At 44.2% G+C, this 69894-nt stretch overlaps 2 protein-coding genes and 1 long non-coding RNA gene across 4 annotated transcripts; 2 read left to right on the top strand and 1 right to left on the bottom strand.

Annotated features, from left to right (window-relative positions):
- Positions 1-14043: 14043 nt before the first annotated feature.
- On the bottom strand, positions 14044-32459 carry TMEM272 (transmembrane protein 272). 2 transcript variants are annotated; one of them, XM_026852010.1, is made up of 4 exons: positions 32384-32459; positions 24888-24947; positions 18426-18508; positions 14044-14406 (listed from the first exon to the last, which is right to left on the bottom strand). In XM_026852010.1, exons 1-4 carry the CDS (start codon positions 32439-32441, stop codon positions 14044-14046), a joined length of 564 nt encoding a protein of 187 aa, XP_026707811.1. In that variant the 5' UTR covers positions 32442-32459. The 2 variants fall into 2 exon arrangements, with proteins under 2 accessions (XP_026707811.1, XP_026707820.1); XM_026852019.1 differs by lacking the exon at positions 18426-18508 and having other exon boundaries at positions 32384-32412.
- Positions 28374-44765, top strand: LOC113481943. Its single transcript, XR_003398747.1, has 2 exons — positions 28374-28570; positions 43993-44765. It is a non-coding gene; the product is annotated as an uncharacterized LOC113481943 (long non-coding RNA).
- A 7821-nt stretch (positions 44766-52586) lies between these two features.
- Positions 52587-53095, top strand: CCDC70 (coiled-coil domain containing 70). The gene is given in 2 exon segments (XM_026864471.1): positions 52587-52898; positions 52901-53095. Coding segments are annotated over 2 exon segments (507 nt in total).
- Positions 53096-69894: the final 16799 nt, after the last annotated feature.

Genomic DNA, 69894 nt, shown 5'->3' with positions numbered 1-69894 from the left:
GGGTCAGGGCTGAGGGCCCGGCCTGGCCCGGCGCACCCGCCATGACTTCGGCAGCTCGGCGGGCTGCCTGGGAGGGTGGTACCTTCCACCCCTACAGCGGCTTGTGGGTTGGGGTTTTTTATACCTCTTCCCTTTCCCCTCCCTCCCTCTTCATCAGTTAGCAAGGAACGCGACTTTTAGCCAGCTGAGTGCAGCACTTAGCCCGTACCACGCTGGAGGCTGTTGTGCCTGATGAAGGCAGTGACAGAGGGAGGAAGAAGAGTTTCCCAGGGCACCTGCTCGGGACAGAGGCTACTGTCAACCAAACTGGGGCGTCATATTTTGCGAATGGGGAGCAGTGTGACAGGACCACGGCCTGCATCCTCTGCCTTGGAAAGCTGTCAAGGGGACACTTGCAGAAACATAAACAGCCATGTTGTGCCACACCAAGTAGCATTTTATGTAACAAAACCATGAAATTCCCAGCTCCTATACCAATAGGAAAGGGTACACAAGTGGCTCTTGCAGTAGGCGTGAAAATTAAAACGTGTTTTCAGTTCATCTGGTATCTGCATTGGCGCTATGAAGCCTGAGAGAATTACTTGGTGTTGCACATCTGGATAGCCCATGTTAGCCATAAAGAAATTGTCATTATGGGTATGATCATGTTTTTAAGTATATTAAAGGACTATACACTTACAAAGTTCAGTGTGCAAGTTAAATAAATGCATGTATTTTATGTGGTTTGCAGGGCCACACGCAGAGATGCTACTTTGGGAACGCTATCTAAGTTTTCAAGAGCTGAAGTTACCTGGTTTCAATAGCAGAGATAGGGGAGGAATGAGAATACTCTGTCATTTCTGACCCTGTGTGATAGCCTGGTACTTCTTTTTCTAAATCTCTTCACTCTGGCAAAAGCATCATAGTAAAGTCTTCCACTTTCTCAGCACGTTGTGTGAGTATTAGGCTCACACAAAAGGTACTTCCCACCATGAAGTTCAAACTTTTGAACTCAGCACTGTCCGCCTGTACTAGGTATTGTGTGTGAAATAAGAGTTTTCAGAGGGCAAAAAGACATTTTCACAGCAATAGTTTTTTCCATTCAGAGATCATCCAGCTAAATGTCATACCTTCGCCTGAAATCTGAAAAAGCTTGTTCTTATTAAAACAGTTGAAAGAATTTATTATTTAAAAAAAAAAAAAAAAAAAAACAAAACAGCAGCCTGAGTCAGTTTTAACTGATTTTGTTCTTGGAAATGGCTGGGAGTTTTTGACCGAAGTGTTCCTAAACAATTCATCCTGATTCTGATGCTTGAAATGGAGACTTCTGGCCCAGAAAGGAACAGCTTGGCAATAGCGTGAGTGGCAGAACATGATTTCCTATAATGGAAAATGAATGGCAGCCTGAGATACAGATATATACTATGATGTCTGTAAGTATATAATTGTGAGCTATATGGAAGTAGTTTTGTGATCATCACCCACAATGTGCAATTAGCAACCAAAACTGTACAGCCTAGACTGCTATAATGATGTTAGATAATCACACTTGCTGTGAACAGAGCAGCTGTTAGGCTTGTGCAAATCTTGCATATAGGCTGAGATAATGGCCTCTCTTCCTACTTTCAGTCCCTTGCCCTGCTAGCCCTTCAGCTTCTCCCTTTTCCTCACAGCCCGTACAAGTCTGTTTGGTTACTTTCCTTGAACCCTGGCTCAGGGAAAATACATAGCAGGGGAAAAGAGTTACGTGAGCATGCCTGCTGTTATGAATATCCAGGCAGAAAATTGCAGTGCTTCCCCACAGGTTTATCCTAGTTAGAGAATGTCTCACCTTGGTCTTTGTAAACATCGGTGCATCTCATTGTGCTGTTAGAAGAATAATAATGTTACACGGTTGTTTATGTTACAGAATTAGCTCCCTTCTTTGCAAGAAATACAGTTTCAGTTTGAAAAACATGAGCAAAACAAAACAAAAACCCTGTGGAAGTTTCTGTGAGTAAATGCAATAAGCCACATTGTGCTCATTACCTTGTCATTTCTGTGTTTACCATGTTTATTTCTTAAGCACTGAGACTATGGCATAGTACAAGCAAAACTGGATGATGGCTCTGATGTGTTTCGTTTGTAGTTTCAGTCTGTGCTCTCATAAATTGGGGGATACAACCCTGCAGTCTGAAAAGTGAATGGGGTGTATGCAGATACACAGAATTCCTTGCAGGCTGAACCATGTGGACTGTAATCAGCAAGATGCTGGATGATGCAGCCCTGAGGAACTAACCGATGTGAGTATGCATGGCAGAAGCTGTCAGTGAGTCAAATACAAAAATACATTATGGCAGCCAGACAATGGGAGCAGCTCATAATATTTTGGGGTTTGAGCAGTAATGGGCAATTGCAGCATATTACTCTTATTAACATTAGAGAAGGTAAGATTGTTAGGAAGACATCTGAATGTAGAGTTGGAAACCAGTGTCCCCCTGGTACGCACACAAAATTCTCTGAGGATGTTACATAAACACTGTAGCACCACTACAATGATGATAGCCATACCCGTCTAACAAATGCCATTTTCAGGAGATTTTGTAAACACCAAGAAATTATACCCTTGCCAGAGTGCAACAATCCCTGAGCACACTCAGCTGAGAGATTTCTTGCTTTTTCCATAGGAAGGGCCTAAGCTTGCACCCAGAAAGGAATCGTCGCAGCACTCACCCTGAACAGCTTTCACATCAGAAGCAAGCTCTTGCACACTGTCCTCACACCTAGATATTTCTGCTACCTCTGTGATGTATTGCTTTTGTATTGTTCTACAGGCAGAAGACTGTAGAGACTGTATGATTGCTCTCTGCTAACCCAGCCACTGCAGTGATGAGGCAACATTGATTGTGTGCAGGAGAAAGGCAAGACATAGTTTTGTCAGGAGTTAGCTTGTGCTAATGAAGGGCCTGCCTCGCAGTTCTCTCACAGACAAAATTTCTGCCCAATTTCTGTGGGCTGCATGCTGCCTTTGGTACTGAATTCTAGGTTGATACACCTTGTTAGCTGCATTAGAATCCATTCTGGAGATCTGGAAATTTGGAAAGTTATGGTTTTTGGTTCCTTTCATGACTGCTATTAGCTTACCATTAAACTCTGATAGGACACTGCTCTGAATGTGAGGGTTTTTTTAGACAAGGAATTCTTCTTGATTGGCAACCAACATCTCAGATACTTATCACAGCCAGCAACTGATATGTATGTGTAGCCTGGCTCCCCCACTGGAAGGAGGGGAGGGGATCAAGAGAGCCTGTTGAGCTCTTGACATTTCCCTCATTTGAGCACAGAACAAAATGGCTTCACGCTGGCTAAATACAACCCAGTGTTTAGCCTTGATAAAATGCACCCAAGTAAACTGTTCCCCTTGAGGACAACAATACTTCAGGTATATTTACACTATCAAATAACTCATAGCATGTCCAAGCAAACTTCTGTCCAAAACAAGCTCAAACATGGTCAGGGGGGATAGTTTCCTCAGGGGATAATTGGTTCCTAAGCACTATGGATGAGACTGCACCAGGGTTAACACTGCACAGTTTGTCTTAGCGCTGGTGATCCTGCCTTCAGATAGATGCATTTATCAGTGTAGATCTAGCCCCCAAGTCTGTTATGCAGGCCCTCCATGAATGCAGATAATCCTCAAAGCAAATAAAAATTCTGTAGTGTTGTGACTGTGAGCCTCCAGATGCTAGGGTTTTACATACAGTAATGAATTGAGAATCTCAGTATTTTCTTAAAACACAAGAGTTGGTGAAAAATGCCTCTCTGGCCTCCAGCTGGACTCATATGAAAAACACACCTTAGACTTGATCCATCTTTGTATCTGTCAAATAGCAAGAAGTTTTAAGCAAAGTTTTAATTGCCTCCCAACAGAAAAGTTGAAAGAACCAACTGCTGTTTAAGGGCTGCATATTTCAGGATGTTTTGTATTTTCTTCCTAGGGGACAGATCTAAAAGGTAGATAGAGTACTCAAGATCTGAAAGCAATTATATATTATACAAGATGTTTAAGAGCAGCTTCAAGGCCATCTTGCCAATCTCTTTTATTACCAATTTTTTTTTGTGAGAGAGAGAGGCTAAAATCTGTCTTAAGGACAACTGGCTCCTTTTCTTGCTTCCTACCAGAGATCTGGCAGGCTGTTGTTCATTCTCTCCTTTCCTTGCAGTTACCAATTTTCTAATTAAGTCTCTGTGCCTGTCCCCATTAAATCAATCAGAACATCGCCACTGATTGCAATGGGAATGGGAGCAGGCTTTAAGGGCCAGATTTGCAGAAAAGCTCGGCGTCTATAATTGGGGCCAGGTTTTCAAAGGAAGTAGCAACCACGTGCAAGCGGCTGTTGCTGTGGTAGCCACTCCCAGCCCTGAATTTGCTACGCTGGCTTCAGCTTTGGGTGTAGAACACTTGAAAACTCCAGCTTTAGAAACTATCGCTGCCCCAGTGAGTGTAATAGCAATTAAGAGCTGTCAGCAGCCTGAGGAGAGGCAGTTGGCACTCTTCTTTTTACTCAGCTGAAGCAGAGGGTTTGGTGAGTGGTTGAAGAGGAACATCCAGGCCCTGAGGTCTCGAGGGCATGTCTGAAGTGCCTCTGCTAGTAGCAGGGCAAGAAAAGCAAAAGCTGCTCATCCTGAATGCGGGGAGTGGTCAAAGTTCTGGCATGTGTGGTGTTTTTATGAACAGTAGGGTATTTTCTTTGTTGTGTGCTCTTATAACCCAAGTCATCAGTAAGTTTGCCAACTGCTGTCATCAGCAGTGTTGTTTCCAGTGAGCAGTCAGGCTTTCCCCGGACCAAATAGCCTTTTGTTCTTGAGAAACAAATGTGGCAACATGTCATCAGCTGAATCAATCCTTTTTACTCAGGGGCCAGTAAAAGGAATCTTACTTTGCCTTATCAGAAGTATGGGCTCCATCAATTGTAAGGGCCCTGGTCTCTGAGAGCCCTCAGGGCCTCCCAGACAGGCATGTCCTGGCAAGGAGAAGGACGGCTGATTGTCCTCCCAAAGTGAAACAAATTCACTGGGAGCAGTAGCTAAACTTGCTGCTAATGTAACTAATCTCCTATGTATCAATTAGTTTATTCATTCTTTAGTATATAACTTTAAAAATAATAGGAGCTTTATTGTTGATTTACATCTTAGAAAATAAAATTTGTAGTCAATAAAAGATCAATTTTACGATTCCAATGACTTTAAAAGTATCTTTATGTCCTTACAGTAGGCAGCATACTTGAACGCACATGGTTGTAGCTAGGCTGTGAGAGTAATGCAGTTATTTGTACTAATATTTTCTTCAGCTACCTGTTTCTCTTCTTGCTGCCCTTCTACTGGATCTTATTGTTCTTACTATCAGCCATTGAACAGGGATGCTCATGGGTTTATTGACTCAGGTGAATTCTGCTCTACTCCATTCTTTTCTCTTATTTTTCTTCTTCTGCAAATCTTACAGCTTGTTAGCATTGTTTATTCTAGCACAGTTGCTACCAAATTGCAGATCCTATCTACTAGTATATAGCCACCAAGAGATATCTACAAGCAGGGCAACAGACACACCTCAGCTTATATGGTTGCCCTACATTGTGTTCAAATGCCAAAGGAATGGACTGAAGTTTTGTGTCTGTGAGCAGTCCACCTGCTGTGCTAAAAGAACCCATAGAGATATGTAAAACTTATCCATGGAAAGCTATGGAGCCAAACCCTCCCCTGCAAATAACCACCAGACCTGTTTATCAAAAATCTTTTTTCACCTGTTGTTGGTAAAGATTTTTTAGAAGTCCATTAAAAATAATGAAGCAACTCTTTCTATTTTGAAAATAAATAGAATTTATGAACTACTAATGTGAAATCCATGCAGAAGTAGAATAGCAATAAAGAGTAAAAATAAGCAGTGATAATAAAAAAGTGTTGTCTAGCTAGGCTCATAGATAGAGCTTTAAACTAGATTTGAAGGGGGAAAGGGGCAAAACATTGGCCCATCTGAAGTGCATGTATACCAATGCACACAGCATGGGTAACAAACAGGAGGAGCTTGTGGCCGTGATGAAACAGGAAAATTACAATGGTGTTGCTATTACAGAAACATGATGGGATGTCTCCCATGACTGGAGTGTGCCAATGGATGGGTACAAGCTCTTTAGGAGGGACAGACAGGGAAGGAGAGGTGGTGGGGTGGCTCTGTATGTTAAGGACTGATATGATTGATTCGAGCACAGGAGTATTGAAGACAGGGTAGAGTGTCTTTGCATTAGAATCAGGGGGAAGGCCAACAGGACAGATGTAGTAGGAATCTATATATTTATAGGCACTTAGGTGAAATCTCACGATTGCTTGCCCTTGTTCTTGTGAGCGACTTTAACTTCCCAGACATCTGCTGGAAATACAACACGGCAGAACGAGACCAGTCCCGGAGATGCCTAGAATGTGTGGGAGACAACTTCCTGATGCAACTGGTGAGTAAACTGACCAGAGAAGGTGCCCTGTTGGACCTCCTCTTTGTGAACAGAGAAGGGCTGGTAGACGATGCGGACGTTGGAGGTCAACTAGGGCACAGAGATCACGAAATAAATAGAGTTCTCTATTCTTAGAGAGGTCAGGAGCGAGCTAAGCAGAAATGACATCCTGGACTTCAGAAGGGCTGACTTTGTCTTGTTTAGGCACCTGCTTGAAAGGATCCTCTGGGAGACTGTCCTAAAGGGTATAGGGGCCCAGGAAGGCTGGGCGCTCCTTAAGAAGGAAGTGTTAATGGCTCAGGAGCAGGCTGTCCCCAGGAGCTCTAACAGAAGCTGACACCAGAGAAGACCACCCTGGCTGAACAGGGAGCTTTGGCTGCATCTCAGGGAGAAAAGGAGAGTTTACAGCCTTTGGAAAAAGGGGCTAGCCACTCACAGTGATTACAGAGAGGCTGTGAGGCTATGCAGGTTGGAGATCAGAAGGGCTAAAGCCCAACTGGAAATTAATTTGGCCTCTGCAATCAAGGATAACAAGAAAATTTTCTGTAAGTATGTCAGTAGCAAAAGAAAGTCCAGGGAGAGTCTCCATCCCCTGCTAGATGCAGGAGGAAATATGGTAACAAGTGATGAGGAAAAGGCTGAGGTGCTTAATGCCTTCTTTGCCTCAGTCTTTAATAACAAGGTTAGTTGTATTGATGAAATCCAGTCTCCACAGCCAGAATACAGAGACTGGGAGAACGACCCCCATGCAGTCCAGGAGACAGTCAGTGACCTGCTGCATCACACAGACACACACAAGTCTATGGGACCAGATGGGATACACCCGAGGGTGCTGAAGGAGCTGGCTGGGGTGCTCGCCAAGCCTCTTGCCATCATTCACCAGCAGTCCTGGCTGACCGGGGAGGTCCCAACAGATTGGAAATTGGCCAATGTGACGCCCATCTATAAGAAGGGTCAGAAGGATGATCTGGGAAATTACAGGCCTGTCAGCTTGATGTTGGTGCCCGGGAAGCTGATGGAGCAGCTAAACACCACCATACAACATGTGAGGGACAACCAGATGCTCAGGCCCAGTCAGCATGGGTTTATGAAAGGCAGGTCCTGCCTGACAAACCTGATCTCCTTCTACAACAGGACGACCTGATTATTGGATGAGGGAAAGGCTGTGGATGTAATTTACCTTGACTTTAGCAAGGCTTTTGACACCATTTTCCCACAGCATTCTCCTGGCAAAAATGGCTGCTCGAGGTTTGGACAATCACACACTTCACTGGGTAAAAAACTGTCTGGACGACTAGGCCCAAAGAGTTGTGGCAAACGGAGTTCAATCCCGTTGGTGGCTGGTCACGAGTGGTGTTCTCCAGGGCTCGGTTTTGGGGCCACTCCTGTTTAACATCTTTATTGATGATCTAGATGAGGGGATCGAGTGCACCCTCAGTCAGTTTGCAGATGACCCCAAGTTGGGTGGGAGTGTTGATCTGCTCGAGGGTAGGGAGGCTCTGCAGAGAGACCTGGACAGGCTGGAGCCATGGGCTGAGGCCAACTGGAGGAGTTTCCATAAGGCCAAATGCCGGGGGCTGCCCTTGGGCCACAACAACCCCCAGCAGCGCTACAGGCTTGGGGAGGAGTGGCTGGAGAGCTGCCAGTCAGAGAGAGACCTGGGGTGTTGATTGACAGCCATCTGAACAGGAGCCAGCAGTGTGCCCAGGGGGCCAAGAAGGCCAATGGCATCCTGGCTTGTGTCAGCAATAGCGTGGCCAGCAGGGACAGGGAAGGGATCTGACCCCTGTCCTCGGCACTGGTGAGGCCGCCCCTCGATTCCTGTGTTCAGTTTTGGGCCCCTCACTACAAAAAGGACATTGAATGACTCCAGCGTGTCCAGAGAAGGGCAACGGAGCTGGTGCAGGGTCTGGAGCACAGGTCATATGAGGAGCGGCTGAGGGAACTGGGGGTGTTTAGTCTGGAGAAGAGGAGGCTGAGGGGAGACCTCATCGCCCTCTACAGCTCCCTGAGAGGAGGTTGCAGAGAGCTGGGTTTGAACCTCTTTAGTGTAGTAGAAAGTGACAGGACAAGAGGGAATGGCCTCAAGTTGCACCAGGGAAAGTGCAGACTAGATATTAGGAAGCATTTCTTTCCAGAAGGGATTGTTAGGTGTTGGAATGGGCTGCCCATGGAGGTGGTGGAGTCCCCATCCCTGGAAGTCTTTAAGAGTAGGGTTGATTTAGAGTTTAAGGATATGCTGTAGGTGGGAACTGTGCTAAGAGAACGGTTGGACTAGATGATCTCCAGGGTCCTTTCCAACCTAGATGATTCTGTGAGTCTATAGTAAATTGTGAATAAGTATGCACAGCAGAACTTTTTCCTCCACTGTTGGCACTCTGTGTACTAGCTCATATTGATGCTGAAAGGCTAAACATTTTTATCCAAAGGACTGAGAATCAAATCTATAAGATATGTAAGTACCTAACTCACATGGACATCAAGAGGACCTTGTTAAAAAAAGGCCCACAGTTTGCATCTCAGAGCATCTGTCACATTTGAGCTGCTATACTGCAGCGCCAGGAAAGGTGTCACAGATTCCCCCTTTGCTTGGGTATTAATGATCTTACAGAAGAAGAGTTAGTATGGCTTAGATTCAAGTCTGTGGGTGAAATCACTTTCTGTTATAACTATTCATCTCCATGAAACTGGAGCAGGGTGATTATAATTAGCATGACTGGTAAATGTAAAGTACCTTGATTTTTAAACTCCGATCACATAGGCTCATGCACTTACACTGGTCAATATCTTCCTCCCTGCATTTTTATTCAAATGAGACATTTAGTAGAAATTCACTGTTACAAACACATGTATGTGATTTTTCAGAACTTCATAAAATTTTCTCAGAAACCTGTTCTTGCAATATAACATTTTTCTTTTTAGCAGTTTTCTTGCACTTTGTTTTCTTGTACTATGCAATATCAGGTGGCACTTGTCAGTTTTTTATTTTCTCTCAAAATATTATATTTTCTAGAAATGTTTTCTTTTTCCTCTTATGGCTATCACCTGTGGGACTTTCATGTACTCCAGCAGTGAAGAAGAACCTCAAGAAACATAAGCTAAGAAGCAACAATTTCATATTGCAGTGCTGGTGTAACAATCCTTTCTATACTGTATGTAGAACATACATGGGTCTTAATTGTGATGCAAAGTCCCTATCAATTAGAATCTTTGGAAGATGGATAATCAGAGATAAAATTCAAGATAACTTACAGAAACTGATCTGGTTTATAGTGTTGTACAATGTATACAAGTTATCACCAGTTTAATCTTGGTAGCCTTTTGCCTGTAAAGTCAAAGTATTTAGGCTCATTTACACCAACTGTTCACATTTCAGAATCTAAGACATTCAAAACAGCTCTTGACATAACCTAGAATAGCTTCTGCTTCTTTATTTTTCTCTGCACAGTCACCTTGTAGTTTTGAAGTCTGGTGTCTTGGGACCTCATAAAGCTCAGAACGAGTGCTGTGTGAGAGAGATCTACTTCTCCAATAGCACAGTGTTCCTGTTTCTAGTCCTGAGGAGATGAGGTCTGTGATACATCTGATGCTCATGTTTCCTCTCTTCTTTGGGTCAGCAGGTAGGACCTGTCTGTGTTCAACATTTGGAATGAAGGAACAAAGCATTTGCCTGTCTGGCTGCAACTTTTAAAATAGCTGTGGGAAGCTGTTCCCTAGAGCTTTGGAATATTATGCTCATTGCTAAAGAAGGTGGAGTAGTGGGAGGAGAAAGATACTGTGGGCAATAAACTGTAATAAATGTGATTTATTTCATGTCTGCTACCACTGCATTTATGATATGTGTATGTCTAGAGTCTGTGTGTGCATGCAGAAATGTCTTTGTGTCTTTATATTATTATATTTTTGTAGTACCAACTACTAGCAGTGAGCAGGCTGTCTAATCCATTGAAATCATGTATATTTTTTCATGTAAAAGCTAGAAATAGATCTTTGTTTCTCAAGAAGGGGAGATGATTTAACCAGGACAGTTATAGCTGGTTTCCTGCATTGTAGTCAACACATTTCTGAGTTTATAATAATTAGCTTAAGGGTGAATTTTGTTCAATTTATAATTTTAGTCTAGTGGCAAAATATTAAGCATTTTAATACTAAGGTGTAGATTGTATTTTCAGCCATTTGACCTTTGGGCTGTAATGACTTCATTCCCCCACAGCTATTTGCTGAGGAAATATGCCTACTTCTGCAGGCACTGAGCATGTATCTGTGGCAATTTAAGAAGTTGCTGTTTGCAAGTTAAGGTGCTGTGGACCATGCACATGTTCCTAGCTTACCCTAAAGTGAGATGAAGTGCCTTCAATTAAACTGTTTTCATCTGTGTCTAAGATGAGTGCTTTATTTAGCCACTGGAGCAACCCAAGAGCAACTGTACTGCTGATAGTGGGCCAGAAAAAGAGTGGTAACTTAGTAAACCACTATAACTCAGTTGTATTTAATCATATGCCCAAAACCGTGTGTCCCTGCTCCACACCTGCATGACTCCAGCCTGCCAAAGGAGGCAGTAGCAGTGAAAGTGCAGAAGGCATGCTCAGATCTTGCTGTATGAGGAATTGATGGCTCCAACAATTTTGGAGGTGTTGATATTCACATTTGCATGTGCCATAGCTTACTGATGTACACACGCAGAGGTAAATACTATCAATTCAGAATTTTCCTCTCCCAGTCTTAACAAAACTTTTTGTTTACTCTCTATAACTTCAAAGTATTTCACAAATTACTTTTGTTTCATTAGTACCTCCTCTGTCATTTTGCGTTTGTGCCAACCATGTACTGAACACAAGCTCTGTGCTTTGGCAGCACTTTCCCAAGATTATCAGTGAATGCACCAGGTTCTCATACCTGAAGAATTAAGCCTCCATGGTAAACCATAGAGAATCAGTCACTCTTAGCCTCCCATGAATGAGACATAGGCCTCAGGCTTACTGTTGTGTGGCTGAAGTTTGATAAATCATTGCACATCTGCTCAGCTGCTGTAACTACACTCACACAGGCATACAGAAAACACAAGGCAATGTGATTTAGCTTACATCTCTTCCCCAGGCTGAACTAAAACCACCTCATGTTTGCTCAGGTAGGAGCACACACATCATCACTTGCTGCAAGATCACTGGATAAACAGTGACATGGGAATCAATTCAGACTTAATCAGGGGTATGAGCCCTTAATTCTTTGTGACCAAGAATGATTCTAGCAGCATTTTGCAAGAGCAGGGAAGTTTGTACTGGAATCCTATGGGTGGAGTATATATAGCTACTTTCCTGTTAAATTTCTTTTACATTATAAACTGAGTATAATTTTCTTTTTTATACCTGTTCCAAGCTTTTGCATAAAGTTCATGTGTAGTGATAAACAGCTGCTTTGTTGCATTTGAGTGATGGATGGAGTTATGCCTGCTGATAAGCAATTTTTTAAACACTTCGTCATCTTAATGAATGAAAGATACTCTCCACTGGAAGTGAAATCATTTATATCAGTTCAGAACAGAACACTCAAATCCAGGAGCCTAGTGAAGTATTTGGGGTGGGAAGGAGGAATTCTAGCATTCCACCATTGGCAGCAGTTATGTTTCAGAAATGTGTAGTACCTTTAGAGAGGCAGTGGAGAGTGTGGAGTGGAGCAGCTCTTGGGAAAACACAGCCTGTGTTTTCTCCCAGACACAACCTGAGGCTCACAAATAAATGGAAATATTACCATGGGGCATATCTCCCTACATACAACTGTGCATGGCCAAAGTCAGCCAGCAGTGTTAGTAATTCCTATTCCATGTATTTCTGAGCAAGAACAGCCCGACTGTGACTTCTGAGTGGCTGCTGCAGAGCAGGGGAATGCTACACTGATGCTGCCCTCCTGTCAAATTATTTCACCCTTTATTCTACCTTCTTTCTAAGATTAGTTTTCTGAAAATAAACAATTCTTAAAGTCCTGGCCTGAATTAAAATCCCTATGGTCCAAATGCACCTGTGAGTTATCTATACAATAGCCCCTGAGATAAACGTTCGTGGTTGAAGACAGGTGGTTCCCACAGATGTTACACTGTTCGGCCTCAGTTCCAGGAAGGATGATTGAGCAGAGCCTGTTCAGCTGTGACATATTGCTGAGGTTCTTTTACAGATCTCACCCTTCAACAGGCATTGTGTACCTTTTAGATTTCCTTAAAACATAGGTTTCAGCTGTGTGGGTTTTAACAGAAAAAATACCCAAAACACACATCCTCTTCCTGTGCCTGGGGCCACCTTCATGCTTGTATAGAGGGGAGCCCCTTCATTTTGACCATATTGACAGAAGTGCATAAAAAGCAAAAGCAGAAGGAGCACTTTAACACTGCATTCATCAACACATGAAAAAACAATCTACCAAGACTAGTTATAGGCTTGTTCCATTACATGTCACAAAACAATTGTCTCTGTGCATGCTGGTGCTTTTAAAGCTGACACTGCTGTTGACTTAAAAGCTGTTTGTGCCACGTCTGTCCATTAAGTATAGATTTCCATATGTACAGCACCAAGGTGAATAAATCAAATGTACACTCACACAACAACCAGAGAACTGCTGTAGTGAACACATCCGCCTGAAATTCTCACACCCCTGCCCATATCTTATTATCATGGTTTATATTTAAAATACCAACATAGCATCATCAGTTTTTCTATGAACTTGATCACAATGGTCTGAAACCAACTTTGTGTTGGCGTGGTACTGACAAATTACTGCTATACAAAAAGTGGAGGAGTATCTCCAGATTGGGGAATGCTGAGCCCTGGTTAAATCACTGATCTGATACTCAGTAGCTCGGTTCCTTCTTCTGCCAAAGACTTGCAAAGTGGCCTTGGCTCAGTTTGGATGTATTGGATATATATGGATATATTCAGACTATCTGTTTTAGCACCAAAGGTAGATATAGATGCTTTCTAATCCAAGTTCAGAAAAGACCTGGGGCTCATATTCAGGCTGCCTTTTGCACATGCTTGTATTGCTATCATAGCTACACTAACAGTGGCCTGAATAGCTCCTTAGTGAGTACCTAAGTTACTGTCAAAGTCCATGCGCCATGCAAGGTGGTCTGAATACATCCCTTTATCTTTTTGTCTCTGCTCCCTCATCTGTAATGCGGAGACTATAACATACCTCAGCAAGGCTATGGAGATGTTCAGATCCCAGTGAAGAGGACAACATGGCTACTTTTATAGACAAAGATGTACTATGCTGAAGCGACATAAGGGGACCTGGTTTTAGAGGAGTTTGGCATCTGCAAGAGCTTAATCCAGACAGAATATCCAAGAGTTAAAAAAGGGATGTAGAAGTTAGCAAGAGTGCACCCTGGCATCTGTAGCAGCAATTTTACATTGACTATGCTGTATTCCAGCTTAGCTATTGCCAGTTGTCACTGTATTTTACAATTTCGTCTTGCAGTTGACTGCTATCACACATATATAAAGTACAACAAAGATGTACATAAGGGTGAATTATTGCCTCTTCTTTGTTGTACACTCTTTCCCAAACATCTGGGGCTTTATTTATGTGGCATTTAGTCTTCCTCAGAAGAGTATCTTTGCCTGGAAAAACAATATATGCAGCAGCTACAAAAAATAAGGAGAAAGAGAACAGTATGGCTAATAATGAGAACACCAACAGCAAAAATGTACAAGGTTTTGTCACAGTAATCCTGAGGCTGATGGAAAGGTGGGATGAAATTTGGCAGGTACACAGAAAAAACCCAGTAGTTCCCAAGAATGAACCAGAGAAAGAGGAAAAGGCTGAGGGTTAGATGGATGTAGTACTTGTGAGCATTCTGCCTCCAGGGATATTCATCGTCATCATCATCATCAATCACAACAGACTTGGAAAGCAGCTGCCTCATCCTGGTTGAGTCGTACAGCAGGAGAGTCACCTGGAGGCATTGAGGGAGAAAAAGGAATAAGTTAATTGGCTGAGGAAAGTCTGAACACCTTCTGGCCACTGCCAGCCTTTGGGCCAAATTAAAACAGAGTATGGGAAAATCATGTAAGAGAAAGCTGAGGAGCTACAAATGAGGCAGATCCTGCTGGAAAATAATGCATTTTTTCCCTACAGTTTATTCACCAGTGAGATTTAGGCCAGACATTGGAAAAAACTTGACAATGGTAAGGGTGGAAAGGCATGAGAACAGATTGTGTAGGGAGATGTCAGCAGCTCCCACACTGGAGACTTTTAGGAACAGATTAGTGTAACTGCTAAATGAGTTAAGTAGAGTAGTTCCGTCCTTGTAGTGGGTGGATTTGTCTCTCCTAACTCTTTTTTCCATGTCTATATAGGTGAATCAGCTTAAATAAAATTATGAAGGATCTAGACTTAGACTTTGACCTAAACCCCAAATAAATTGCTTCAGATAGTTGGAATGATTCTGTCAAGTTTTCTTCAGTTAAGCATTATTTTTGCAGATAGATTGCTCCATTCCTGTCTTCAGTCAGAACTGGCAGAGAAATAGGTGGAATACCATGATACTGTGAGGTTAGGAAGGTCTGGTCTACAGGGAAATGCAGTAGAACATCAGCAAAACGTAGATTTCTAGTTTAGTCTTGGCAATACAAAGTCTGTCGGTAGTTTGACTGCAGTGTAGAGAAGCTTTCAAATTTCTGTCCCCTAAATGACTTCCTTAATTTTGGTAGATTTATAGGAGACATATATACAGGGCCCAACAAGGCCAAACTTTGTGAAACCTGTGTTATCTTGCTACACCTGAAACACTTGGCCCAGTCCTCAAGGTACTATCTGTTGTAATTGCAACTCCCGTTTTTAGGGGGTTCCTGTGCAATCCTCCCTGCAGCAAGCTGTGTCTTTGGGATAGGGACTCTAAGAAACCAACTGATCAGGAAGCTGCCTTGTCCAACCAGGAATGAAATTCAGACGTAAAGCAAAAGATGTGGAGTTTATAAGTGGCTATGGGGAGGGACATACTGTCCAAGCAGGGGTTCTCAGCCATGTTCTCTTTCCCAAACTTACATTCTGTGCTCATTTTACTGCTTGAAATGAGAGAAGAGAACCTGCTGGTTTACACCGTCCCTTCTCCATTAGTCAGTGATTAATGGTGAGAACACTGGCTAAGGAAAACCCATTTGGGTATATGTTCTGTGTAGTTCAGATTTTAGTCTGTGTACCCCATTTTCTAAAGGCAAGGCTTAACAAGTAGATCCAGGATATCTTGGGAAGAGGATTCTCTTGCTCTTCCCTGTAAAACTGTTCAATTATTTATAAGTGATTAAATAATTGTTCACAAAGCCAGCTGTTTGTCTAGCCCAGATGTTGGCATCAGTTTGTGAAAACCAGAGATTAAAGTCCCAGCACTAACAAAGGCAAAAAAATGGTGTTTCCACTTGATGCTTCACATCCATCTGAGTTCTCAAACCAGTAGACTTGTTCAAAGCAGCAGAACATCTTCTCAGGTTAACATTTATTTAAGGCAAGCTCATGACGCACAGAAGGGATAAACCTACTTGGCCAGTGGGTCTGAGGTTTCCACATGGGGACCTGTGGCTTGACCTGAAGTTCTGTGCAGTTCATTCTCTTTGAGGTGAGCTCAGCACATAGGCAGCTGCCTGTACTCAAGCTTCAAAAAGCTCGGCAATGAGAATGGGGTTAAATGGCAGATGAACATCCGTTTAGAGGAATTCAGAGAAACCTCCCAGGTGGATTTATGGATCTCAACTGCATCTTACAAGTTCTTGGAAAGTGCACTTAATTCTTATGGATATTGCCTTGCCAAGCTGTGATTGAGGCATATTCTGGCAGTTGCTCACATTGTTAATAACTGCCGAATATACATTTATGGAGCAGCATGAGATGAATTCAGCTGGCCTCTCCGGATGGTGTAAAATGGTTCAGTTGCTTGGTGAACATCTGTAGGTTACCATTGCCTTTTAAAGACTGGAGGTGGTAAAGAAATAGGTGAGGAGCCTACAAATCTGTACAGATCTGGGCCAGAATGACCTGCCATTAATGATGTCCATCACAGGATAGTGTTCATTCAGACTTCATCCTGTACCCCTTCTCTGATCTTTTAACTTTCAAAGGTCAAGCAAATGTACTGCTCAATGAAGTCGGTGCAGTCTGATAAACATAACAGAAGGCAGAGTTGAAACAGGTGGAATTTGGCTGCAGGTCAAGCACTATGAGATGACACATGAGTTAGGCCAATCTAATTCTGACCAAATGTATTGCCAGACTGCACAATAGGTAGTCCTGCTGTCAACTGAAGCCAAATTCAAGCCATTATTTGGCGTCAGCAGGAATATTAACTGACTCACCACCTTATTTAGGGTGAGAAAACCTGACTTTAAACCAGAAATAGCTAAGAAACAGTCAACATTTTTGATGAAGGCTTCAATTCATTAGCATGAAGATTTTCTTTCAGTTCTCTCTAATCTTTTCTAAACTATTATTAAATGAACTTTTGATTATACAGGTAAGTCCACTGGTGTGATCGAATGACTAAACATTTGCCAGTGGAATTCATAGCATAGCAAATTCCTTATAACAAGATTAAGCACTTTCTTTTTTCTCTATTTACTTATTTACTGACCAAAAGTCCTCAGGGGGATGGTTCATATCCCAGTGATGTAGTGCAGTTTGGTTACCACTGTGAAAGACTGTGGAGGATATAGAGACCTAGAGAGGAATATTCTTTCCCCTTTATTTTCATCCTGGCAAAGAAAAGGGGCTAGAAACATTATCAAAGGGGAATGTAGCTATCTCCTGTCTGCAGCATCTGCTGACTACAATATGCAGTGCTGTCAAGTCAGCGACTAGCAGATTTCCTTTCAAGGGACGGGCTGCCTGTACCGATACATTAGGCCACAACCCATCAGGTCTCCCCTGTCTGCTCTGCTGGTGGCAGGCTCCTGGGAAGGTAGGCTGGGTGCTGGGTTGCTGCTGCCCCCCGTTAGCTGTGTAGGACAGCCGATGCTACCAGTACAGATGTTCCCTCCGGTAGCAGCACTTGCTGTTCTTGGCCCTTCATGCCCCAGCGGTGGGGTTCCAGAGTTTTTCCTTCAGCTCTACCTCTTTTCCTTCCTTTGTCAGGCACATCACTGAGACATCAAAAAAAGGTTTTGCTTAATCCTGCTGAGAAGCCTTAAAGTAGCTCTACAGTCTGTTGTGACAAGCCTCTTCATGCCCACTAGCAGCCAGTTAACACCGTCTGCAAAGAGACTGTCAGAATGGGGTGATCCTTTAGGGCCACACAAAAATATTGATCTATAGTGACCAGGGCGTGACACCTATATAGGGATGTCTCTACTTGTTAAGCAGCCAGTCTCTGGCTCAGCAAAGATATAAGTGAGCACAGTCCACTAGAAGACCATTAACTATGGTTATAAAATGCTGTGCCTAGATGAATAAACTGTGATGCAAAGATATATTTACTCTGGAAGGAAAACAATGCTGCTGCATAGTCATTGCTTCTGGCCAGGTCAGAGTGGGAGTAAATTGAACTTGTGAAGGACTGTGTACAAACACCTGTAGTTTTATAGTATTCTCAAAGTCAGGAGAGTAACTTCACTTTTTGTCCAGCCTATGTGTTTGAAAATGAAGAAGAAAGGTCTGGCAGGCTTGGAGCAATGCTTTTGGAAATAGGACCCCATTTACCACAGGCATCCATGTTATGTAGTCATTTCCCTCAGTAGGGATGGCAGCACAGATGCTGTGATGCAGAAGAAATTCACACCACAATGTGTGGGACAATGCTGAATGCTGAACTCATTAGTGTCTTACTTGACTGACGGGTGCTTTAGGTGCTGAAACAAGCACAGTTTAATCCCGATAGCTCTCTTCAGTACTGCATGCACATAGCTGTCTGGAGCCATCATTATGTCTTAACTAGCAAGTCAAAGTCTAGTCACACAAAATATTTTTCACACACAGAAGGCACATTACCTTTAAGCTGCCAATCACGCCACCCACCAACAGATATAATGGAATTAGTGGCTGAACTGGGCAATCTTCCAAAAACTTCATTCCTGAACAGCGAAAATTAATGTTTGTTATCTCAAGTGATCAAATAGTGCAACAAGCTGTACAGTGAAAGCTAAAGATGCTGTAAGTGAAGTGTAGTGCTTAGACCCAAGACTAGCATCCAGCCTCTGTTGAAATGGGGACTGAATTAAAGGGGGTTTGCATCTCCCACTATAGGAGTGAGGACCATGAACAAGCAAAAGGCAGGAGATGGAAGAAAGAGAGCAAAGGTAACAAGAGCATTACTGTTGTTCTGGCATTACTGATCAAAGCCAGGTACATAGGTCATTATCTTCATCCACTGCATCTTTGTTAAATGAATGATTGACTGAGCTGTACATGAATTTTTCATCAGCAATAGAAAATTCATTGAAAATCAAAACTGTGAAAAGAAGGAGTTCCCATAAGCTTCTCCCATGCCTTTCCTGCTCATTAGTTCCCCTGAGTGTGGGATGTTCCCAAGTCAGATGCCTTAAAGATTGGGAGCCAGTGCCCATGGGAGCACCTCCAACCATTTTAGCTTCCCAGACAGCTGACAGAGAACCACAGAAGCTCAAGTACCCAGGCTGCTTGAGTTGCTGGAGGCTAGAAGTATTGGTTGTTATGGAGCCAGGGATCCTGGCAACCCTCAAATCTACTGCTAGGACGAGAAAGCTGGGTAGGTCTTAGGGAAGGGAGTGTATGGCAGTATAAGGATGTTGCTGGCAGTAGACACTGAAGCTTGTGATACAGGTCTGTGGCAGTGAGACTCATCTGTCCAAATATAGATGTCTGCAATGCAGGCATCCATATCTGAACTAGTTTCCTAGACTCTCTTTATAGTCAATAGGGAGAAATAGACACTTGTAAAATTCAATTCATCTCATCCTAAGATAGGCATTTAAAATAGGTCAGATCAGTTGGGCCCTGAAAGTGCCTCTTTCTCTCCATGGCTATACAAGGATTCTAGACAGCCAGATGTAGATAGCTAAAGTTAGCGAGATGAATCCTCTGCCCAAGTCTCTTTACCCAGTGGCATCTTTAGTCAATTTTAAACTGTTCAGTACACTATAATTTTATTGTTATTGATCCCCTGTTTCAGGGCTTCTACTGATCAGTTGCAGAGGACAGAAAGGATTTTCTGTTTTTGTCTTGTTGTCTAAGTCATTTTCAAGGAGAAATTCTGATTTTCTCTGAATAATTCAGGTTTTCTAGATGCAGGATACTGAAAGCAATGTGCTGGTCTCAGTGCTAAACATCTCAGGTGGAATGTCTTGCCTCCATATTAAGAACTACACCAAACAGGAGGGATCAGGAAAGAAGTACAAATGGCGTTTTTTTGCTGCCTTCTTCAGCTTGTCAATTTTCTCACCAAATTCAGAGCTATTGCTGGTCCAGAACATTGCTGATGTCCTGAACCTCTCTTGCACTCTTTGCATAACATAATATAGGTGTTCTGCATTGTGGTTGCTTTCTATAGATCTTACATTAGTCACGGTATACAGGACAGTGTTTTGTGATCTGCTGTGTATAAGGGCTCTGGAGTCCAGTGGACTCTTCTACACTAAGTATTACCAGCCTTCCCATAATTAAAAAGGGCTGGACTTAAATGGATTTGGACTCTCTCCCTTTTTGTTCCTATTGCAAGGCTGTAATTTTTTGTCCATTTTGCCACTGTGTAACACTGAGACCTGTTCAGATTCCCAGCTTTACAGGGGTAGGCAGCAGGGAAATCATCACGAATTGTATAATTTTCAGAAAGCAGCAGCCAGGGTTTCCAGAGTCCTTGGCCCTGTAATAGCCTGCCACAAAAGCAGCTGGCCAGGGATCTCAGGGAATATATTTCAGTTTAGGAACCTAGGCAATTGCTATTTCCAATGTGTTACTGAGATTTTGATCTGAGGCCAAAAAAAATTAAATCGAGAAAATATGCCAATTTTTTTCTTTCATGGAGCTATGATTCTGTTTCCCAGACAAATCTATTATGGAGTCCTTTCACATATGTAACATGACAGCAGTCAGTCTTGGGAAGGATTTGAATGACAGGCCCTGGTACTCTGTAGATTTTGGGAGAATATTGCAGGCAGATATGACAGCAAAAGAGGAGGTGAAAGGGGTAATACAGTAGTAACTTGAAAAATACAGCACTGTGGGTGAATAGGAAATATGGACCCACTGCTGACAGATGGGTACTGATATTTGTTACAGTGAAATCTAGGCACACACATCATGTGCCAATCAGTTCACACACAGCATGTGCCTGACTTATTTGGGAACATGAAAACTAGTAGGAGAGCATCAGTGCTAGCTCTTCTTTCCCATGAGCACAAGGTATGTTTTCCTTCAACTGTTAATGATGGGATATATGGACCATGAGAGATCAAAGCTCTTCTTCTAGTACAATGCTCCCTACAAGCCACAGAATTCTGTTCTGAGTGAAGAGCAATTTAACCTGACCACAACACAGACCAGCGCATGAGTCCAAATTAATAAATCAACAACCTTTGCAAGATCAGACACAGCAAGGATGTCCAACAGCTTGCAGTGTCCAAAGGACAAAAAGAGATGGAAGGCTTGGGGAAGCAGAGATACTTGCACATTTTACCTCTTGGCTACCACAGAACACCACCGCAGTGGAATCCACAACACAAAGCCCAGCCATGTGGAAAGAGCACTTGTGAGCGATCAGGATATGAGCTTCTCTAAGGACACCATTTTGGGCATTGATGTGGCATGGCCCACAATGGATGACTACTAACCAAACGTCTTCACGACTCATGATTATCCATGAGATGTAAGATCAGGATGAATGAAAGCCGATACAGCATTGGCCTCATTTTGCTTTTCTCAGGTAGCTGAAAATGGCTGAAGTGCATCCCACACTAAAGGATGGCTGCTGTGTAGCAAGGCTAATCTAATGTCCGGTGCCCATTCCCCACCTTCTCTTCTAATAGGAGGCAGAGGACACAACATGCCAGGCCATTTTCAGTTGTTCCTAGTGGATGACTGCACCTGCTATTACTTAGTGTAGAGCTGAGCCAGTCCCTGGACTGTGGGCTTTACACTAGGATCTGCTACAGAGGATTTATCTCAAAGTAATTGCTTCTGGGCACCCTTTTATCAGAAATTATATTAGCAAATCAAAGGAAACTCACAGAAAAGGTGAGTGGCCAAAGCACTGAAATGCAAGGAAAGATTATGGTAACAACACCCACTAAAGAACAAGACTGGCTCCCATGTAAAGGTACAGAATATGAGAATAGGCTTCAGACAACTGTAGGGAGTGCTTGAGAGTTGAGGAATTATTTGGTGTGGATATGAATATAAGGAGTAGTACTGGGTTAAATCTGAATAGGGGAAAATTTAGATTGCCTACTGAGAAAACTATGTCATCAGCTTTCAAATGTGATTTAGTTACCCTGGGGGAACGCTGCATATAAAGGTAGTCTGGACAACATACAGGCATGTGTTATTGGGAGCAATCCCTCACTGTTCCAGAAACTAAAAAAAAATTCTGAAAAAAAAGTCTTATGAAGTGCTTCCATAGCTCTCTTTATTTTTGGAGTGTTTAGTGAAAAAGAGGGATCATCTCTACCAGTAAAAGTTAGAAAGCTGCTAAACAGTCTGTGGCTTAAATGATGTCACAAGTCTGGAGCTTGGAAAATTTGCTGAGTATCTTGACTTACACTGTGATTTACAGTACTACCAAATTTTAGAAGTGTATACTGTTAGTGTGTAATCATTACCAGGGCTACCAGCTATTTATCTCTGAATTTTAGCAAATATTATTGTAATTTATTTGCTAACATTTGAAAATATCTCACAGTTTTCCTCTGCAGAAAGCAAGAACTAAAATGACTGGAGGCACACCAGTAAGTTGTTCTCTGAAATCATGGTAACAGAATGTTATCAGAAAATCAGAGACTTTTGCTTGGATAATAAATATCTGCATTTTCCATGACATTTAATTTTCCTAAAAATGTCTTTGCAGATATGTAGCTGCAGAAAACCAATATCCTCTGACAACACTATATTACAGTGACATTATCTCTTAATTTCAGTAAGTTGTGGGGGAAAAGGGCTCTATATCTGATGCAGGAGCCACGCAGAGCTCCAGGCTAATATCTTACTGTACACTTTCTACTTCTCACTGATCTTAAAGATACTATGAACTATTCCTAGGAAATGATATTTATAAGTGGTCAGATTCCAGCCCTGGATTCATTTCTAGAAGGCTGGCTGTCAATACACGTGCAAGCTGTACCACACTTTGAATTATACCTTCCCACCCCTATTCCACAGCTCAGTCATATTCAGCCTGAGGAAAAGCTAAAGCTAAAATCCTCTTAAGGGATAAACAGCAATTTTAAGTCATGGATAAGCATAAGAGCCTAAGTGTTGAGATGTAACAGTTCAGTCCATTTCCCTACTTCATAATTGCTCCTTAATCCTTCATTAGAACTCCCTAATTCCTAATTAGGACATCCTAATCAGAATCCTACTACAGTCACCACTGGTACTCAGAAGAGCCCAGATAAAGGAACCAGCACCAACCTTTAGCTGAACACTTTTTCTGTGGGTTTGGCCAACTATACAAGCCAACAGGCTAGGTGTCCTGACTCCCTTAAAAGTCATCTCATCTTAATGCAGACACCTAAAAGAGGGTATTGAGACTTTCGTGGTCAGAAACGCCCATTTCTCTTAACTGCTTGCAAGGGCAACTACGGCATTTAGCTTGGTTACAGATGCATACGGTCCAAATCTAGGTGAGATGCATCTTGCCCACAGCATCTGCATGTAGAGCTCATTTGCACCATCTTTCATGAATAATGAGGCAAAAGGTGAACAACTTCTCAAGGACACCCATCTGGAATGATTGTAAGGGCTCTTGAGGACAGGACTTAAAATTCAAAGTGATCTGGATACACTGGAAAAAGGCATCCAAAATCTGTGAGATGACAGCCAATAAAGCTGAACACTGAATACAGGAGAGAAAACGTCAATGTAAATAAAAAATGAGGAATGGCTGATGGGGAGCAGTGCTGCCAAAAACCATCTGGGCTTAGAATGCACCATAAACTAAATTGGAGACAATGAGTTGGTGCAGAGAGCATCTTTCATTTTGAGGTGTGTTTACAGGAATCCTGCATGTTAAACAGAGGAGCTAATTATTCTGCACTGCTCATTCCTCAGGTCTCAGCTGGAGTCCTGTGTTTCGGGGTTTTTTTTGGTTTTTGTTTTTTGTTTTTTTTTTTTTTTGAGGGGAAAAAGAAATAGTTACATTGGCCAGAGGCCAAAGGAGGGAGGCAAAAATGCAAAATAAAAAACTACAGAAACGGTGACCTGTAAGGTCAGGATGAAAGAACCAGGTTTTTGAGATCTCTGGGGGAAAAAAAAAAAAAAAAAAAAAGAGAAGATGGAGCAGGGTTATAATAGCAGCCTTCAAACAGTTCAAAGGTTCTCTTGAGTAGGATGGTGACCAATCTGTCTTTGTGACCACGGTGGTTAGGACAGGCTGTAATCTGTTTAATTTGCCATAGGGAAGATTTAGGTTGGATATGGGGGAAAATATTTTGTCTATGAGTGCAATAAAATTCTGAAATAGGCTCCTTGGGAAGCTGTGGAATTTCCTTGAGCAAGGGCAAGTCAGACATCTGTCAGGGATGCCATGAGCATGTGAGCCTGTCTGAAAGCGGAGGTGGACTGCTGTCTTTACCTATGTTTCTCAAGTGGAGGTCGCAACCTATGTGGAGGATGTGAAGGGCCCAAAGAAAGCAATGAAGTGTTAGAAAATGCTTAGTTTGAAAAAAAAAAAATCTATGTTAATGGTAAGGAAAAGGTGATGCTTAAGAAAATAAGAGACTTATGCAGTTTAAAAATGTATAAAATTCTGCAACTCAAAGGATTTTCCTTTCCTTTCTTAAATATTTGATCTTGAAATGCTACTCACAAATCCAGCCTTTGGGGGGCTATACAGTGACAGATCAGCCAAAACCAGGTCTCACTTTCAAAAAGATGGAGAAATAGCAGCTAGATCATCTCTTCTTCCCTTCCAGCCCTATGCTTCTGAGATTTTTGCAGTGCAGTTAATACAGAGGGATCCTGATTAATGAAATCTTTTCATGTGTCAGATTCTGAGCTTCCTCCCACAGACAGAGCCCTGTATTGAGTGAGGTAAGACACACTGGAGGGGTATTTGAGACAAATAGGGTCAGAATTCAAGGACTGCTTCCTCCCCACCACGAAGCATGGGCTGGGATTCTGTCTGAAACTGAAGTACCAACACACAGGTTTAACAGTTGGAAACTTTTAAGTTTTACAACAGCTTTCTTCCACCAGATGTGTTAACCTGCCACAGACTGTTGGGAAGTTCCTATTTTTAAATTGTGTTAGTAGTCAACTTACCTATAAAAGTCATGGACAGTGGTAAGGCAAGGAAAGCGAGGAGACCGAATATAAAGCATGCTGTGAATGAGAAAAGAAAGACAGGGTTATTGGGACTGGTTGAAGTTTAGAGACCATCAGTTCCATCCAATGCTTTACAGATGCTATTTATCCACAAAGTTGCGTAGCAAGAAATGCAGTGCCCTCGATGGAGTGGGAATATAGTGTTTATGGTGAAGCGTTTGAGATGATGGGGTCAGCAAGTGATTTATCACTCTCCCAGAGCTCAAGCTTCCATTTTTTAACTCATACATTGTTATTCCTTGTATCTGTGGAAGAACAATGACAGACACAAACTGCTTTTGTTGCTACTACTTCTATCTGTCTTATTGCAAGGGCAAGGATTCAGCCACTGCTGCCTTAGCCTTCATCAGCTTCAGAGGAACTGCCAGGTGACTGTGCAGTAGCAAGTAACTTTGCATCAGTTAATCCATGGCAACTGATGAGGTGTATCTGTTTGCTAAGCAAATAGTAGCTTTAATGACATTCCACTTAGTTTTCACTGATAGCTAAATAAACTGTCTTTACTGCAGATGTGAATAGTTTCTGGCTGGTCTAACTCCCTGACCCAACTCATAAACACAAAGGCAGCAGTCCTGCTGCAAGGAGTGGGACTTGTCATTAGGATAGATCAGCTTAAGCTGCATGGAAGGATGCTTTTAGAGGTGCACATAGACTGTTCCTGCAGGTGAGTGGATCTGAGGTGCTTAGTTACTCCCCAGAGAGCTGCTGGTGTATCTGAGCCCTGATATTTTCCCAGAACAGCCTGATGCTGCAGAGGATGAATGCTTACCTTTGCAGAAAGTGAGAAACAATAACGTCAAGAATAGTGTGAGCAGTCTATTTTACAAGAGCTGTCACCTCTGTGCCTAATCATGAACACTTGGCAATATTAAAGTGAAATGCTGCCCTGCAAAATGAGAGTAAAACATAATGAGGACATTCTGTGGCGAGTGTCCCTGCAGAGTGCTTTGGCAAATGGCTCAATCTGCAAGTAGATGTCGAAGTAGGCAGAAGGGCGGCAAACAGAGGTGGGCATAGATTGCAGAGGGGCTGAGAAGGGCACGGATAAGAAAAGGAGTAGGATGTCTCCTTGGGGGCTCATGAAAAAAATCTTGGAGCAAGCATTCAGGGTTGGTGTGGGACGAGCCCTTCTCCAGGCAAACTGTGTCACGCGGTTCCCTGTGCCAGAGAACTGCAACCTCTGCAAGGCGAGTGGCATCCTCCTCACTGTGCAGGACCGCGGGGACACTGCCAGCACCCTGCCTACAGTGCCACTCCGGGAAGCTCTTAAGCACTGTCAAAACATCACCCTCGGGGTGCCGTCGAGAAAAAGCGAAACATCACTGACTCCATTTTACAGGAGGAGAAACTGAGACAGAGGACATAGAAGCGGCATCAAAATTCAGGGCAGATCTACCAGGCTTTCTGACTTGCAGACGCTTTTTGTGGGAACACACCATCCCCCACACGCTGCTCATGTTTCCTCTGCAGAGAACTAGGATCTCACACTTCAGTGCTTGAGAGACATCTTTCTTTCTCAGAAGTAGCATGTTTGTTATCTATGAATTGGTAGAGACTGAAGATATTTTGAGCTGAAGAAAGCACTTCTGTTTCTTTGTGCCACCCCCTCCTCCTCTCCCTGTTGCCTGGTCTCTCTCACACACACACATTTTTGCTCAGGCTCTCCTATCTCTTGAATGCTGTACAGTAGAGAAATTCTTCCTCTGCTTGAATAGTGTCCTACACTTGACTAAGCTCTTTCAAATGCTGACAGTCCCTCATTAAAACAACTCAGCCTAGAGCTTTCTTTTTCACCACATGTCACATTTCATGCTAGGTCCTCTTGCTGTTACATTATCTAGACTATTATTTTCATATTTGGAAGTGATGGTATTGTAGCTGAGTTGGGCTTCCAATACACCCATGAACATCACCTGCAACTAGTGCCCACAGCCTGGGCAACTCATTTATCTGGTATCCAAACGAGTGCAGTTCAGGTCTGCAGGGGCTGCACTGACTGCCTGGTGTTGCCAGAAATCCTGTCATCACAGCACAGCACTCAGAGAAGCGTCACCCCTCTGCCTGCGGTTTCATAGCTGCCTCCTGTTTCTGTCCTTGCTGCACTGGCAAGTACTCAAGAACCCGGTGGGAGGAGGCATCATGTCCTTTCTTAATCATGCAGCACATGGTCTGTCTGACCCCCAGGGAGCAACGCTGTGGAAAGTTCTGTAAAAGGCTTGGGGGGCTCTCTGTATATGTGGGGCTGCGCATCTGGCACACAGGTGTCTGCGTTTGTGTCTAGCATCTACCTGATAGCTTGATTTTGGAGGGGAGAAATGGGAGGTGGAGACCACTTGGAGCTCAAGAGAAAAAGATAATGGTTCATTAATTCCCCTCCCAAAGCAGTCACTGGGAATGTATTTACTCATTATCTCCCCATTCAGCTACAGCCTCTTAGGTCTCGAATTGGAGGGGCAGATGCATAGTCTGGGAAGGCTTCCAGGTCCATGTTTAACAAAGTGAGACTCTCAACAATTGGCTACACAACTGGCAGGGCTCTGCAGCCGTTCTCAATGCCGCTAGCAGCACTAAAGACTTGTTTTCCCTGAAACGTGTGGGGTTTTCACAGAAATGCTGTTCAGTCGGGACACACACGCTCTCTGCCTGGATTTGTCTGGGTTGTGCTGCCCCGTTCTGGTCCGAAGACAAATTGCTTATGAAAATGGTATTTGCCGCAGGGTAGCACAGCTCTGCAGAGGATGTTGCTATCTGTGCAGTTCCACATGTGGGACTTGTGATATTTTCAAGTCAGTGATATCGCCTCACAGGCTAGTCAGAAACCCCCCTGGACCCATTCCTAGAAAAAGTAGAAAAAGAGGGCTGATACTCTCTAAAAACACAACGGGGTGAGGGAAGTGTTTCTGGGCATGGCTCAGGACATCTGCTCTGCAAAGGTGGTGTCAGGGCATAAGGCAGGAGGGGCCCCTGCTCTGCACCTCCAGGACAGCATGTGGTGGGGCACTGGTAAAGTCCTGCTCTGGGAGGCATTAGTGAGCGAGTCCTAATGTGCAGGGAAATGCGTGAAGGGAAGAGCTTCTGTCTGGGATCACAACAAAGGAAGAGGAGAGCAAAGTGACTGTCTATCTTGCATGTTCCTTGAAATCTGCAGACACAAAAATCAGATCAATGGGTGCAGATTTTGTGTCTCCTGCCCAGCAGGACAGTCAGCTGATATAAATCTGCTGTTTAGCTGAGTTAATCCTGCCAGGGTCTTCCCACAGAAGTAAATGAACTTGAAATCACCATTACCATTATGGCTGTACGTCATGGTCTCTCTTCTGATGCCTGAGCTGTTACGTCTTCCATAGCCATGCCCCTGCACTGCAGCTCTTCTCCCCTCCCTCTGCTACTCCGGAGTTATCCAACCCCAGCTACGTGCCTGGCCTCAGAGCATGCAGCAGATGAGTTGTCCTCTGGCATGTGGGATGGATCTGGAGGCAGTACTGGAGATGACACCAATTCACCTGCAGGCTCCTCAGATTTTATTTTGCTGCCATGATTTCTTCAAGCACTTGGAAGTTTCGAATCAGCTCAGTCTGCCCCTGTTTACTTTGAAGACAGAGAAAAGTCTTTCTTTTCAGGTAAGAAGACTCCTCATGGGATTTTCAGAAGTGATTTATGAGTACAAATCTCAACCTACCCACTCTTCTTAGGTAGTATGCTAATACAGCTCGCATTACACTATGGAGTAGTGCAACCTACTCAGTAGAGTGTATGACAAGCTCTCTGATAATAAATTCAGTAATAAATGGAGTATTGTGTACATTACCATCACTCTCAAATGCTGTTTGTTCTATAGACTGTCAGGTTCCTGATAAAAGAAGATATTTTTTTTTTAAATGAGATGCTACCAGCTTCCAAACAAATTCTTCAGTTATCCCAGGTTTTATCTGCATGAACAAGCTGAGGAGCAAAACTCTGGGTGTAACCTCCCTTCAGTCGCCCCATGGGAACAGTGCTCTGAAGGGAGATGACTCCCAGCAGTCTGGATGTGAGCAAATCTGGGTCAGTTGGCCCAGCCTGGGGTCTGATCATGCCCTGAGGCAGATACAGATGGTAGTGCACTAGCTTAGCAAGCAGTGTCACAGCATGCTGTACAGCAGCATGGACACTGGCGGTGTAACAAGCTGGAGTGCAGATGAGTAGCAGATATTTTCATCCACTTTTTAGTCCTTTACAGTATCTGCAGGCATCCCCTGCAGTATTGATAGGGACTTTGAGAAAAGAAAGGATGAGTGTGTGTAGGTGCTGTGGTGGCAAAGCAAGTCTTAATGGGTATCACTGGGGAACAAGCTCCAACAAGACAGTACATTTTACAGACTGGAGACGAGTCTGCTCATGGATTTGGTAGCTGTGGATACTACATGTCTTTCTGGGCTTTCGAGTGACAGGAAAATATCACTACATCAGATGGGATATGCAGAAAAGATGTGAATGGACTAACTTTGAAGGAAAATAATTAAATCTGTTCAGTTTGGCTAGCCAATGACCAAATGAGAGAAAATAACAAGGTTTGAGCACTCAAAAAATTAACCTGTGAGTGATCCAAAGCTATGAAGGTAGAGACATGAGATGAACTTAAGCAGAAACAAAGATTGCTTTGTCCATCAGGCTAAGTGCAATAGCAAGGAGATAAATAATCTCTTGGGACAAATGGCAGGAATCCCACCTCAGAGTGTTTTAATCCCTTGACCAAACTAGATACTCAGCAGCTGGAGGATTCAGTGTAAGAAACAGCCATTCCCATGGAGGTCTCCAGCCCCAGTGCAAAACCACCATAGGAGGCAGGGAAAGTGTGATAAGACTGACTTGCAGACCAAATCCAAGCTCAGGGCCACCAGCTGTTTGCTGCAAGCCATCACTGTTTGCTTAGACAAGGTTGTGCTACTGTGAAACAGTACTTTGATACCCAGATAAGCTATGCCAGGATCACACCACCTAAAATAAGTTCCAGGTTCCAACACTGACACCAGCAATGCTGCACTCATCAGAAATTATGTAGAATAGGGAGGTACTGGTATTACTTCAGTATGGGGAGCATGCAGATGTAGATGTAGATGCAGATGCAGATGTCAATGTAGACAGATGCAAATGTAAGTGTACATGTAGATGTAGGTGCTTTGAGGGTTAGACAATATTTTATGCCGTGCCTTTTGCTACAATTATGCCATGGTCTAAATTCTGGTTTTGGCACCTTGTGATTAATTTCCAGATGTACTTTTAAAACAAGATCTAGGCATTATATAAAGAGCCACCAGTTTGCTTTTCAATAGACCCAAGGTAGTGGACTAGCCTTCTTTTTTTTTGGTCAGTTAATTAAAGACTGCTCTAATGTTCTGAATTTAAATTGCTGTACCAAGAATGAAAATAATTTAGATGATGCTGCAGGTAGGTTGATTCCTCAGAATCATTTAAATATCAAGAGACCATAGGTGCAAATGTGGGGCTGTGCTGAAATGCTCTTTGAAAAGTATACACAAGATGATGAGAAAAAGTAAAATTAAGTGTCACTGCACTTCAGGAGGGTTTGCATTTTAATGAACAGAAAATCAATTTTGGATGCACTAGCTGATCCATAGCTAAAGCTGAGCTGATTTTGAACTTAAATGTAATGAAAACCTAAAGATAATGAGTTTCCTGGAACAGTATTTCTGAGCTGCCTTACTCATGGGTAACTTTGTGGGTACCCAAGAGGGTACTCCTGGTGTAAAACAGCATAGATGAGATCAGAACTAATCCCTTTCTTCAAACAAATTTCAGAAAAATCATTTATTTTCTCTGACATCATTAAAGTCCCAGTGCCAATTTAATACTAACAGGGAACAGTGACATTTTGCTTGTAAGCAGTAGGAACAAAAATCAGAGAAAATATCACTTTTTTTTTATTGTGATATTCACCAATAGGCCCAGATCCTCCTCTACACATCCTTTCTGTGGGCTCTGAGGGAGCCCACTCCAGCCCGGTCCTTGTTCTAGAGGTTCACTGGGGTATACTGAGAGTGCCACATGCTCCACACTCCTCACTGTTCATCATTCTCCAGCCCTCCTTTCCCCTGGGGCAATGATGAGCACAAACAAGTGGGCCAGAAAATGTCCTCTTCTTCCCTGCCTGTGCCAGGCTCCTATAGGTGGGCCTGGTCTGAACCCAGGCCAGGACTGTTTGTACCCCTGCCTTGGTTTTCTCTGAAGGGTTGTAAGGCAGCAAGGAGTTAAGGGGTTTAATCATTAATACAAGTTCATTCTGAACTTTGAGAGCCTTTCAAGTGAAGCCAAAAGCAGGAATATAAAAGACCCCAAGGTAACAGCCCTAGACTGGCAAATACAGCAATTAGTGTGGGTGAAGTACCAATTATGGTGAGTGGTCAAGGGGTTTTCTTCTCATATTTGAGTGGAATTAGAAATTGCTACTGCCTAGGAGTGAAAGCAAAAGGCATTTGCAACTCGGTGTGAAAAGATGTAGTCAGCAGGAGTAAACTGCTTTAAACCCCTTGGATTTTAACCTCCTGCTAACGACAGTGTTTCCCAGATCTTACAAAACTGAAGCCTGTTTCTCCTGTGCCTCTGCGCAGCTTGTACGGCCCCCAGCCCAGGTCAGGCTTCTGCTGCTTTGTTCCTCGTAGAGCAAGAACCAGCATGTTCACCCAGCCCATGAGCTCATTACACCCCTCTGAGTCCTCCACCTTGGGTGGGATGAACCACTTGCTTTAAAGCCTGAGTGAGCCCAGGCTATCGTGTGAAAGACCTCCATTCAGATAACTGATGCTTCCTACCCACAACACGTGGCCGCTTATGAGGGCTACCTGCTCCTGCCGCGGCCATTGTGCCAGGGGACAGGCAAACTGCGGGATGAAGACCCTGCTCCAAACGTCTCTGGGTGAAAGGAAGCTATTCCTGAACCATACTCTGTCTGTGACCTTGTGTCCCCATGTCAGCACACAGGCTGGCAGCAGTTTTGCTTTGCAGGAATTGCTCCTGGTGGAGTTTGTTCCCTGGCTGGCTGTGCTGCTCTTTACCAGGTCGTTTTCCCTGCAGATACTTCTGCTGAACTACATGTAAGGTACCACCTGAAACAGGACATAAACACATTATATTGCTTAGGTTGTCTGCTGCAAAACGTATTTGGGTACTTGGCGGTGTTTGTTTCAAATTTTACACTGGTCTTCTATAATCCAAATACTGCGTCAGGCAGGCACTGTCAGGATAGAGTTACTATTGTGTGCTCCATCAGCACGCAAAATTGCCTAGAACAGGAAATAACTCAGAAAGGAGGGGAGAAAAGGCAACTTCACTAGAAAATTCAGGTGGATCTTGACATCATCTTAGTTCCTCTATATACCTGGCTTAGCAACAGGGCTGCCTAAATACAGAAGCAATTACTACCAGAACTACCTTACCATTGCTGGCAATTTTAGATATGCACCGGTGGCAGGCTTTCTCCAGGCCGGCAGTCATGGTGAAGAACCTTTTTGGGGTGTCTGTGGGGATACAGAAATTAATATGGTTATGAAAAGTGTCTTTAACTTACTAAATATGGGTCTTTGAGAAACCTGGTCTAGTGGAAGGTATCCCTGCCCATGGCAGGGAGGTTGGAACTAGATGATCTTTAAGGTCTCTTCCAACCCAAACCATTCTATGATTCTATGAAACATCTTGACTCAGAGCCACTCACATACTTCGGCAGGCTTTCAGTACCCTCAGAAAACTCAAATTGTCCACAAATCCAGACAGCGGCCATCAGTGTGGCATATTCAGAGTCAGGCATGCCTTCTAGCAGCTTTGGGCTTGTCTGCTGGTAATAATAGAGCTTTGGGGTCACAGGAAAGCTAGGGGAGACGTATTAATGCTGTCTTCCTGAAAACTGTAAAAGGTTCTGTCTTGACTTTGGGGATGGGGCAGGACAAAGCGTATTTAATTGTTATAAGAAAACCCAATGAAACGGGTAAGGTTCAGGACAAAACCTCTGCAAAAATTATTTAGTGAGCAAAAATGAATTAAAGAAAAGAGGAGGAAAGAGGATGAAATTAGGTTTAAGATCGAGGAGATTCTGAAGAGGAATATAGAAAAAAAACCTGCAAACCACAGGGAGCCCAGAACAAGATGCCTTTGAGAAAAAAGTAGCTGGATTAGAAAGTACCTCTTTGTAAAGAAGAATTTTTATGAGGTGAATTTGAAGAAGAATTTTTATGAGGTGGGGTGAGGGATGAGCAAGCAGCTAGGCATCCAAGGCCTGGGTGTCAGACAGCACTAGACAGTTAAGTAGCATCAAACGTGGAAAACTCACCCCACCCCACCCCCTCCCCAAATTAGCCTCTTCAAATTTCCTAATGATTAAAGAGCAATATTTTAGGCTTAGTCTCTTTCTGTTCTAAACTGACATGAAACCACCCCACTGGGATTTCTCATTATGTAATGCTGAACCCAACCTGGCCCAGAGCCTACTAGGGACCACAGGGCCCCAGACATGTGTTGAAGAAAAAGACAGACTTGTACCACTCAGCTGACATGTGGCCATTATCCCTTCCATAGTCTGTCCAAGCCCTACCAGAGAGGGCTGAGCAGAGCTGGCTGTCTCCTGGGAGCCTACTTTCTCCTGCAAGCCCAGAGTCCCATGAGCTGCAGCAGCACAGGACCGTGTGCTGCAAAGGGGAATGGGATGTTTGCTCTTTGCACATTGGCACTGCAGTTTCTATTTCCTGGCAGTCACTGCAGTAATAGAGGCAGGTCTGGCTTTACCTGTTGGTGAGCAGCCAAGCAAGTAGCAGGGACTGAGACTTTTGCAAACATGTCACTGGATCAGTAACCTGTGCTGAGACACTTGCATGTGGCAGCCAGCCACCAGCATATGTATCCAGCTTCCTAGCATGCATCATGGTATCGGGTGTCTTATGAATTGTAGCCCTCATCTTCATACTATGCCACAAGCCTCATTTGATGGGTGTTACTGCTGCAAATCCCAGTGGACATCTCCATCAATACTGAATGATGGACTGGAATGGAGGTTACATACGAGTGCCTGTCCTCTGGGAAGTGCATACTCCTCATCCCAGCCAGCAAACCTTCTTCAAAAGAGCAAATACTGTGCCTTGGGCTGCAGCTATTGACAAATATTTTAAGGAAGGCAATGAGCACTGTTGCATACTCAGGGAAAACAGGCAGGAGGAAGGGAAACTGATAGTTTCCACAACCGAATAACATATTAATTTTAAACTTTAAAACCTTTGGTGCAGATTTGTTCCTAGAAAGTGCACAATGCATTCATTCTGAGTATGCCAGTGGCGGCTGACATATTCTAAATTATGCAGACATCAGTAATATTAGTCTTCATATGTGTCCATGCCTAGAATAACTTTTATAGCAGTAATTCTTACAGAAACCGTGTTAACAAAACCAATGCCATATTAAAAATTGGTTGAATACCAAATTATCTTGAGCAGAACTGCATGTGGCTGGGAACTCTGTATTTCCATAAGCAGAGGGTAAGACATATGTTTTGTCTAAATTTACTGTTATTTTACACTGAAAGAAAAAGTCAAACTGAAGGAGGACTCGGTATCTGGGAGCATGTCACCATCTAGTGATAGAGCCCAGAAATGACTGTGAATCAGAGCTCTCTGTGTGTGCAGTTTTAACAAGGTGAGATAAAGTAAGCAAATTTGTGATGACTCCACACAAAACGTGTTCACACAAGGACACAACACATATAACTACCAGCCAGTGATTTCAGTTCTTGCTCAGACATTGGCTTTGACTCCTGCAGGACTGACCAATACCTCAGAGAAGTCATTATGTTTGCTGGATAAATCGGTGTTGCACCTTTCCTCCAGCCCTTCAGTGATTCTGCAGAAGCTGCTGTGGCTGGTAAAGGCGAATATTTTCCCGTATAACAGTGCATAAGGGTGCTAAAGTGCAATTCAGCAGCCAGGCAGCTGAAACAGGGAAGCAAACACTGAAGCTCACAGGAAACTGCAAGTGGTGCAACATGAAGACTGGTGGATGTCCTGCTGCACAGTGCCTGCTCCCGCTTTGCTGGTGAGTTGGGAAAGTCACATGAAAAAATGATAAATTCATCCACAACTAGAAAAAAAAGCTAAAGACCGAAGCCAGCTTCTGGACCTCATCCCATTAGTCCTTCCCTGGGGTCACTTCCCTGAGGTGAAGGGACCTGATCTTGTTACAAGGCCCAGCAAGGGGAGGACAAGTTTCTGAGCTCCTTGCAGGAGGCAGGGGCCTCTCCACACCGGTTCTTTTTGGGGCGGAGGGTCGCAACCCAGCCACAGCAGAGCCACAGCATCCCTGTACCTCCCGCAGCCTGTCCAGCACTTCCCCAGCCAGTGCCCTCTCCAGTTGTGGCTGGTGCCCAGGTTCGCTGCTGCCCACCTGGTGCTCATGCTGGGTCCCACATTGCTGCCTTCTGTTGTAATTTGGTTTCTTGTCCCCAGCAAGCAGAGGTGGTAAGTCTCTGTAGCACAGAACCCCATCCCTGCTCCTTTGTTATTTCAGGCAGTTTTAGCTTTGAACTGTTTTCCTGCTCATTATTCTCATCCTAAATGTTTAGTAACATGAGTCAAAAGAAGAGGAGCACTGGTGCCTCCCTGACCCACAGCAAAGTCAAAAGACAGCTTCACACTGGCCCCACCATATGTCAGCCCGAACAAGAGCCACCTCCACGCTTGTCCTACGGTGTTCAGTCTTCTCAAACTGAGCTCTGCCCTCTCCCAGGTTCAGGTGCCCCACTCTGCTCTGGTGAACACAGCAGGCAGAGTGGATGGGGCTTCCTAGGACCCCAGTTCTCACTCAACAGCTCCCAACTACTGGGGCATCCTGCTGGGATACGGTAGGTGCACATGGGCCAGCAAGCCCCTCTGGAGCAAGTTCTTTTCTCTAAAGACGACTAGAGGATATGGTTTCTTTTTATTTTTTCAAAAATATTCAGAGCAAAGTCCACTTCCAGACCCAATTTTTTCCTAACAAACCACAAAGCCCCACACTGCCTTTTATCACGGCACATCATCCACTTCCCAGCAAATCCCTCTTACCTGAGAGTGCTGTGGGTGCTGAATCCGTTCACCTGCACAAGCGGGAGACCAGGCAGAGGAACTGCAAAATCCAGCCTTCAGTGAAAGCCAGCTGGGAGAGTCCTCTCTGGTGGGACCCTAGAGCTGTGCTTGGCTCCCCAGGACCCTGCCCGTGAGCGGTTACGTGCAGGGGGGGCTCAGTTGCACTTATTCCATGTGGCTGCCCGCTCGCACACCTCTCAGCAGCAGCACCGCGGGAGCTGTGGGATGCGGGAGCGATTGCCGGCAGAGCCCATTCTCATTAGTTTCCCCACTCCCACGGTAGGCTGGAGCCACAGCCCACCCTGCGCTGTTTCAGGATGTCAGCAGGGGGAAGCAAAGGACCCCACACATCTGTGACTGTACTGGAGGAAAAAAAAAAAAAAAAATCTTTCGCACAGTCTTTTATTTTAGAAAAAAAATATTCAGAAATCAGTAGTGAGTGGTAAGTACTTGGTTTGTTCTTCTTGCAGTTTCCTCCCTCTCATATCGGTGCAGTTGCTAGAGCTCTTTGCAAACTGCTACATACTTAACCTTAACTGTTTGATAGTTTATATGTCTTGTGTCACCCTGGCAGAGGTCTGTTTGCTAGGTGGTTACTTGCTAGGTTGCCTTCCCATCAGCAGGTGACAATTTTGTATCTCAGGTCTAACTATAGGTGTGGCATCATTTTAATGTATAAAATGTAGTGCAATCAAAGCCTTTGCTTTTCTGGTTTGGCTCTTTAGATCACATTTTTCACACACATGAGGCCTCAGAGGAGGCTGTGTGGCTCAAGGAGACCTGCTGCAGGGCACAGCACTGTGGGAAGGCTACCAAATATTAGACTTTTTGATAAAATGGTGAGAAATATCAGCACTGAAAGCAGGGATCAAAAAGAGGTCCAGCCTCCCACACCAGCGACTAGGCAATTCCATGAGCCATCAACTCCATGTGAAGAGGTAGCAGCAACTCCTAGGGAAGATGTTAGATGCAGAATGTGGGGCAGCAGCAAACGCAGAACAGGATAAAATCCCAACTAGGGTTGATTCTGCAGCTATAAAGCAAGATAATTTCAGAGACAAGAAGAGGAATTTTGTCAGTGTGTCTTCCAAGTCCCAGGCTGGAAGCCTGGAAAGTTTTTTAATTGAGGAAGTTCAGCAGTGAAGTAAAGAGTGAGACTAAGGCTTTTATTCATTGCACTTAAGCAAGGGTTTATTTGAGCACTTAAACAGGGAACCCAGCTCCTCTGTATAGTCAATGAAGATAGTGGGGAGACACTTCTGGAATTCTGATGCTTTCCACTGGTGCTGGAAGAGACACAGCAGGAAGACACATACTGGCTACTGAGACACACCGGCCGAGTGGCCAAACCAGACAGCCTGGCTTTATGTGATCCTAGTTCTTCTTTGCTACAGTCTGATATAGCTCCTTCTTCCAGCAGAGAAAACCACTCTTCCTGTGGTTGTTCCCAGGCCAGTGCCTGGCATGGACATCAACAAGGATTTCAGTTATCTCCAGTGTCTGTGCCTTCTTTTAGGGTGCTTTTTCTCACCCTCTGCAAAGCTCTGAGGCAAATTTTGAGTTGCCCATGACTGCTGAGGTCATGCCACAGTGGTCACATGTTCTAACCTACAGCCTTCTAGCTTGTGGGCTGATCTCCTTGTGACTGCTGAGGTCACTGGGATGAGCTGAGCAAAGGGACTCTGTGATGCTGCCACCAAAAGCACAAACCAAAGCATGGTCTCCTCAAACACCAGCCCTCTCTCAGACCAGGAGGGACTTTTACAGACACACACCAGATGCCTTTTTGGAAGCAGTTCCATCTCACCATGGATTTTTCTGGCTACTTAATGATTAGTGTGGAGAGGAAAAGGGCCTTTTAGAGATGTTGTCTTTCCTTTTTAGTTTGCATTTATTTTCAGTTTATTTTCACCCTCCATATAGGGTGAGTACTGTTGCCACAGGGCTTTCTCCTAACTTGATGACTCAGAAGTCAAAATCAACATGAAAATACTCCCCCATCTCCTACATCATTTTGTTCTTTTCAAATTGGAGGAGTCTGACTGTTTTCTTGAATGCTGCATGTAATCAGGAATGTTACATTTTCTTGTATAAATTATCCTCGTGTATTGAAATATAAACAGCCCATGGGAAAGAAGTTCAATGTACATTTAATTTCTTCCATTGTTCGAGGCAAAAGAAGTGTACTTATCTGCTGAGAAATACTCTGCTTACGCAGGGGAAACCAATCATCAGTACTGATTTACCAGCATTTTAATGATTGCCTGTAGGGATCCCAGAAATTATAACATTCCATCATCACAAGAAGATCATGGAAAAAATAATGGGGACCAGGAGTTCCTGTGGCAAGTGCAGCTGGTGTTGACAATGACACTTTGGCATACCATTAAACTGCTTGGTTCTGGTGACTCTAAAGGAAAATTTGAGGCAGCCTTAGGCAGATACTGGGACTAGAAGTGCTATTGGTCCAAAGTCCCCTGGGTTGTGAGAGCCAGGAGGTGACCACCTCCATCTCCTTGGATGGTCTGGAAGCTGCAGAACTCAGTTCAGGGCAGACACTGTGAAACACTTTTGTCTCCTGACACACACAAGATCAGACCAGGCGCTTTTTTCTCACACACATCACTGAGAAGATGTTTTTGCATGGCTGTCATAATAAATAACAGAGACGCATGAAGCCTGCTGCTGTGGATGTTTCAGTTCCTCGGCTTCTTCCTACAAGACTGTCTTGGGGAAGGGAGGTTTATGTGCCAGTCTCTGTGGCAGTTTACTTGGCCAGTGCCCAGGAAGCAAGGCAGAAAATGAAAAAGTATCATACTGTCTGCTTCACACTTCTCCTTACTCAGAACAATTTATCATAAGGTAGTCTAGGCCTAAGGAATAGAGAGGCAAAGGATAAAATGTGCTGGATAGCCTATGGGGACATGTCTAGTAAGGGATAACTGCTCATGTTGCATCTTTCCCTCAGCTGGGTTGCTTAGATGATCTCTTTTTTCTACTTTAGATATGCAACATGCAAGCAAAGCAGGACAAGATTTGTCTTGTTTCTGTAGGAAAGGAGATTGTGAGACACAAAGGTACCAGCTGTGGATGAGGATGTGTGCGAGCCTCCAGCCCCACATGTTGGGAGATAATCCTGGGAAAGTAACAGGAGATGTACCCTGGGCTAAATGTCCTCACCTCATTTGCTTCTATGTCATAGTCTTCAATTACTCTATCAAATTCAATCAACTACAGCAAGTAGATTCACAAGTTATTAGATGGAACAACCAGACAGAAAGACCCAAGGCAACAAATGCACACAGCATGTTTCCATTGGAAGCCGGGCTAAAACAAAACACCAGTGTTTGAAAAGTTACTAATGAAATTACGTCCTTAGGAATGTTTGCTGGTTTCCTGCAGGGGAAAAAAACCCAACTTTATTTCATTTTTACTGAATGACATTCATCAGAGATTGTTTCCCACTGGTAATTCAGGAGATAAACCTGTGTATTGTTCTGTGTAAAGAAAATTTTCCTTGAAATAATAAATACCTTTATCTAAAAAACCCCGTCCTCTGTTCCCCTGCTTACCCACCAAAGTAACAAACTGCCCAAATTAATGTAAGCAAAATTTACCCATAAACCCAGAATATTAACTGGGAAATTTCTGTGCTCTTGAAACTTAAAATAAGAGAAAGTGGAATTACTAGAAGTATAAAAGCCAAAGCCCCCGTTGAGGTCCATGTATTTTTTGTTTATGTCACTACAGAGTGTGCTAGACAAATGGGTAGAGTTTGTAAAATCCTTTGGGAATCCCTGAAAAATGAAGTGGGGAAAAAAAGATTAGCTCCTCACACAAGGGCATAATAAAACTGCTGAACATTTCTGTCTTAATTGTGCTTCATGATAGAGTATAGGGGAAAGTTATCACAACTGAATAAAATGCTAAACTCTCCTAGCAGCAGAATGCCTCTTTTAATGTAACAGCAGGAATAAACCTCTCACTTCTAAAATATATTGACAAAAAAGGGCTAATAACTCATAAAGGTTTTACATACAATGAAAAAGAAAAGTCAAAGCCTGTAAAGTTACTATGCATGAAATATGAACATTTAAATCAGCCGTTTAATTTGCACTTCTGATCAGAGCTAATATTCCCATTGCATACAACCATAATAAAACACACTTCCACTGACAACAGAAAATATTGGGCATTTTCATTTCTTTTATTTCAGTTTCTTACTCATAAAATATGCCTTTTACCACCTGTCAGTGCATTTATCCTCCTCAGTTGTAAGATAGCAAACCATACTTGACATGGTATCTGTTCAACATAACTGAAATCTAATCCTCCAAATGCGAGGACCACAATCCCTACTTGTACCCTTAACTCATGGGAAACAGAACCATATGCTTAGTGTAGAGTAATTACTGTGAACAATAATGAGAAAAGTTGCTGAGGGGATTTCAAAGCAGAAATACCGCAGAACAGAACAGTTAAGCGGCTGCAAATGAGTTATGATGGAGTTTAGTGCAGTGTTGAGATGTGTGGAGTTAGGAGTCTCCAGTGGAGTTGCCTACCTATTAGGGTCTGGGGAGAGCAATGGTTTGATTTAGTTCCCTAAATGCATCCCCCCTGGGATGCTGTAGGTATCCTACCTAGCCTGCAGCCACCAGACCAGAAGGGTGTGGGTCTCCTGTAGGTCCCGTCTCATATCTGCCAGCCCTGGATAGATGTCCTGGGTAATTGAGGGCACCTCAAACAGTTCTGGAAGCCTATATTTATTTGAACAGCTCTTGCATTGGCTAGGTCTGCACTGTGATGTGGTGCTGGGCATCTATGTCATGTGTAGATGCCCGTATCACTTGTCAGCCTCATTTATTTATGTGCAGTCTGGGTCCCAGTGCCACCTCTGTGGTCTGTGTAGGCAGGAAAGGCAGGAGTTGGTTAAGTTTGTGATGCTTTCTTCTGTAGGGCTGTGTCAGGGCAGGGGGGTGGATGCTGGAGTCCTCACACATATATGAAATAACCCCATATGCATCTGTATATATGTATATTTAGGTAATGCGTTCAACTCTTTACTTTGGGAGATGAAACCTTGCCTCATGAAGCCTCTCCAAGTCCCATAACCTAGGACTCACCTCACTGGCTCCTGATTCCCATTGCCAGCCCACAAGGCTTGGTCCCAGGCTGCAGCTGAGAGGTTTGAGATGGGGAGTCTGGACTTGTGGAATGCTTGTAAGAAAGGTGCTTCAGTGGCAACCAGCCCATGGCTTCTCGCAGCCATGTCTTCCATGCACAGAGCATCGTCTTGTGGCTGAAGAAGGCATCTAGAGCAGGCCCTAAGCCCTTCATAAAGAAAATGCTTTCTTCAACAGAGATGATTCATTTCAGGCCAGTTTCTATTTGAGCAAGAGCCTAAGGAGATTCCCTGGGGACCTGAAGATCTTCCTCCACAAAGAGGGGGTGATAGCAGCTCTTCAGGCAGCTGATGCAGTACTGTCATGGGATAACAAACATAATATTTTGGGGTCCCTTTGGGTCTGTTCAAAAACTCTGTATCCTGGGCTTCAGGTGCCAACAGATACAATTTTAGACCTACTTGCAGTGGATGAGAAAGCTGGATTAGGAGCCAACTCAGCTTGGAGCTATAGTAAATCCAGCCTCTGGCTGATACCTGAGCAAGCAGAGTCAATGCAAATGATCCCTTTCTGGTGAAATGCTAGGCCTATCGTTGCTTCTCCTGCGGAACATCTGTTTCAGAGGTGTTCTGGCATTTAGGCCCAGTTTTAAATTTTGCTGTCCCAAAGAGCTTGTGAGCAAGATGTGATGTGGTTTATTTGGGCTGCACGAGTATCTCAAGTCTCACCAGATGGCACTATGCTCAAAGGTTGACTCTGGCACAAGGGAGGACAAGGTGTCCAAGCAGGAGGTGTAGAGGTGTTGGTATGGAGTGTAGCTACAAAAGCAAGTTCCTAGTACTTGGCTGACAAGCTGCATCTCCTGGTGCACAACCTTAACATGCCCCAAATGAGACTCCACTCAAAAGTGGGGGAAGATGTTGAAAGTCATGTTTCTTTGCACGTGGGGTAAGCTCCAGGTGCCTTCAGCACAGCCCTTGGAGGGAGCACCATGACCCATGCATTGAACACACCAGATGGCAACCCCATTCACAAGGTGTTTTGTGTTTTCATACTGTTTCACTGGGGTAGCAATTCCAGGAGTCCTCTTTGGCTGAAATGAACAGTTAACACTCACGCAGGTTAGCATAAGAGCAGCAGTGGCTTAGTGCTGTCAGAGCAGGGCCTGCCACAGAGCTCTGCTTGCGACCATGCCCCATGGGGTTAACGGGTATAGAAAGGCTTGGACAGAGGTCTCTGCACTCGGGACAATTCTCCCCCCTCCGTTGTAGGCACTCTCTGGATATCACTTGTCCTCCACTGCAGTGACCAGCTCTCCGACACGTGGCCAGCTAGCTGCAACTGGGCTGTAGCTGCCTGGCCACAAAGCTTGTAACAGGGCTTGTAACCAGCCATGGCTGTATGGTTGGAACCAGCCATGTCTAGATGCCCTCAGAGAATTAGGAAATGAGGGGAAGACTGAGCAGGGTGGGATGGGACTGAGCAAATACTGTGCTGAGAAGCCACAGTGATGCTGAAACACCAGTGCTTGTCTGATATCAGATGGCTGAGCCCTTACCCATCCCTGCACCGCCACAGCCCTCTGCACAGTTCCCCTCTGCAACAAGAGTTTGTTCACAGGATTCATACACATTCTCCCCATGGCACAAACCAAACAGCTATCTCGAGAGTGGCAATTCTCAGGAAGAAGAAATCAATAATTTTAAAATTCAGTGGAATCCTTAATTTGTGTGGAGAGATAAAGAGTGGGAAGAAGGAAAGGGAGAAAGAGCAGAAGAGATGGGGACAAGAGGTGTTGGATGTGTTGCTCTTAACACTGATTTTCTGCTCTATATCTACTTGTGGTTTGCTTTTCTGGTTCAGAGACTAAGTAGAAGATCAAAATATCTAAGGTGCTTGTATATCTTCTTATTCACAGGTGGAAAATAGAAGAGCAGCAAATAAGGTATTTGACATACATGCAGGTGACTGCAGGTAGCACAGTCAAAGCTGGTTTTAAGGGATACCAGATTCGATGTAGGCTTCAAGTAAGGTCCTCAACAGGGACTCAGCACAGAAGGATGATTTCAGTGTGCTTTTTACTCTGAGGCAGAACAGAACCAGATTACTCAGTATTTTCCACTAGCCTTCAAAAATAGTGTGCATATGAGGCCTGAAGTGTTAATTTGCAGTAAATTATATGCTCTGTGACATTTCTTTGAATCATAGTTGGGGTCACAGGAACCCGAGATCTATAAGACCAGGACTTAGTGTACAGTGAAAATTAGTTATGAATAATTTAGGACCAGAGTTTATATATCCTGTAGCCAAATTAGCTAAGAAGGCATGTCACGATATGGACTTAATATCTCTGGGGGTAGGAAAGTTGCACCAAAGACAGAGTGTGACAATTTTGTTGGATGTACTTAGCTCTGTGTACTAGAAAGATGTGAGCAGTAATTGAAAGAAAAGATCTCTGTCCTTTTTGGAGTCTGCTCAGCTCAAACCCTGCCTGTGTAACAGGTACTTGTCTGACCTCAGCCTAAACCACAGAAAAATTATATTTGCTCTTTTTTTTTTTTTTTTTTTTTTTTTTTTTTAATTCTGTGTGTTCACCTTTGAGGCGTTACAGTGGAGCGACTGTGTTGGAAGACATTCACCAGGATCGTCCCTTCTGTTCAGACAGTGACCTAACCAGAAAGTCTGAGGTCATTTTAGTGATCTCTTTGAAGCCTCAGTTCACTGATTACCTCAGGTTACTTACAGCCTGACATTTAATACTTTATTTCCAGGAAAGTTAATCCCTGCTTTACCTGACCTTTTGGCCATTAATTTCTTCCACAGGAATTATGGATTGACGATGCTGTTCCTTCATGTGTGCCTGGTTCATTAAGCCATGCAAGGTACTTGCTGCCCGCTACAGAAGAGCCCAAGACAGAGGTCACAGCAGTCCTGCACTGAGCAGGACAAGACATCTCTCTCCACTTAGAGTCTCTTCTTCCACACATATTTAGCACTTGACAGTGGAAGAGATCATGATGATAATGTGTGAAAACACTCATCACTTTTGCAGATTATTTGGAACAAAGTAAGCAAGGAAGAATGAAAAGAGCCTTTCCCTTTTGCTTCACTAGAGAGTCGATCAGGCTCCAAGTTTTCCGTCATCATTGTGGCAAATCTACCATTCAAGAACATCAGATCCACATAAATTGTAATATGTACTGAGCTTTTCCTTAATGCACATAAGGCTTTGCTGGTCAGTCTTGCATGGGGACATATTGGTCATTTAGTAGCTGTGAAGGCACTTCTTACCTGATCTTTGTTTCTGATCTGTAAAATAGAGGTGATGATGTACCTTCTTCCTCTATTGAATGTCTGTTCAGTCTGTTTTGGCTAAATTCTCCAAGAAGGTTAGTGTCCTGTTTTGTAAAAGCAACAGGCAGTCTGAATGCTAAGTCTGGTGAGATCCTGGTGAGTTACTGTCATGAATAATAATAATTATAGAATCATATGGTGTATATTTTTAATCAACACTGCTGACTTGAATTTCTTCAGTATTAGGAAAATAGCAATATTGTTATTTGCTAAAAATTATAGCAAAAGTAGAGAAGAAAAAAATTTTAAAAATAAGAGAAAAGCCATTATAAAAGGCAAAGATACGGGCAAATCTGTTTAGATGAATCTACAGGGCTCAGCTAGCTTAGCCTACTAAGACAAAGAATAAGAGCATATATTTAATTTCTGTAAATATACCAGGGATAAAGAAAATAATTTCTTATACAAAAAAAAAAACAAACCAAACAAATTAGTATAAATGGGCCATGAAAAAGAATCTAACCATCAGAGCAGCAAGGGACAGAAACAGCTTCTTGCTGCCTATAGGAAATGTCTTTTATTAGACTGAGAGGACTATCAGATGCACAAGCTCTTCATCTGGTCTGAAACAAACTGTTCTGAAACTTCAGACCATCTACAGTTGCTCTGAGTTTAAATTCATTAAATTGACGAACTGAATGTCTTCTTTTGGGGTTTTTGTCTGTGTTTTTTTGTTGACATTGATGTGTTTGGGATAGGTTTGTTAAGATGATTTCTCATTATTTCTGGAGATGGATAGCTGTACAGTGTGCGCAGGGTTGTGTGCAGTGGTCAGAAGGCTGCCATGGAAAGTCCTCTCTGCATCATATTACTGCTTTTGCAAGGTGATGATGTGATGGAGCATCTGTGAGAAAGGGACACTAAACCTAAGAAATCCAGAGGGCATTTTTTTGCTAAAGCTGAGTTTTACAAAATGTGGTTGTAACCAGAACTTGGCTTGATTCACCACTGGAAGGTGCCTGAAGTTCCTTCCACAAAACATGTGGCATATACAGGACTTTGCTTAAAGTCAATTAAGATATTTTGTGATTCTGTAACTCCTGCCATCTCATTTTCTCTCTAAAAATACCTACTTCCCAAGTCCAAAGATACCTGAGCACTTGCAGCAGCAACAGATCATCCCTCTTGTGCACAGTAATATTTCCAGGAAAACAGATGCTTCCTTGAACAATTTAGCTCCACACAGGCAGAAATTAAAGCCTTTGGACAGGTGAGGAAATGTACCCAGACAGTTACAAACATTGTTCAGAAAGTGATTGCTGCTGGTTTAGTGGTAGATGAAGGACCACTGAGGCAGAGCAGACACCCATGCACTTTGAAGACCCTGCCTGTTGGTACGTAGTGGAAATGGCAGTGTCACCAAAGAGCAAAGCCTCTCCTCCCTACACAGAGCCCTCACTGGGACAGCAGCAAATGAATTAAAACACACACACACATGTTCACATAAAAATTTAACTGTTGCCATCTAATGGGTGGCATCCGACGATCTAGGTAGAGTATGGACTCAAGTCCCACCTCTACTGGACTCCTTGTCTGGGAATCGGGTCCAAATTGCAGACACTGAAATGTTGCTGTTGAGATGTCCCAGCTGTCATTAAAGCCAATGGTCAGTACAACTAGTGGGGTCTATGGTGGGATTCAAGTCATCATGAGGCAGCACACGCCTTTGGCCAGCTGAATTGCTTTCCAGACACTGCTGCCACATAGAAACCAGCACTCGGATACCCACACACAGTCTGGACCTGAATCACACCCCCCATCTCATGACTTTGGATGGGTGTCATGCTAACACTCAGTAACATGTCCTCTGCAGGCTCTTGTTTGCAAAGCATGTGTGATCCTCGGGGTGGAGTCTTCCTCTCCCCACATATCACCTGCCCATCAGCAACGCTGGGGCCCATCATCTAAACTGGAACCTGGACATGCTTCTATGTGATGATCCAGGAGAGCAGGGAGGTACCAGGACTGTGTGAGGCTTTGGGCAAAGCTGCTGGGTGGCTCTTTGTCTCCTGGAACCTCTTTGTTTTCCAGGTGTTACCTGTTACCACACAAGGTGATTCAGAGGTGAAAAGGGTCCCAGAAATCCTCATCCATACATACACAGAATCCATCCAAATGTCCAAGTCCCAAGAATGGCTCATACTTTCCTCCCGAGAAAGGGCACTGAGAGCTTCCCCCTCATCCTTGAAAGGAAAAGCATGGGGCTTTTTTAGTGATGTGCCAGAGAGCAAAGTTTTATCCATCTAGTCCTCCCCAGGAAGGTTGTTACTTGTAGCAGTGATGTTGAAAGCCTTTTTGAGTGAAATTCATCTCCACATTTTGCCAGGAAATTTGGGTTTAAACAGCAAAGGATGAGGAGTTGAAAGCTGAAAGACCGTCTTTGTCCTCTTTGGCAACAGAATTTACTTTGTGAGGAGGAAAGAGGCTATTGAATAAAATCAGATGAAAAAAGAAATAATATATCCTGCTGCTTCAACTCCATGGATTAATGGGAAGATCTGGAATGTCAAAAATTCGTATCCAAAGGTTTAACCACATCACCACCACACACAGTCTATATTGTGCTGTTTGCTGCATTTGCATCACCCAAACCTATTGTCTAGAAAAATGTTTTCCTTAAAGTTCAGGAAGTATTCAACTAAACAGTATTCTTTCCACCATCAGTGTTTTCCAGCTGTAGTGTCAAACAGGGAGCTATAGCAGGAACATACAGTTCATGAAAACATTCTGGAAAGGAGAAACAGCCCCTGGAGGAAGGGATGAAGCAAAATGAGAGAAGGAAAAACCTTTCCACAACCCAAGGCAACCCATTTCCAAGAGGGAAATTTCTCATCTGGGAAGAAGAATAACAAGAGGCTTGTCCAGACAGCAAGACTTTCTTAAGGAACAGGATTGTATCTATCTGAACTATTTCCATATTAAAAAAAAGAAAAAAATTCTCAACTTCAGACAAGGAACATCAGAGCCATCTCACAAGAAAAAAATATTTGGTAGAAGGTGCTTCTAGCTGTATTGCCATGACCTTTGAAGGCATGCTGGGTTTGTGTGGTGGGGTTTTTGGTAGTGGGGAGGAGGCTATGGTGGTGGCCCCCTGTGAGGAGCTTCTCACAGCTCCCCTGGCTCCAAGTCAGACTCACCTCTGGCCAAGACCAAGCCAATTAGTGATGGTGAATGTACCTCTGCAATGAGGATAATTTATTTAAGAAGGGAAACCTGAGAGGAGGTTGGAGGAGGAGTTACGTGAAGGAGACCTGTACCAACACCAAGATCAGTGGAAAGAAGGAGGAAGGGGGGGAGGAGCGCCAGAGCAGAGACTCCCCTGTATCCAGTGGTGAGACGGCAGAGCCGCCCCCCAGCCACCATGGAGGTCACCGTGGAGCAGATGCCCACCTGCAACCTGTGGAGGACCCCACACTGGAGAAGGTGGCTGTGCTTAAAGGAGGCTGGGACTCGGAGAGGAGAAGAAGCCCCCCCGTTGTAGTTCGGCACTGGGAGGACTGCAACATACGTGGATGACCCATGCCAAATCATCATGGGAATGGCTGTGGCCCATGGGAAAAACTCACGCTGCAGAAAGTTCATGGAGGACTGTCTCCCATGAGAGGGGAATCACGTGAAGTAGAGGGAAGAATGCAGAAGAGTGCTTCCCTCACTCTGGAGGAAGAAGTGGTGAACTGACTGCACACCCTCTTCCCCTGACCCTTGCACCACTGGGGGAAGAGGTAGAGATATCAGAAACAAAACCATAGCAGAAGGGAGGGGCAGGGGGAGGTGTTTTTAAGATGTTGTAAGGCTTCTCACTGCCCCATTCTGTTTGTTAAGTGTGTTATCTTAACTGTTTTGAATTAAATGGATGTTCTTTCCCTAACTTACCTGTAACCTAACTGGGCAAGCCGCCCCTCTCTGTCCTTATCTCCATTCCTGAGCATTTTGATTCATTTTCTTCTTCCCAGCGCTGGTGGGAGGGGTGAGTTAATGGCTGTGTGGTGCTCACTTGCCCTCTGGGCTCAAACCATGACAGAAGGTCTGAAAAAGCCTTGAAACACAAATGGCTAGAACAGATTTCCAAGGGTTATATCCTAGCGATCATGATGCTTTTTAATGTTGGTTTCTCCTACAGTCCTCTCGAATTATCTAATTCTTTCTGCATGTTCTGTCGGTAGCTGGGTAGTTTTTATTGTCAAACAAGCTGGATTACTGAGATGAATTTGATTCAAGGTCTCACAGGGAGATCACTGTGTCTCAGTGAAGCGCTCTACAACCAAACAGAAACTAAACAGCCTTCCTAAATTTTAATACAGTTTCAACAGAAAAATGGAGGTAACTTGTATCAGTAAAGTGCCTCTTTCACATCCTGCAGTATCAGGGGCTGTTACACTAAATGCATTTACAGTGTATGTAATCAAAACATCGCACACTTTCACAGAGTTCAACTGACCAAAATTTCAAAGACTAGGAACATAAATCCAGGTTGTAATACCTACTATAAAGACTTGATTTTCAAATCCACTCATCCACCACTTCCTCCCAGTGACTTTAGTAGGAGCAACCCATTTAAAAGTCGGGCTACTCTTCTAAAGCAAGCTCTCAGATTTAAGATCATAGATTTACTTTTGAAAACCATCTAGTCTTGGCTGTATCTTTGTTCAGCTTTAGCTCCATCACTGTTTTTTGTTCAAATAACACAAGATACAGTAGCACTTACATTGGGTCTTCCAGCCCATTTCCCTAAACCAGGAGGGGAGCTAGTGAGGGTAATACAACCCATGGATGGGAGTTCGTCAGAAACAACCAGCATGAAAATGAAGCAAAGCACCAGTTGTGGCTCACACTCTGCCAGGAGCCTAGTGACTCCTTCCAGCTCCGCCTAGCATCACTTGACTTTCAATCAACGGTTCCAAATTTTGTGAAATTACGTCAATGTAGGTGACCAGTGGATCAGAGTCACCAGTGGGTGTCAGAGACCCAGCTGCCTTAAGGACTGCTAAGTTTTCCAGTAGCATGACAACAATTACTAGATACCTTTGGGGCTTTTTTATTTTGATGGTAAGAGATGGTAAGAGTGAAAAGAATGAGTCATAATAAGTAAAGACATAATTTTTTTCAATTTCATTTTACATCTATCCATAAGACCTCAGTCTAGTAAGAGGACAGATCTAAACTAGTATCAGACTTGTTAGCCATTAGATCTACACTCTTAGAGATTTCTGCAGAAACCCAATGACTATTATTTTGATGACAATTGTGAAAGAGTGTTTGCAGACTTGTGGAACAAAATGATATAATTTAGTCATTTTCTGTGAGATAATAATGATGTTCTAATTGAAAAGTGTACTCTGATATAATTATCCTACATCTTTATAAGCCTGCCTCAGAAGCACAGTAAAAGAACAAATAGGAATATTTTTACCGCACCATGTGAGAAAAGGCTCTCAAAGTTTTATTTGTATCATCTGATGCATGTTCAGGAGACAGAAGCCTCATAAAAGCAAAATTATTTCCTTATTTGGTCTGATAACTTCTTGGGGCAGGATCCAAAGGAAATTTTAGCCACATAAATCAGAGACAAACTTTGAGGTGGGACTCACGCATACGCATAGTGCCTCACACCCCTGACATGTTCCGGGATATCTCTCCCAGATTCCACCTGCAGCTCCCAAAGGACATGGGTGTCCTCTGAGTTATCTTCTGCCAGACCACCTGCAGATTATATATTCCTGAGTGTCTAAAATGACACTGTGTGCTTCTGTTTAGGCACCTGGATTGCTTCCTCCATATCAGAGTCAAATTTGTTTTCCTAAGAAGTTTTCCAGCTGAACCCTGGAAGGGCAGGAGGGAAGAAGGAATGACTCCCTATTTCTCCCTGCCCTGGGTTGATACTCTGGGTGGTTGCTCTTCCTCTTACATATTTTTAAGAGTAAGTAGTCTTTTGCAAAGAAACCAGTCTGACATTCCTGTGCAGGGCAGTCTGCCCCCAGGACAGGCTCAGGATTTGGATCCACTTGGCAGAACAGGACATGATCACCTGTGGTTTCCCTGTGGGTTACCTCTAGTTTCTGAACACGGGTTCCTGGGACTGTCCTTCTGTCATACAGTCATCTCTGTGCCTGCCACAGCTGCACATTAGCTCTGGCTCTTCAACTCCACAGAGGACCCCACCTAAAATATCAGTGATATGTTCCAGGCTAACGAGCTTGGCAAAATTAGCTAAGTAGAAGCAACAACACCTTCATTTCAAAGAAGAGACAGTATATTTGAGGTTGTTAATGGGCTGGCAGCCATTGCTGGAACTTACAAGGATGGCTGGAACTGAACTGCCATTGCTCTAATTGCTTCCAACTGCAATCCCTGGGAGCAGAAACTCAACACATCCTATTTACTGACATTTCCTCTGTGAATAACGAGGAACTGCCAACCCAGGAGCCCCACAGAAAGTGCAGGAAGAGTGGAACCCATGTCAGGAACCCCTTTGGTGGTAGAGAAATGGCTGCTGCTTCACCAACTGCTCTAAAACTCAAATAATAACAGGCTCCTGGCACATTTACCCACCTAATTTTTCTGGCCTTCTAGGCATGTGGTGTGGTACCACCCCAGATGAGACAGTCCAGCTGGGAGTGCACAACACTTGTTGTTGGGATCCTTCTCACAGTGAGCAAGGACAAACTGGTGGGCCCAGGATCTCCATGAGAGTGAAGCTGTAGATGGCTGTCTCCCCCCCACCCCCCTCCCAATCTCACAGGGAAGCCCCAGCTGTGGAAGGAAGGTTCAGGAGTCAGGAAGCAGCATGAGGAGGAAACAGAAGAACCAAAAATCTCCTGTCTTCACCCAAAGATCCTCAGCAGGTCTAACCCCCCCGCAGCTTGCCATCCATCATAGCTCATCCCAGTTGCTGTGAAGGAGCTGTCCACCCTCCAGCCTGTTCTGTGATTGCTGAGGTGGGGAGAGGCAGGAGTTTGCCAGATGTCACTAGAAGACTCCTTGGCCATACTCAAAACACTGGGGAAGAGGATAGGGCTCTGCCAGCATGGGTCAGCTTTTGGAGGAGGAAGGAAGCCTGGGATGAGGAAGGTCTATGCCTCCAGCACAGAGAAGGTGTGGTGTCAGTGTCCCATGCTGGTGGGCACAGGGGCTCGAGGGGCAGCATGTTTGCCAGGGTTCATGGAAGGTCTTGCAGCTTGGACCATCTGTCCATCCTGTCACCATGCCCTGGAGAGGTCACACAGGCATGGGATGCTCCTCACATTCTTATTCCTCACACAGAGCAGGTGCATATTGCCATTAGCTGCATTGCATCTACAAAGGCCCCTGGGGCCTTTCCTGACAACAGCAAGGCATAGGCAAACTCATAATATATTAATAATCGAGAGTTTTTTATTTATAAGGCAATCTGCTCACTTCTCTGGACCTGGAGGCACTGTGCAATAAGTCATAATAAATCTAATGAAACAGTATAGGTAAGTAACCAGCTTTAATCCTAGCTGTTATTATTAGGTAGATTAGTGAACAGAAAATTATTTTTTTTGTTTTTCTTCATTGTTCAAGTTTTGCGTGATTCTGGAAGCTGCAAATTTAGGGGGGAATCTGTGAAGGGGCAGGAGACATAACCATGGGTCAGAGAGATGAAACTGCCTTGAGCACTGGAGGGACAAGGGCAGAGGTGTCTGTCCTTCAGATTGGGACCCACTGATTGGGGCCAGGGAGAGCAGCACTGGTTCTGGCACAGCTCCTCACCCATCTCCAAACCAGCAGCACCTGGAATCATTCTGGGAAATGACTTAGAAATCTGGCCTTAGCCCTGCATGGCACAGGTTGACTTTCAGGTGCCACTGCAGTACATGCTGGCTGAGTCCTGGCCAGGGATTTGTTTTTTTGCTCCTGGTAAACATCTTCACTTGTGGTATAACATCATTTCAAGCCAGCTACGACATAGGCTTGGGTGGTGTCATCACTGACACCCATCACTACACTCTCTGTTGTGCCACAGAGCAAGAAACAGGGGCGCCGGGCTGGGTGATCCAATCCATCAGTGATGAGCAACAAACCAGAGCTGCTGTTACCAGCTGATGTCCTGCTCTCTCTACTCCACCTCCAACCAGCAGAAGTTCATCAAGAAGCTTCAGGCTGAGAAAGGCTTTCAGGAGGAAATTCAGAGCTTTCAGGAGACAATGAAGGGATTTCTGGAGGAGATCAAGGGCTTTTGGAAAAAACCTAGAGATTTCAAGATGGCCATCCAAGCTTTCTGGGAAGAGGAAAAGCCCATCTGGGAGGAAGAAGCTGTCTTTTGGAAGAAAGAAAAGGCTATTCAGGTGGAAGCAGAGGCCTTCTGGAGGGTATAATGTGACTTCTGGAAGGACTATAATGCTTTCTGGAAAGAAAGGATGAGGATTTCTGGAAAGACAAGCTCCTCTGGGAGAAAGACAGCATCCTTCTGGATGAGGACAGAGTCCTGTGGACAGAAGAAGAAGCTCTGTGAGCAGATGAAGCAGCTCTCCTGGAAGAGGAGAAAGCTCTCTGGGAAGATGAGGAGGCCCTCCAGGAAGGTGAAAAAACCTCAAGGAGTATGAAATGTTGATCAAGGAGGAGGCCTTTAGTCCTGAGAGAGAGGATATCTCCAGAAAGCCAAAGCTCTGTTAGAATTAAATCTGGACAGGGACAACAAGGGCAAAAAGAAAAGCTTCTATAGGTACATCAGTGAGAAAAGGAAGACTAGGGCCCTCTCTGGAAGGAAACAGACCTGGTTACCTGGGACATGGAGAAGGCTGAGGTACTCAATGACTTTTTTGCCTCAGTCTTCAGTGGCAAGTGCTCCAGCCAAACCACCCAAGTCACAGAAGGCAAAGGCACGGACTGGGAGAATGAAGAGCTGCCCACTGCAGGAGAAGATCAGGTTTGAGACCATCTAAGGAACCTGAAGATGTACAAGTCAATGGGACCTGATGAGATGCATCCAGGGACCCTGAGGGAATCAGTGGATGAAGTGGCTAAGCCACTATCTATCATATTTGAGAAGCTGTGGCACTCCAGTGGAGTTTCCACTGACTGGAAGAGGGGAAACATAACTCCCATTTTTAAAAAGGGAAAAAATGAAGACCTGAGGAACTACAGGCGAGTCAGTCTCACATTTGTGCCTGGCAAGATCATAGAGCAGATCCTCCTGGAAACTATGGGAGGGCATGTGGAAAATAAGGAGGTGAATGGTGACAGCCAACATGGAGATGTAAGGGCTGGAGCACCTTCCTTATGAGGACAGGCTGAGAAAGTTGGGGTTGTTCAGCCTAGAGAAGAGAAGGCTCCAGGGAGACCTTATAGCAGCCTTCCAGTACTTACAGGGGGCTACAGGAAAGATGGAGAGGTACTCTTTATCAGGTAGTGTAGTGACAGGATGAGGGGTAAATGTTTTAAACTGAAAGAGGGTAGATTTTAGCTAGATAAAAGAAGAAAATCTTTACTGTGAGTGGTGAGACACTGGAACAGGATGCCCAGAGCAGCTGTGGCTGCCCCCTCCCTAGCAGTGTTCCAGGCCAGGTTGGACGGGGCTTTGAGCAACCTGGTCTAGCAGAAGGTGTCCCTGCCCATGGCAGGGGGGTTGGAACTGGATGATCTTTAAGGTCCCTTACAACCCAAACCATTCTATGATCCCCCATATCTGAGAGTCGCAGTTAACACTGCTGAGTCTTAATGAGACAACTCACACGGTTCCACCAGGTCTTGGGCTTTGACTTCCCATTTAACTCCCCACTGGTCTTGGGAGTGTGATGGGTGAGCCCCCCACATCTGCTGTCTGGCTGAGCGCAGCTTTGGCATCAGTCTTTCTGACATGGGCAGAGGACAGAGGAAGAAGTGGGAGGGATTAGAAAAGTCAGCAGCATGTGGGAAAAGATGCAATCTGGAGTGAAAGCTGGCAGCAAGTCCCTCAGAAAGGGGGAAATAAATTTAGTAGTGTGAGTATATGCATGTGTGTGTAAGAGCAGAAGAGGGTGCACACAGGGACTGGGATTATTATTCACCTGCTGATCTCCTATTGCCAGCACCAGTACAAGAGCCTCTAACAGAAAATCCTTAATAACTGCAGTGCAACATGTGGTCAATATTTAGCAGTATTTTATGTGATATGAGTACAGAGCCAGTGCCTTCTGCTGAGCTGTGGCACAGGAGTCACAATTTTTCTTTCCTCTTGAGGAACTGAACTTAGACTCTTCATGGTTTTGAAGTCTGAGCTGTAAAGGCTGGTCTAGAGGCAAATCTACATTTGTCAATCTATCAATTGTCTGCACATCCAGGAGCGTGAGGGACAAGAGCAACAGTGAAAAGTACTCATTGAGTCAAACCAGGCATTGAATTTTTCTCTGGGATGGTAGCATTAGTAACTCATTCTCCTTTGATACGGGATTTTAACGCTGAAAAGGCTCAAGGACACAATGTAAGGAGCCTTTACAATTGCTGTTGAAGAATCTGATGACTTCTGCAACTATCAGGCATACTTAGGCTGTCACTCAAGCCTGTCACTCAAGTTCAGTCCTTTGTGATCTGCTGTAGGATAAGGCTGGCTGACCTGTTTAATTTTGCTCAAGACAAATTATGCACTATGTCTTTCCTGAAGAATCCATGAATATTTATTGCTCAATGAATAACCAGCTCATGAAAAAAGCCAGCTGATTCAGCCAGGGTTGGAATGTTTTGCAACCTTTGTTATTATTATTCTACTATTGCCATGTAAGCCAGAGATTAAAATGACCTATTAGACCATTCAGTGCAACTTCCTGCAAATTCAGGACTCTTACGCATTAAAGCTTTATCATTAGATGCTACAGAGAGAAAGAACCTTTCAGAAAATAACAGTATGCAAAAAGCACTTGTCATTTAATATATTTTAATGTCGAAAAGCCAAGAATTTATCTCAGTTATTCAAATCCACACGTCCAATTAACATCCATTTAAACTAAAATTAGGTATGCTTTCTCTTGCAAAGAACTTGGGGCACATGAAATACTCTTAGGAGAGCTCCTAGTCATTTCTTCTTTCACAGGAGAGCAGAACAGTGTTTCTCTGGTGAAGTGCTATCAGTATAATACAACAGTTGTGAAATTTAGGGCATTACACAATGTAGCACAGAGAAACCAGAAGTTTAGCCAGAGAAAACCATGTACCAGTATGGTTTTAGCCTGCTGGTAGCTCCCCTGAAAATAATCCATCTACCCAGTAGCTTCAAAGTGGCCCTTGCTTGGGTGGCACTGCTGGAGAGAGACCACATGCAAAAGGCTTACCAGGGCTGGGTATTTGAAGTGGGAAGTTAGAGGACACCTGCTCCTGTGTTCAGCAGCTCTGGACTGAGGATGATTTGAAGTCACGAAGCCTGTCTCTCCTCACTCTCTGGAGTAGTAAGGTAATGAGGGGAACAATAAAATAACTACTGTAGTGAAAGGCTCGATTACATTTCTCACCTCTGCAACATGCACATGGAGGCTTTTGAGACATGAAATTCAGAGTGAAAAATTACATAAATACACATCTCTTGGAAGAGCAAGTCTGCTGATCTGGCATAGTTTGGCTGTAGGGACCAGGAAAGAATTGGACGTGTCTGAAGAACTGAAGATGTTTGAAGCATGGACTCACCTAAAGTAGAACAGAAGTGCACCTGTGCCTCAAAAGCAGACATACCTGTAATGCTCTGCGCCGACACTTCTCTAAGCTGTTTAATTCCCAGCACTAGTGTTGCACAACCATCACTTTCTCTTTAGGGCTTTACTTATATTAATTTTTTCATTGCGTCCAAGGTGAGTTTCCCTAATTGCAGTTTTGACGACTTCTCTAGTCCAATCCACAGTGGACACGGGGAACAGCCCTTCCATTTGCCTTGTATATCTCTGTCTGAAGCCCAATATTGTCTTCTCTACCTAAGTCTCCCTAGACTAACCCACCCCATCTCCTTCTGGCCTCCTTCACTGACCAAGTGCTTTAGGTATCAGGAAGGCTTCTGTCCTCCCTTCTGGCCATCTCTCCAAAGGACTGAAAAATCAAGTTAATTTGCAGCATTCAAGCACAATCCCTGGAGATGCCAAAGGTCCAGGTCACAGTGCTTGTCCTCCAGAAGAGATTCAGCCAGGAGTGATGCAACTGAGCCTTTCAGACACTGAACATCAGTGCCAAGCTGCACTGGTGCCAGTGGGTCCTTCTGCAGAGCAATGCCACCGCAAGGAGCCCTGTCCTGCACACCAGGGTGTCTCAGCCCTGTGTGAACGGAGAGCAGACCTGGGACTTAGTGGTACAGAGTCAGGCAGAACAGATGCTGATGTAATTTTAGATCATAATCAAACTTCCTATGGTTGCTGTTCAAATAAGGAGGCATTACAGTTAAAAGTGGAACAATTAGTGTAGTTTTAGAGTAAACACAGGGATAAAACCCAAATACAGGGAAGCATAGTGAACCTGAATGAGCATTATGTGTTGGCAGTGCAATTAATTTAAAGTCTATGAGCTGTGTACACTCAGGACAGTTCTGAAGGGTTAGCAAGTCCTGCAGAGAGAGATCTGACAACAGGACGCAGAAATTTGATGGACTGTCTAGGCTGTACGCCTGAAGCTCCGCTGCTTTCTGGTGCAGCGATGCACTTCCTGCTCTCCTTCCCTGCACAAAGATATGGAAATACTATGTAAAATATTACAGAAAATATATGTCAGGACAGAAAGGTCCCACTTTATCAAACTGAAAGGCAGCCCTGGCTTCAGTCACGAGCCAGTGAAGATGCTGATAAATCTGATGTTCATATTTCTAGGTGATACTCAAGAGTCTCTTCTTTCAAAGTTTCTACTCAAGTCATTGACAGCAGGCTATATTCTGCTCAAGGCCACAACAAACATGCAAATTATGGACTGCAGCTTTGTACCTCTAAAAACACAGCACATCCCAAAGCCCAAAGTGTCTTACGGAGGGATGACGACAACTCCTACACAGAATAATAAAGAGATTGAGTCATTAGTGCCAAATCAGCATATATATTTGAATGGGAGAAAGAATAGCTTCTGAGCTAACCTTCATGTTTTTAAAATGCAGCATTGTCATCAGAAAGCATTCCTGACACAGCTGTGGAGCTAACTCGTGGGAGAGGCAGAACATGGAAAATGGGAGAGTCATTTAAGTCATGACTGACACATCTATGTGTCATATACCAAAATGGTAAGAGTGACAGAGGAAAATTATGTTTGTTCAGTATATGTATGTGTATATATGTATATGTGTATACACAGCTATAATTTCCAACTTTTGTGTATCAGTCATTGCTTAGTAGGAATGTAAAAAAAGCTGGGAGACAGGCCTGTGACTCATAGGAAACTGGAGGTATGGAGAGCATCCAGCCACAAATATGAATACTGCTGCTGTTCTGCCAGCAAGTGTGGCTGAATTGTTGAAAAGTCTGCAGAGGGTGCCACAGAAATTGAAGGAGGAGATAGAATACTGTGGCTGAAAATATCAGATGGGGACGAAAATAACCACACTTTCATCCTTCAGAAATTAACATCTAATGTGGGTTAAAGAGAGGAACCATGAAGAAGCTGTATTTTTAAAACAATTCTATAATGCTGAAGATCTCTGTCTCTCCCTTTCTCTGTGTCTCCTTTCTTTTCTCTTTTTTAAATCTTATTTTATTGATTGATTGAAATAGGAGCACTATCTGCAGAGGAGGAGGGAATTTCAGATTCAGACATTTGTGGATTTTGGGGAAGGTTTTGGTACTGATCCAGCATTTCACTCAGTCTATAAGGTCTCTCAGAGTACCTGAAGTGTTCCAAAATCCCATATAGATCCATATTTAGAATTAAAACTGTAATTCTGCTGTCACTAGTTCACAGGTGGTGTGAGAAACAGGCAAGGGGAGCATTCAGAAATGGTAGTGCATTTGAGTGCATTTGAGCTGGGATAAGGTGGGCTTTCATCAAAATAGAAGACAATTCAGATTTGTACCTGGGATCTTCAGAAACCATGGTGGCAGCCCTGGAGGTAAAGAAACACAATCTGTATCTTGGTTCTTTAGGTTTGCAACACATGACACAGAGCCACCAAGAAAGCAACCAGCTTCCCTTGGCTGCAAATTGTCCTTTTCTTATTTGTGATTTGTGTGTGTGTGTGCCAGTGTGTGTGTGTACACACAGACACATACCAAGCGAGAAAAAGTGACTGGGAACCAGTCAGTGTGTGCAGTGGAGGCAAAACACTATGACCCTGCCCTCGTCATCCCCCTGAACTGCCTCTGCTATTAGAAGTGTTGCTGCAATTAATAAGAGCAGGACCTGTGCAGCTACTGACTTACCAAATCTCAGCATTAATGCTGTGGAAGCAGGTCACCTCAGCGCAGGGCCATGACAACAAACCTCTCATGCCACCACCTTCATTAGCATCCCGTGCCTCGCCATGCTGCTCAAGAACTGTCTGTAAAAATTAATTAATGATCATATTTCTTTGGTCCAAATGGAAACATGACTGTCCACCCCTCACATTTTTAACATGAGTTACGGCGTCATGATTTTGTTATCCCCCAGTGCAGCTTTATGGGTGTTTTGGCATGGGAGCTCTTCAAGCAGAATTACTGTTATTATTGTTATTCTTCATGTGAATGCCACATTTCCAGAGCTCTGCTTAGCTAGTCTGAGAACACTGAAATAGAAATTGGGTTGAAAAGCTGTTATTTGGCTGCTTACCCTGACAGTAAATTTCCAATTCATGTACAAGTTTTCCTTCCTTGTTCTTCAAGATTGCCCTGTGCGTTCGTGGCTTGACTGCCATACTGCAGGCAGGAGGAAAGAAGTGTGAACCAAGGTAAAGTCTCACTGAGAGCACAGCAGTTGTCTCTTTTGTGAACATGCTCTCTCTGCTGATTTACAAAAAAAGCAGCTTTCCCTGCAGACTCCATCACAGTTTCAAGCTGCAGCCCAAACATACGACGTTCCACTGAAGGGAAAGCTATACATCCCCAGGTTGCTTCATACCTGTCATCTATGCACTTAATTTTTAAAGTGACCTACATCGGCTTTATATTGTACTGAGATACAGAATATTTTCTTCTCAGTGGCACTCAGATCTGCATCTATGCAATTAGCAGTGATGTTTAATTTAAAAAAACAGCCCAAGCAGCATTCTGATGGAAAGTCATTAACACTATGAAATAATTGAGAGATGAAGAAACGATTCTGTGACCTAACCTTTCACTCTGCTCAACCGAGGAGTGGCACTTCCCTGAGAGCAGATGCAATCAAGGGCTGATAGAGGTGAAACTGATGAGCAGGGCAGATATCACTTGAAGCACCCATCCTTCCCAAGGATGGGGAGAGAGAATGTATGTAAACTGATCTTCTGTCTAATGAAGGTATAAATAACAAAGCCTGCAAGGATCCCTCCACAGGGAACAATCAGTCCTGCACCATCCTGCTGAAAAACAGCAGCAGCAACAGGGTACTTTGCACTTATATGGTACTTTTACAGTATACTTAGATGGTGTATGGTACTTCCCGTGCAGAGGTCTCAGAGCATGCCACGCCGTTAGTGCGTTTACCCCACAGCTCACTCTCAAGCTGTGCAGAGAATGTTATTGCTGTTTTAAAGAAGAGGACACAAAGAAAGGCTGAAAGGTTAAGGCTGAAAAAGGATTTTGTGGCACAGCCAGGAAATATAGCTCCCTCCTTCTGGATCTCCATCCCATCCATGACACCAGCCAGTCAGCAGCACTTAGAACAGCCACAGATGATAATTTTCAAAAAGCATGGTGACAGCTGGGCATCCTAATTCATACCACTGTCTCTTATGGCTCCTGGCATACTTTTCTATGTCACAGATAAAAATCTGGTGCTTTTTACTTTTGACCCACTCTGTTAGCAGACATTTATCAATTGGTTGCTTATGGTATATCACAGGTGAAGATGTTCCACCTCCTTAGTCTCATGTTTAGACTATTAATTACAGAACATCCTTATTTTCCATTTAACCAGGCCAGTTTCTAGCCACTGATTCAAGATCAGCATTTTCACAAGACAGAATCAATTTTTCAACACTTGGAGTTTTCTCTTGGCAGTCCAAGGGTGACAGCTGACACCAGAGTCATGGTCCATGGCTTTCCAGAGCACAGCTTTCTTGATCCTGAATGAGTAAAGATGCTTTCTTCCTGCAGCCCCAGCTCTGGAGAGGACTGTGGGGTTTCGTGTCCATCCTTGGCTGGGTGGATTTGGGGCTGGTGGGAAGCAGCTCCTGGTGCTTTATCTCAGGTCCCCACAGCTAACTGGCCCCACAGAACATACAAGAAATTTTACTACCCACCTTTTGGGTTGTCTTCCAAGTGATCTTAATTGTCATTTCAAGACCTCAGCTCTTGCATTGAATCTGCTCCCAACTATGTACTGGTTGGAAGCGTCCTACATTTCTCCATGCTGAGTACAGTCAACTCAGGATCACATGTCTCTACACAACTACCAGTTTCCAATCCCATGATTAATTAAGCCTTATCACCCCTGTGTGAAGCCCAACATTGGGTGTAATACATGTCACCGTGCATAGGAAATCAGCTCCTCTGGCAGGCACAGGTCCACAGCCCTGGTGCACTCATGAAAGATGGTGGAGGACCCATCCATGGGCAGCACCATGCTAACACTGGCACAGGTCTCACGTGGGCAGACACAAACTGAGCCCAGGAGTCAGGGCATGGCTCCATACAAACAGACGGGATGGAGCGATCCCAGATTTTAATGCCAGAAACGGGTCTTTATGATCACCTGCTATTTTTAGCATCCGTCTCAATAATCTCATTTTATAGTCTACTCCAAACAAAAGCTACCTTTTAGAAGGGCAAATGGATTTGGCTGCAGGGCTGCAGGTGAGGGGATACCTACAACACCTCTGCATGCATATTCCCATAGACTGCTCTCTCTGCATTGCCTATCTAAAAAACATTTGTGATTCAGCTCCCATCACAAGAACTTTCTACTAGTGAACATCTGACATCTACCAATGGTTTTATCCTACATCTCTTCTGTGTGGTCAGGACACATACTATGGTACGTATGCACATTACTATGACAGTGTAACAGGCTGGAAACACAGCCACAGGGTCTGTGCTGCCAGTGTGCATGGCCTGGGTGCATCCTAATGCCATACTGGAAGTCTGGGGCACACCAGTGTCCTTGCCCAGTGCCATGGTTTACATGGGAAGGAAACAGAGGAAGACATGAGAAATACAGATGGGTCTGGTTGTCAGGGGTGAGACTGCAATCACACTATAAACTTTAGTTCTGGACTAAGATCTGGAGCTTTAAATGTTGATATTCAAGCACCAAATGTGATTGTCACTGTGCATAAAAGTCCTGCACGCCTCCAAGGGCTTGGGCTGGGGTGGCCTGTCTGACAGCAGAAAGACGGCTCTCAGAGGGCTGACCCTGGGGTTTTTGAGGCATTCAACAATGAACTGACCACAACTGTGTCTCCACTCCTTGGCTGCAGCCATGTTGGGGGCTTCAGAAACAGCAGTAAGAACAAGACGGTGCTGTACAAAACTCCTAAACATGGCACAGTGGTTTCCAGGCTCATGTTTGACCAAATGATAAGATAACCCCTGACTTCAGATACTTACATGCCATTTAACCACACACTTAACACATCTGCAGCTTGTTCACATGTTACATGCTCACAGTCTTACTGCCAGCAATGGGGCCAATGTCTGGGTGGGAGTGTTGATCTGCTCGAGGGCAGGGAGGCTCTGCAGAGAGACCTGGACAGGCTGGAGCCATGGGCTGAGGCCAACTGGAGGAGTTTCCATAAGGCCAAATGCCGGGGGCTGCCCTTGGGCCACAACAACCCGCAGCAGTGCTACAGGCTTGGGGAGGAGTGGCTGGAGAGCTGCCAGTCAGAGAGGGACCTGGGGGGGTTGATTGACAGCTGGCTGAACAGGAGCCAGCAGTGTGCCCAGGGGGCCAAGAAGGCCAATGGCATCCTGGCTTGTGTCAGCAATAGCGTGGCCAGCAGGGACAGGGAAGGGATCTGACCCCTGTACTTGGCACTGGTGAGGCCGCCCCTCGATTCCTGTGTTCAGTTTTGGGCCCCTCACTACAAAAAGGACATTGAATGACTCCAGCGTGTCCAGAGAAGGGCAACGGAGCTGGTGCAGGGTCTGGAGCACAGGTCATATGAGGAGCGGCTGAGGGAACTGGGGGTGTTTAGTCTGGAGAAGAGGAGGCTGAGGGGAGACCTCATCGCCCTCTACAGCTCCCTGAAAGGAGGTTGCAGAGAGCTGGGTATGAGCCTCTTTATAACCAAGTAACAAGCGATAGGACAAGAGGGAATGGCCTCAAGTTGCACCAGGGAAGGTTTAGACTGGATATTAGGAAGCATTTCTTTCCAGAACAGGTAGTTAGGCGTTGGAATGGGCTGCCCAGGGAGGTGGTGGAGTCCCCATCCCTGGAGGGGTTTAAGAGTAGGGTTGACATAGCGCTGAGGGATCTGATGTAGTTGGGAGCGGGCAGTGTTAGGTTAATGGTTGGACTGGATGATCTTCAAGGTCTTTTTGAAACTAGATGATTCTGGGATTCTGTGATTGTTATGGGAAATCTGTGGGCTAAATTTCCTAAAGAACAGCTCAGTCATCAGATAGAGCACTGTGCTCTCAATGGCAGGTGATGCCACCCTCACCCCTTGGACACCCACCTTGGCAGCGGGAGCCACCAACTTCACCCTCCTGCACCCTACACTTTGCCCCCTGTCTCTGCCCCAACTCCTCCCTTCGCTGGAGCAGCTCAGCCCAGCTCAAACCCAATCCTCCACATGGGATTTCCTGATGCATGGCAGCCTGTCTGGAGGCAAGTGGCATGTTATCTTATAACATATAGATGGACATTTTGAGAAATAGAGAAAAAAAAACCAACAAAATAAAGCAGGCAGAAGTGCTGGCTGGAAAAAGAGGACATGTCCAGGAAAACCCAAATGGGTGGCAGCTATGGCCAGCACAACCCTCCCTTCATGATGTTCCTATTTCCCACTGAACAGCAAACAATGGTGACAAATATATGTAATGTTTCATTGCTAAAATTATTTGTATTTCAGGTAGAGATGCTGGACTCCTCAATTTAATGCTGGCATGTGAAATTATCAGTTCACAGTCTCAAGCACAGAGACAATAACTGGTGCAGCACACATTGTCACTGCAGCATATTTTTAGACTCTTGTAGGCGTTTGTAGTTGTTTCAAAGTGCCTTGATGATTTTTCATGCTTTTTTCCAGCAGGAATGGAGATGGCTTCTTGAGCTGGGATATAATGACCGGTGTGCAAAAAAATGGCCAAGTAACTGTGTTTTCTTCTCAGGTCAGGGCAGATTTGGGGGAGACAAAAGCAATTCTGAAGCTGCACAACCATTCCTTCTGCTTTCTCTCTGAAAGGCTCTGTGATGTTAGCCAGAAACATTTTTTGTGAGTCTGCCCATTTTACCTTGTTCTCAAGCAGGGATGTGCTCCTTAGGAGTTGCAGAAAGATTTCACTCACAGATATTTAGGCAGGGGCTAGGTTTCTCTCTTGCACTCCCTGAAGGCATGCTGTCCTTGGGAAAAGGCCAATTAAACTCAGATGCTTTAATCTCATTATAAAAGAAAACCTGTGAAAATTTGATTTTAATGGGTAGCAGACTCACAGTTCCTATGAGATCAGTGCTGAGTTGTTCAGAAACTAATGTTTTTCCACAGGACTCTGGCAGGGCTGAGCTGAGCCCTGCAGGGAGCTGGGACTGAAGAGCAGTGGGAGAGCTGGAGGACAGGATTTTGCTCCTTGCAAGTCACCCATCACAAGGATGGTCTCATCCAACAGCTTTCCTGGGGCTGGGGACAGGTTTCTAAGATGATTCTCAGACAATGGCTCATCTCTGATCAAATCAGGGTTTGTTGGGAGATCCAAGTATTGAGAGCAAGTGGTGACTCCATTATACATGAGGTGTTTACCATTGTGCAGAAGCTTTTCAGCAGCTTCCACCAAAAATTTTTGTCTCCAAATTAAACAGCAAGTGCCTCACTGTAATGATTACATGTTGATGGTTTTTAATATCTATAAATATATGTGCATGTATGTGCATTCATGTATGCAAATGTGTATGTGCAAACAGGTGTCACAGAGTGTATAATCACATCCACAATCAGACTCAGACCTGCCTGACAGCACATACACTTTAAAAAATGCTTTTTGCTCAAAGCTTTACTCTAAGGGGTCTAACAACTGAATGTAATATCTGGTGCCTGCTCCTGCACTTGATGGATATTTTTCATGGCCTGAATTCGGGTTCCTTTGACAAGGGGATTCATGAGATATAGAGTGGAAAAAACAAACAGTTTTTTTATAAAGTCAACCAATTCTTAAAATAATCATGCATGCCTGGGTGTGCATGCAAATTGCAGGACCTAACCTTGCTTGTCAAATTGTCTACATTTATTTTTGGTTAGTGCATACTGAGCCCTGGACTTCAGGAAAGTGGTGTTGGAAGACAGTACAGCAAGATTTCAGGTCTCTAAAATGGTCGTACAGAGCAGCTGGCACCACTAAGATGGAAACATAGGTGTGCACAGGGTTAAAAGCACTGCATTGTAACTCATTGGGTCCAAAAGGCATGGTGGGACCATTAAACTTGAACCTACACACCCTCAGCCTGTCAGTCCATCTCATCCTTGGCTGTCTTGGGAGAGAGGGCTGCCAGCAGTATGATTCTGTCAAGGAAGTTTTACTGATATGAGGGAAATGTGCCCTGTGATGTTGGGAAAAGGCTTGGGCTATTATCTTTAAAAAAATGTTGGCCCTGTTTGGACCAGTTCCAGGATACATTGCTGGTTTTCCATTTGAGAGTCATAATAATAATTCATATAGTCAGTTTGCTGTGATTTAGCAACATAAAGGCACATAAAAGGCAGAGTCATGTAATTATACTCCAGGAACAATGGGTCTCTGTGAGCTTAATGTCAAGGTGTTCTGCACATGAGTTGCTGGTGATATTTTTGAATGTCTGTCCCTTTTATTGGAACAGATCCCTGGAAGAAGAGGATGAGGGCAGTGGGCAACAAATACCAGGAGCAGCTGAGATGGGGAAAGGGGTTGAAGTGGAAGGTGGAGCCAAGAAGAGATGGGAAAGTCCCAGCCAAGGCGAGGAGGGGGTCACAGGTGGTCACAGTAGGAGTGCTCAGAGCATCCAGCTCTACATATGCAACTTCTTCCCCACGGTGCACCACTGGAGAGTAATATCCATCCTTCCTCCCTCTACCCTGCCCTGCCTTGGGGCTCTGGACTGACTTCTCTGTCCAGAGTGCAACTGGTGGGCTGTAATACATAGAGCAATTCAAACATCAACACAGTGATCAAAGGGGGCCAAAGAAGAAAAACAAATGTTGGGAATTAATGGGAAAGAAACAGAGCAGAGCAGAAAATGTAAGTACATCACTGTAGAAGTCAATGGTGTGTCGTCTTTTGGACAGTGCGTGGGGGTCTGGTATCTCCATCTCCAGAAGTGGAAAGGACACAGTGATGGGAACCCGAGAAGTAGGAAATATGGGACCGGTCTTACAGAGCTCAACCTGGAAAAAGGTGAATGGAAACAGACATGAAAAAGGTCCATAAAGTCCTGATGGACACAGATGAAGCTACTAGTTTCCACCACTACAAAATTCAGGAGACATGAAGCTAGCTGTGTTGGCATGAACACAGTGGTCAATATTTCCTGGTTTCCAGAAATCTAGTTTTAATAGCTAGCCCTTTCCAAGTCTTCAGAGGTTTGAAGTATGTGACCATAAACATAACGTACCAGAGGCAACCTTAATTCCACTTTAACTAATTCTGCTGCAGGGTTTTGCACGGAGTGCCAGCCAACCAGCCATTTTCGAGGGACTTAGAAGTCTTTTAGCACCTGGAAATCCATTGGAGAGTTCCTGCATGACTTTTAGGTCACTGTACTGTGAAAATCCTCCCACGCCAAAGGATAATTTTTGTAACCGTGAGGCACATCAAACACCACAACCAGTTCCACTCTATGTCCACCAAAAAAAAACAGCACAAAGCAGGTAAAGAAGGGAGCCTCCATGCAACATCATGCTGCTGCTGTGCAGTACCATGTCCCTGCTCCCGAGGACTCTGTCTAACCTTGCCACATTGCTCCCAGGGATGGCACAGGACAGCAAACAAGCAACACAAGTAATTCTTGGCAGCAGCCTGTCCAGGGCTGCCCCGGGGCTTCCTGGGCAGCCTGGCTATGCAGCAGACCCAGTTTCTCACTGTTCCACTGTTAGACAAGCTTTTATTAGGACCTGGTAGGAGTTTATGTAAAACCATTTATTATTTTTATTGCTGCCTCAGCAGAAGCATTCCTACTCTCAGCAACATCAGGAAAGTTTTAGGGGTTCATATGGAAGAGACAGACCCTGGCATCAGTAAATTCTTATTGTTTGGATTATTATATGTTCTAAACAATCTCTTTGGTGTCAATATTTCTTGTGTTAGATGCTATCAGTAATTGTCCTCCTTATTCATCAATTAATGTTCATAATGAAAATCTACCCAGACAGTTTATCTCACTAAACTACTCTGATGTGTTTGTCATCATGGCATCTGAATGTCCAGTACTGCAATTGCAATCAAGGGGACAGCTCATCCACGGTATGATTTTTCTCTCATTCCCCAGAGACAGCCAGAAGAAAACAGCAGTGAGAGACAAAATAACGCTCTTGCTGCTTTTAAACATCAGCCTCCAAGGAACTGGAGAAACAGACCTCTCTTATTAAACTGTAAATTGCTGGTGCCATGTCTAAAGGATCATGTTGGACTGCTAACATTAGATCAACATCCTTTTTTTTTTTTTTTTCACAGTTTGACAAAAGAGCTGTATCCTGACTGCTTGTATCAGTTAAAACTCTTCAAGACATGAGCAGCACACCCAACCAGTCAAGCCCACCTGTCTTTCTACATTAAGGAAGAGCTGCAGAGGTGGGGTCCCTTCCCTAGCCCAAAAAAACTCTTGCAAGATGCCCAGCTGAAAACTGGTTACATACCCCAACTGATACTGGTAGCTTCTGTGGTTGTTAAAGAGCTCAGAGATGTTTTGCCTGAAGTGGCAGGGGGGGAAAGGCAAGTACTTACAAGTACTTATTGTGTGAGAAGATCCAGATGGGAAAATACTACATCAGCAATAAATCACAGTAGTTCACTTGTCCCATAACACAGTTAAAAATATAGTGGAACAGGGATCTTACTAAGTTTTATGGGTTTTATCAAATACCTGAGAATAGTAACTATGGGCACAGGTAAAGAAAGCTTCTAGCAGGGTTTCGACGTGGCCTTAAACCACTGTTTTTTTCTCATTATTATTTTCATTCTTAAAAAGGATTTTTAAAGGATTTGAGGAATACTTAGTGTTTTCAGTGCATATGCCATCTGCCTGGGGAGGATGCCCTGAAGGCCTCCAGCAGGCATCCTCCAGGTCTGGCCATGCTGTCTGGAGGTGATGCCACCCCAGAGTTGTGCCCCTGAGAAAGACCAGGGAAACAGATCATTCAAAAAGGGAATAGCTGTGTAAACAAAGTGAAGCGTGTGGTCACCTGTAAAAGCATTTCTTTGCTATGCTGGTGAGGGTAAAGAAAACCTGCAGCGCTCATCAAGGCAGTGTCACCTCATGCTCCTCCACATTGTGATGAGCAAACCCCAAGTCCTTCTGCACTGCAGTTGGGATCTGAAACATGGAAGAAACCAGTTTATGTGGCAGAGACTGTGCTGAACTACACTGTTTAAAGGCAAATCAGCAGATTCAGGCAACTCTTAAATTAAGTTATGCCTGAGAGTTGAAATGAAGGCTAAGGGGCTGCATGCTTCTCCTGGTGGGAGAAGCACAGCTAAGCTCCAGGATCACCAAGGTTTCAGGAAGCAAGTGTGACTGCTAAAAGAAGGAGGCCTCTGGGTGTGCTGGAAAGAGCACGGATGATCAAATCTGTATCACTGAACTGTCGCTGCAAAGGGTTAATCTGCATGATGGGGCAGAGTGAACCCTTAGCAGGTTTGCTGATGACACCACACTGGCAGGAGTGACTGATACAACAGTGGGCCATGCTGCCATCCAGAGGGACCAAAATAAGCTGAAGAAATGGGCTGACAGGAACTTCATTATGATTTTGTATATATCCTGCACCTGGGGAGGAACACCTCAGGCACCAGTACACACTGGGGAACACCCAGCTATCTGGAAAGCAGCTTGGCAGAAAAGGACCTGGGGGTCCTGAAGACACCAAGTTGACCATGAGTCAACAATGTGCCCTTGTGGCAAAAAAAGTGAATGGTATCTGGGGCTGCATTAGACAAAGTATTGCCAGCAGGATGAGGGAAGTGATCCTTCCCCTCTGCTCAGCACTGGTGAGGCCACTCCTGGAGTGCTGTGTCCAGTGCTGGGCTCCCCAGTACAAGAGAGACATGGACATACTGGAGAGACTCCAACAAAGGGCTATGAAGATGATGAAGGGATTGGAGCATCTCTCCTGTGAGGAAAGGCTGGGAGAGTTCAGCCTGGAGAAAAGGCGGCTCAGGGGGGATCTCCTCAATGTATATAAATACCTGAGGGGAGGGTACAGAGAGAATGGAGCCAGGCTCTTTCCAGTGGTGCCCAGTGTCAGGACCAGAGGCAATGGGCACAAAGCTGAAACACAGGAGATTCCCTGTGAACATCAGGAAACACTTTTCCACTGTGAGGGTGACCGAGCAGTGGAACAGGTTGCCCAGAGAGGTTGTGGAGTCTCCATCTTTGAAGGTCTTCAAAAGCTGACTGGACTTGGTCCTGGGCACCTGTTTCTAGGTGTCCCTGCTTGAGCATGAGAGGTTGGACCAGAAGTCCCTGCCAACCTCAACCATTCTGTAATTCTGTGAATCTAATTGTTCCCACCAGCATGTGCTCTTAACACATTACTCTGTCATATTGAACTTTCTTAGCATTGAAGTGACATGGAGAAAAGCTGGTGAATTTTAGTTGACATTCATGACCTCTTTCTAGTTCTCAGCTTCTGGAGGCAGGGACAAGGAGCACATTCCTGACCAGTGACAGAAGTGGCTCTGGGAAACACGTATTCCCAACAAGGTGCCACGTGATCCTCGGCACAGGAGCAGCAATGGGGAACAGCACATCTGATGTGGACAGAGAGACAGGATGTCCACATGGGCTTTTGTGGCTGAAACACATTCCCCAGCTTTCTGAGGCCATGGGAAATGCTTCTTCCTAGTTTTTCCTGTAGTCAAGCCACAGGAAAAATTGCTTTTGTGGTAAATACAGTTGGAGCTGAATAACACTAATAAGGATAGCTTTTCTGCAATTAATTATTTTCAAAATGGACTGAGATTCAGC

This window comes from Athene cunicularia, assembly GCF_003259725.1.
Source record: "Athene cunicularia isolate RWA chromosome 1 unlocalized genomic scaffold, athCun1 chr1_part1, whole genome shotgun sequence".
NCBI classification, from domain to species: Eukaryota; Metazoa; Chordata; class Aves; order Strigiformes; family Strigidae; genus Athene; species Athene cunicularia.
This window is presented reverse-complemented; position numbering and strand designations above follow the sequence as displayed.

Excerpts from the sequence above, each read along its gene's own strand:
- TMEM272 (XM_026852010.1), bottom strand. The coding sequence starts at position 32,441 with ATGACTGCCGGCCTGGAGAAAGCCTGCCACCGGTGCATATCTAAAATT. Across the intron at positions 24,948-32,383 it reads ATCTAAAATTGCCAGCAATG|CATGCTTTATATTCGGTCTC; the intron begins GTAAGGTAGTTC and ends TCTCATTCACAG. Across the intron at positions 18,509-24,887 it reads ACTGTCCATGACTTTTATAG|GAATGAAGTTTTTGGAAGAT; the intron begins GTAAGTTGACTA and ends TTCGCTGTTCAG.